Source organism: Hirundo rustica, chromosome 3, assembly GCF_015227805.2.
Source record: "Hirundo rustica isolate bHirRus1 chromosome 3, bHirRus1.pri.v3, whole genome shotgun sequence".
Classification (NCBI taxonomy): domain Eukaryota; kingdom Metazoa; phylum Chordata; class Aves; order Passeriformes; family Hirundinidae; genus Hirundo; species Hirundo rustica.
The window spans coordinates 75,062,210-75,128,556 of NC_053452.1; the positions used below are offsets into that span (position 1 = coordinate 75,062,210).

The following is a 66,347-nucleotide window of genomic DNA, read 5'->3' on the forward strand; positions in this document are numbered from 1 at the left end:
TTTCTCTTAAATAAGTATGAAGAATGTAGTCATTCAGAAAGAACTGAAGAAGGAAAACTAAACTCTTAATGGTAAAGACATAGATGAAGAGACTTGTGCCTTCCAGTTTTTGTCCAGGGATCATCCATTTATTTTAGGTTTAAACAGGAAAGCTGGGTGCTATAGTAACAGACAATGTAGGCATCTCAGTGTGCAAGCTGACCTAGATGGTGGACTGGCTTCCAGCTTCTGATCTGATTTGCACAAGACTGGTTAAAATAATGCTCAGATTTTGCAGATTATGTTTATTAATAACTGGAAAAATGAGAAAATATTTTTGTTACTCCACAAAATTTCCCTTGTGTTTTATATAACAAGTACAAAAACATCACAGCATAGAACTGTTCTGTCAGATGTTTAGAAAGTACTTTAAAAACTCTATATGACTGCCTTCACTTTACAAATTATTTTGATATTCATAAATATAGAAAAGAAAATGGAAGGTGTCTACACAAATGCTCGGAAACAGCTGCTGATTTCTTCAGTTCCTGCTATTCTTATTCTCCACCTGAAAAGATTCCACCAGGTAAGATACAAAATCCCTCTTGTATATTCCTCTGCCCCATGGGTGGACAAGCAATTCAGATGTCATTGTGGATCCCAATACTGCCTTTTTAGATGGAGACCTGTTAGAAGCACTGTTTGAAACATGCTGATGCTTATTGTTATTATTCTAACACCTTCAGAGTGCATTTAGCCATCCTGATGTATCCAGGGAAACCCCTATGTGTCTGTCACACTTAGGTGTATCAGACACTGTACTGAAAACATAAAGATTTCAATCAGTTAAAATCTTACTCTAGGATTTGGTTAATTTTAATAGTATAGTGATACAACTTAGCTTTAAAAAGCTGCCTAGAAAAAAAATTTATTTTACAGTCTTTTTTTTTTTTTTTTTTTGGAAGGCTGGTTTGAGTCTACGGAAAGTAAACAGGCATGTGGATTTCCCATTGATTTTAGACTTAGCACCATTTTGTGCTGCATCTTGCAAGGTATCATTTCAAATCTTTATTTTTATTGTACTTCAGCAGTTGGTGTCCTGACCTCAAGTTGGATTGATGATGGTTATTTCATCCTTTTAAAATTAAATTGTGGAGTGAATTCTTCAAATAGTGTCCTGAGATCAGAACTGTAACTGTGTACAATCCCATTCATATCAAGACTATCACAGATGTTAGCTAGTATTAGATAAGCTGTGGTGCCCTGGTGATGTTGGTGTATATAATAGCATTAAGGACAAGTATTACTGCCTCTGTGGTAGCTAAATTAGTAAGTACTGAGTACTTGTAATAGAGGTATTTTGCTGTTGGAAATGCTGTGGATGTCTGTTTGCCTCTTTTGGAATCATACTGCTGATAGCTGCTTAAGGCGCCTGTAAAATTCATCATGAAATAATGCACCTTTGTTTTCTGTGTTTCTGGGAATGCAGAACGTTATGGATGGTGCAAGAGTGCTGTACAGTCTTTATGGAATAGTGGAGCACAGTGGCTCAATGAGAGGTGGTCATTACGCGGCGTATGTGAAAGTCAGGACATCCTCCAAGAAATTGTTAGAGCATATTTCTACCACTAAAACTGTTCTGGGTATGTACAGAGCTTCCTTTCCTTTCCTGTGACCCAAAAGTAACTGTCTACAGGGATTTATAGGAAATAATTTTTTAGCTGAGAATAATCTGTGATTTTTAGACAAGTTATAGAATGCTATAGAAAGTTACAGGCTGGATGGAGCTCTGAGCAACTTGGGCTACTGGAAGGGGTCCCTGTCCATGGCAGAGCTGTTAGAACTAGATGAACTTTGAATTTCCTTCAAACCCAAACCAACCTATGATTCTATTAATTATTCTTTTTTGCTGTTGTTGCAACATTGTGTAATGCATATCCTACTTCTGCTATTAATCCCATATACAACTGAGTGAATAATGGAATTTTGATTCAGCTACTAAACAGATAATTGAGGGAAAACTTACTTCTCTTTCATACTCAAAATAATACATCCAGATGAATAGTTGTGCCTGATAAAATTTAATTATTTGGAATATTTGGTAACTGAAAATGGTTTAGCACACCAATCAAATCCATTACATTAAATTACATCTTCTGAATATTTGAGCATTTTATGCATCTTATGTATTTTAGGATTGGGAATTTTTTAATACTTAAAAATCTGGAATACTCTGGTTTAATGTGAAAGCAAGAATCTTTTTCATGGAAGACACAAGGTTTGGTGTAGGGTTTCTGTTGGCATTTTGAGAACAGTACACTAGTTCTTTCTTATTAATGCTTGATGGATATGCATAACAGACGACTGGGGATACAAGCATCATGAAGTGACCCTAGGACAAAAATGAAATAAGTGTCCAGGACAAAATCTCTTAGTGAAAAATTTCTGGCAGCAATTATATGTTAAGCTGTCAAAGTTAGGTAAATATATTTACTGTTTCCCTTCTTGGGGAAAGTGAGAACCAAGCATTACCCTTTCTGTCCTATATAGTATCACTTTGCATTTGAAGCTCATTTCCCAGAAAGACAGTCTTTTACATTATTCATGAAATCAGAGTTTCCTTTGGTCTTATGCTTGTCTTGCAATGATTATTAGAACAGATATTCTTAATTTCACACTGGTCAGCTTTTAAAGTAAGCTCTTTTTTCTATGTCAGAATTGGTTGTGTACTAGTATAACTTACTGTTGGAATTCAGTAAGCTGTACTGGAAATGTCTTAGGCTTTCTAAAATAATATGAAAAAAGCCATGGCAGTATCCATTCCTAGGCATTGTCTTCCCCCAGTTTCTCTTACAGTGCTCTTTGACATGTAAGTTTCAAACTGAATAGCAGACTGTATTTAAGTAGTTAATTACTCTTGTAGGTTAGAAGCCTCTCTTGCTTTTTGAAATAGCCACTGTATTTGCTTGATGATGTCATGAAAGACAAGAAAAAAATCTCTTTTGCTTCTCATTTCAGGTTTAAAAGAAGCCATGGGAGCATCAGGAGGACAGTGGGTGTACGTTAGTGATGCCCATGTTCAGATGGTTCCAGAATCAAGAGTACTAAATGCACAAGCATATCTACTTTTTTATGAAAGATTATTACTATAATTCTTAACAGTTTTATTTCAAATATAGTGTTATTTAGTTTATCTTATTTAAAGCTGCAGCGGTAAGAGTACCTGTAAATATTGTGCCTTTATCTTGTAGAGAATTTATCATATTTTGAATCTGAAGTTCAATTAAGCTATTATAAATATCTGAATGATTCTCTTAAAGTATGCACTTTGCCAAATATGTAAAATTCCTGGGTTCATTAAAATGCAGTACCCTTAGAATGTAAGATGATGTCCTGTCCTACTGAGGTCTAGGGAAAATTCGTTTTTGATTGTAATAAAGATAAGCTTTTGCCCATAGTTTTAGAACAGTTGAGAATAGAAATACTGATAGCGCTAAGTGCCTGGATTTGCTGGTGTACAGTAACAATACAAAGCGTTCAACTTCTTCTGATCCAGTCCAGGCCCTTCCCATCACTGGGTTGGGTGTCAGCTGTTAAGATATCTGCAAACAAGAGCCTGTCAAATAGGGCCACTTCCGTGTTTAGTAATTAGAAAGCTGAGTCCTTCCAGAATGGAATAACAACAGCTGTCTCTGGGTAATGCTTCAGTGCACTTTCCTGATAAGAGCTGGGAATAATTGGGAAAACTTGGCTTCTAAATAGTGACAGTGAATCCTCAGATACCCAGTACCCTTTCAGTTGTCTCCAACTGGCACTGGTATAGCAATGTACTCCTGTTTCAATATAAATATGTACTTGGTGTGCATAAGTATATCCCCTGAGATATATACACACACCATAAATCCATCAATAGATATTATCATTTTACCTTCTAGGAAAGAGAATTGCAAATAATTTCTGTATTTAGTAATTTTTCAACTTCACAATTATGACAATGTACAGCATATAAGCTTGTGTATGTACAGAGTTTAAGCATAATTCAGTAAATTCTGTTACTTTTGGTTCCAAACATGAACTTGTTTATCTGTTCCTGAATACTTTTCTCACAGGAGTAATAAACTATAAATTATTTTTGCACTGTGTGTGTGAGTTGGACAGTAAATGATGACTTTTGCCCTCTGATACACGTCTGGACTTCCTTTTGTCAGCAGTGGGGGACACCAGGTGTCCTAGTGGTAGAACTGGTTTGACTGTCCTGTTTTGAGGTGTTACTCCCTTTGGTAATACCTCATTTCCATCCCAGAGAGTAACAGATACATTCTAAGGTCAAGACCTGATGACAACTTGAAGTTATATAATAATTAATTTATTTAATAAGCAGTTACTTAAATACAAATTATTTCTGTAACAGTTCCATCCTGTATGACTTGTTCTTTGGTAGAGAAAAAAAGTTAATATATGCTGTCCTGGTTTAGGGCAAATTTGGGAGAAAACCCCTGAATGGGATCCCTCTGGGAAGCAAAACCAAACGGCCCCTCCCCCCAACCAGTCTGAGAAAGAACTTCCTCGGAGAAAAGCGGAAAAAACTATTTTACTTAACAAACAAAGTGCCCACAAGTACAAAGAATGAATAAGATGAAACAATAAAACCTCTCGTTCTGGAGTGAGATGGCAAATTGAGAAAGTCCTTGCCGTGGGTGTAGCTCGGCTCTCTCTCAGCCTCTCCTCAGTCCCAGTCCCTCCGGCGCTGCTGGAAAATGCCGAGCTCCAGGCCCCGGTGGGCCGCAGGTGCAGCTCCCAGTGCTCCCCTGGGTTTTCTGTCCAGAGCAGGTTTGAACAGTCCCGAGAAAAAGGAAAGAAAACAGTCCAGGGAACTTCTCTGCCCTAGCTAGCTGAAACTAACTAAAAGCAAAAAGGTCTCTGTCCTGCAGTCTCTCCAAGCCTCCGCCGAACACCCCGTCCGCAGAAGAATGTGGAGGAATCAGGCAGTTTTCTCAAAACAAACTCCGTGCTTCTCCTTGCTCTTAGAACCAGTCTTAAAGGCACAGAACTCAATATACAGCACAAACAGAACAGATGACTGGGGATACAAGCATCATAAAGTCACCCTAGGACATATGCTTACTGTTTTCATTTATGGTAATTTTTTTTAATGAAAAAACTTGCTGTCCCTATTACTGTCTGTACCCCATGTTGTCATACCTACCTACCTGACTTCCCTATTCTCTACATCTGTTTCAGAGCTTCATCCCACTTGCAATCCCTCTTTTGTATAAGAAAATGGCACAACCTGCTAGAATTGCATTTGCTCAAACTGCTGAGGTGTATCCTACAGTACATTCTTGCACACTCTTGTGCAGGCACTAAGGAGTGTAAGGCTACACAACTGATAATGGAGTCATAGTGGAGCGAGCCTCTGGTTGCCCAGGATTTTATTTTTAAAAGGAAAACTCTGCTGTTTAGGTCAAAATTAGGCTATGTTTTTTGGCCAAAGCCATGGTATTTTTCCTTCTACAAATTAATTTGTCTCAATCGACCCCAAAATAGTAAAATTCAAGAGAAATCAAGCAGCCAGCTTTAGCCATCTGAATTCCAGCTAACAACATCTTAACCTAAGTCTACAGTAAGTAAGAAAGAGAGAAAATGTTTAGATGAGAGTTGGTCAAAATACCTTAATTCTCTTTTAGCTCCTTATCTTCCCATACCATTCATCCACCTACACACACCTTTCTCCTCTTTGTGTATAACTGATCAAAACTCAGAATTAGTTGCAGGTAACAGTCATAGCAGAATGGCAACTAAGTGTCACTGGTGTGACACAATCTTGCTAGGAGCACACATGGAGTGAATCCTGCCCCCTCAAGCAGACAATGAGTAGCTGACACCTGAAGTTCCTCCTTTTGCTGACTTCTGTAAAACAACTGAATTTAAATATCTATATTAATCTACTTTTTAGCCTAGAACTACTTCCCTAGACTGCACAACTAGGAGAGAAACAGAACGAGGTTCTTAACCTGTTACTTCTTACTATTATTGCTATTTTCAGGAAATTCCTGAGGTGGTCTTTGCTTCTTTTAAACTGGAGTTTGCAAACTGTTTGCTGAAATTTTCCCAAATGAGCATATAACTGCCTAGGATGCCAAAAACAAATGCTGGAAGGATTATTTTCTCTTTAACAGCTAGGGAACATTCACTTGTAGTTACAGGTATTTTATAGAACATGGAGAGAAAGTGCCATGAAAAAGAGCCAATGTCTTTATTGAAGATAGCCATCACTTGCTCCTGGATGAGGTGTTCTGAGTTGAAATATAAACCTGTGTTGGCAGGTACTCTAAGATTTGAGTCAGGAACAGACATGAAAATATGATAGAAGGAAGCATTTTCTAAAAACAAAGGCAATAGGTGAAGTTATGTCTTCAAAATGAAAATACTGATGACCAATGCAAGATGTCACACACAATTTTACATGCAAGTCACAGTGTCCTTTACACACACATACTTTTTTTGTGTAAAGTTTGGCTCTAAAGAAACTACATAAATGCGTATACTGAAGACTTCTTATAATACTTTATCGGGAATTGGAAAAGAAGGTCAGAGCATTCTGGGAAAGCAAGAGTATACATCCTATATGTGCTAGAGTGTTAAATATTATTTTAGAGTCAAGAAACTGGCCGTTTCCTGCAACTGCCCACTATGTGCACACTATTGAAAAGCTATATGTTTTCTGAATTTAAGTGAAGGGCTTGAAAGTTTAAGACTCTCCTTAAAAATGTCTTCTGTTACCAACCAAAAATTTCTTCAGGCCTACAGCATGTACTCTTTACAGAGCTTCACCATACTTTTGTGGTCCCGCACCCTGAGAAAGTGCAGTGGCCTGGGTCTTCATGTGGCATAGCTTCAAAATGGCTTTCTCTTCATCCCACCCTTCTCACAAGGGCACCACTGCTTTCTTCATCAGCTCCATTTGTTCTTTATGTTTTTGGGGTCTCCATAAGCCTCTGTGTCAATGTCTGCTTTCAGTGATCCTTAAGTATAATATAATGGTTCCCAATCTCATCACTCATTCTGTGAACTTGGAAAGCTCTTGCAGGAAGAGCTACTGTATCTGTAGTCTGGTCTGTCCCCACCACCACACTGGCTCTGCCTACAGCCTGCAATACCAACCCCTGAGAAAGGCTGTGACTCCTGAGCAGCTCTCTGCTGACCAGTCACAAGACAGTGCCTCTTAAACAATTACAAAGGATTCAAATTAAATAGTTCCTCCCTCATCCATAAGTTAACCTCACCTACGGGAAGCACCTGATTTACATATATGGACAACTGGAACCCCCTACAATTTTCCCCAGAACAGAGGCATCAACAAAGACCACTGCATCAGCTAAGGAGTTAGTACAGATCATAAGAAAGAGCTTTGTTATCTTTGGATTTATATGTCATTTACACCAAAAGTGGCAAAATGATGGGGAGATTTATTATCCTAACCTGTCGGCAGTATGTGTACAGACATCATGTTTGCATTAGTCTGTTCTCCTAGGAGATAGCTACAAAGAGGGGTGAAGGAAAAACAAACCCTGAACTTTGCCACCCAAAATGTACACACTGTAATCACCTTTGTTTCGAAAATTAAACCCATGCAGTCTGCCAAACCTTCCTCCCTTTTCCCATCTGCACCTTCTGTGTGTACCAATGAAGTGCTCTTGCCTGTGGATTTCAAGTGGTAGCAGGTGAGAGTGGTTTATAAATTCATTAAAAGCCTGAAATGTCTTAACTTCACCATTTGCTTCTCTGTATGCTTCTTTTTTATACTAACACAAACTGAATCATAAAGGGACATGAAATTAATGCATCTATGTTCTCAACCCATTATAAAAATCTTATTTGAACATATTAGTAACAATCTAAGAAAGGAGTAATTTCTTTAGTAGAAACTCTAAGATGTATTAAAATGGAAACAAATTAGATGGGGACAAAGAAAGCATTTAAATACAACTCTTCTGTTAAAAAAGTTAACGAATTCAGTTTTTATTAAAAAGACATAGCACACCTCAGAAAACAGCTTTACAGCAGCCCTGATTAAACAGAGATTTGATATTCCTTATTTTTCAATATCTAGACTCTGTTTTGCTGTACCCTGCACACATTTATGCATTTGCACAAAGATTTATATATCTACGTGAAAGAAATGCCACTATTCTTTGGTAGAACCCTTTCAGTGTAATAATTTTAGAACAGATTATTGTTGCTTCTGTGTCTATTTACCATGTCTTAGGCTGTCATTTTGCCAGCTGTTCTAGCTGTTGTACCTCTCCTGTTGGTGTATAAAAAAAATTGCAGAAATGGTGGAAAAGTGATTATTCAAAATGATTCATAATCTATTTTTTTGTAAATTAGATTATAAAATATATTTTCAAATGGATGCCTGTTCATGCAAGTCAAAACACTTTCTTTGCACAACATTACATAGGAAGTCTAAGTGAATTTATATGTTTTAACAAAACAATTGCAATGCATTATAACCACTTCAAACTACTTGGTGTACATTCCACTTATATGAAGTTGTAAGTACTTCCATCTTCTTTAATAGCAGTAGAAAAACTAACTTTCAAGCAACAAGAACGTTTCTTACATCTATTGCGGCTTCCAGTATTTTTCTACTACAAAATGTAAAGGTGCAGTACTGCTTTTAAAAGGAAACAAGAGGGTTTATTTTGAGTGGGTTTATGAGTTCTTAGCAATTACCTCATTGCTTTGTTAGTTTAGGGTTTTTGCTTTTGAGCTGTGTAACCATTTTAGTGTATTCTTTAATGAAATCCCCGTGTCAATAGCCACCATTCCATATTTAGCCATTCCACAAAGCTGAGTTCCGATTCTACTGTCATTTATACATGATATGATACGTTCATGAGTACTTGCATTTACACAAAAGACAATCCAAGTAATCAAAAATCTTGATGCTAGGTTCAAAATACTTGTGAGCAATAAATCAAGCATTAAATTAAATTAAGCATTTTAATTTATTCAAGCATAAATTAAGCATGTTAAAAGTTTCCTCTAGTTTTCATTCATTTCCACTTTTCTCTATTTGAACTAATAGTCTGACTCTACTCTGCAGGTATTTAAATAACAAATAGTATTTTTAGAATTTGACTACAGTGCTGATACATGGTACATTTCCTTTGTAGACTTCTAACTCCAAATACTACTAAGTAAACAGGATCTTACATACATATTGTATTTAAAAACAAACACAAGTCTGATCAGTTTTCCAGTCTACTCAAGGTGCTTTAACAAGTTTCTGAGAGAATAGCTGCATTTGTCATCTATTAATTTTGTCTTTTCATCTACTATATATTGTTAGAAAAAAAATGTAAATAAAACATCCAGCCATTTGGAAAACTGTGTTATTTAAATATAAGCTGTATGTTGAACGTCACTTAAGGTGCACCGCTTGTTTCCCCTGCCTTACCCTCTGTGGCAAAGGGCATAAAGTTTGTTCCCTTTACAAGAACTGAGCTCTGCAATTCTGTGGTAAGAATTACAGGACCTAGAGTGGGACTCCTTCACATGCCCAGTTTCAGTAGCAGCTGGAAGTTTGTCCATCCGTAAGCATCACTCCAGAATTCCAGCTGTGAGTCGACACTGGACAGACTTAAAACTTCCACAACACTTCTGCCCATGGAAAGCATTCTCAATCCTGCCATTCTATGTGACACAAAAAGGCGAAAATCTAGAATGCTTCGGCCAACACTAATACGTAGCCTAAGTGGCACTGACAAATCTTACACTGAAATCATGACAAAAGTTTCTTGAATCCTTCAATTTCCTATAGATTTATAAGACTTTGTTACTTCGTGTGGGTATTAATATCACTTTATGCAATGATCAGAGAGACTGTGGATGTTTTAGGCATTTACATCCATGATGCTGAAGGAAGGGAAGGCAGTGATCCCAGCAATAAGTAATGTGCCAGCTAATGGAAACCTCTGCTCCACACAAAGGAATGGAATTACTCAGTCCCTGCCTATAGAATCATCCCCAGTGTCCATACAAGAAGAGCTGTTAACTGCAGGTGATTTTTTTTTTAATCTTCATGCCTTAAAAAAAAAAATAAATAAAACAAAACAAACAAACAAACAAACAAAAAACTCCCACAAGGTAGAACTCACAGAAATCATTTTGGATATTCAGAATAAATACTTGGAAAATTGTCCTGCTTCACAAACACTCCTGATGGCCATACAACTGGCCTGACTGGGAATACTCTCACCCTGTAGCTGTGCAACACAGAAGTTATTATGTATTTCAGCGTAATGCCATTGCCCAAAGCCTGTCCACTTACACACGCAGCCACCAGCTTTATATGCTTCTTCACGCAGCTTTATATACTTCTTCATGTTGACCCCATACTGGAAATACGGATCACACTCTCACTAGAACTTACCTGTGGAGGCACGGAGTTAATGAGCCTCCCATGGGCCTCCTCACACTACAGCAGGCGGGAAGGTGAGTCCCGCTCGATTCCCACGGCTCCCGGGCAGGAGCGCGTCCCCGCCTCCCGCCGCGGCCGCGGCCGTCCCGGAGAGCCGCCCGCGGCGGGGGCGGTGTGGCTGCCCGCAGTAAAGATGGCGGCAGCGCGGCGTTGGCACTCCCGGCCGGGGCAGGGGAAACGGGAAGCACCGCCCTGCCGCCCTCAGCAAAGATGGCGGCGGCAGGAGACCGCGTACGCCAGGCCAGGGTCAGCACCGTGACGACTTTCACTTCCGGGTGAGCGCCAGCGGGCGCCATATTGTCTTGTCCGTGAAGACGAGGAGTGATAACGGGGGGCAGCGCGGCCGCGGAGCGGCGGCACCGGCGGCGGCGGGAGGCGAGGGAGCGCGTAAGTAGCGGGGCGGGCTGCGCACGTCAGCGCTCCCGGAGGGCCGGCGGGTGTCGCTGACCCGGGCTTCCCCCTCGCTCCGAGCCGAACCGGGAGGGCGCCGCGCGCCGCGGTGGCGGCGGCAGCTGCTCTCCGGGCCTGAGGAACCGGCGGCGCCGCCAGCGGAAACCGGCGGCCAGGACGAGAAGGGACGAGCCGGGAGCCGCTCGCCCTCCCCCGCCGCCCGTCCGGGGGGGAGGGGGGGGAGGGCGGTGCGCCGCGCATGCGCGACGAGGACGGGGGGGGCTGGCGGGGACCCCCGGGACCCCCCGTCCGGCGCCGCCCCCCCCGGCGGGGTCCCCGGCGGGGACGGGCCGGGGCCGGCACTGCGCATGTCCCGGGGCCGCCCCGCGCCGCTGCCGCCCCTCTGGCGGGGCCGGGAGAGGCCGGTGCCGTGCGCGCGAGCTCGCGGGGCCGGCGATCCTGGGATGCGGGATCCTGGGCCGTGCCGGGGGAGCAGCGCCCGGGGCTCCGCGGGGCACAGCGTCTGCTTGGTTTAGCCGGTAGCCCGGTTAGGGAAGCAACATGTGCACTGGGATTTGGTAGTTGGCTGCGTCAGCAGCCTGGCTCCTGCGGATGAAATTTATTTGTGGGATATTTGTGCTGTTTCATGGGTTTCGTGGCCGTTCCTATGAGTTCGTTCCACTGGAGGGCTCCAGAGAACTGAAATTCACACAGCGGCATTTGTCAGAGACCTGGACCGGTAGCTTGGCAAACGCAGGGTGTTTTTAAATGCATCCTCAAACAGATGATGGGTTTGAAAGCCTTTCTGCTTTCAGCACTTATCCCTGCAGGTTCTCCATACTCCATTAGACAATCCCACAAAGTTGTGGAAGTGAATTTTAATGGGACATGCTAGGCTTTGTAGTTATGGATGGAGATACAAAAGAGGTCCGAGGTCTTCTGTGAAGACAGGCAAAGAGAGCTGGGATTGTTCAGCCTGGAAGAGAGGAGGCTCCAGGGAGACCCTTAGTACCTAAAGGGTATGAAAGGTACTTTCTTATATGAAAAAGATGGTAAAAGACTTGTTATCAGGATGTATGTCCCTCTGCAGGAGGGAGAACAGTTTTAAACTGAAATATAGATTTAGAATGAGCATAAGAAAAAAAAAAAAAAATTGTAAGGGTGGAGAAACAGTGGAACTGGTTTCCCAGAGAAGTCTCACTATTGCATTTGTTGGACTGTTGGAAATGTCCAAGATCATGTTGGCCAGAACTTTCAGCAACATCGTTTCTTGTAAGATACTGGACTAGATGGCCTTCAAAGGTCCCTTCCAACCCAAACCATTGGATAATTCTATGATGTGCTACCCCAGCCGTAATTAACTAAATTTCTGTAACAAGTGATTATGCAGAGTATTCAGCCACTTTGGCTGTGTTTAGTTCTTTTCTAACAGTTAGACCTGTAAATGTTTTCAAGCAAACAATCTATTGGAAGGTGTGGGGTGCAGGAAACAAAGTTAGCCCTAAGGGCTTTGTTTTAAAGCAGGGTCACCCACCTTTCAGACGGGGGGAATGGTGGTCTTCAAAGCATAAAGCACGTCTACCAGCAGCCAGTATTCTAACATCATTTTCCAAAGACAGGGTTACAAATTCCAGCACAGTCCAGCCAAACAGCTGTACTGTTGGTAGGAGTAAGAAACCTCTTTTTGGAGTCCAGCTGCACTAAAGATGGCTCTTATGGGAGTGACGGATGCTGCAGCTCCCCCAACAGTAGAACAGAGGGGAACTGAAAGTCTTGGCTTTGTCCGGGGACGAGTTGCTAGGATTGCTGATAGACAAGCTCCTGGCTTTTAATTTGTGTGGTGCAGCTGCAAACCTTGTGTCATCTCTGCTATTACAGCACGACAATCTGTAGTGTCTTTGTCCCGTATGACATACAAACTCCTGCTCTGATAAGAATGCTTTCTATACCTTGGGCTCAGAGTTGTTGTGGGGCTAAAGAGTCCACAAATTTAGCAGAGATCCACGATTTTTTAGTGGTTAACTAACCTTATAAGCTATAGTGGTATAGTGGAGTCATAACCATGTTCGATTTTTAGTTAGGTGCAGGATTATTCAAAAATACAGTGGGAACAGGAGTGTCCAGTCACACTTCTTTTCATGACTGAGGTATGTGGTGATTCTAAGTCTGCTTTTGGTGATAAATAACATTTTGTTATTTATTTTGTTTTGTTAATTAAGTGTTCCTAATTTTCATCACTAGTTGATCTCTTATTAAGTGATAACTATATTTATCAGTGAGGGTAATATGTGCTCACGACTAATGAGGAGTAGTTGTCTATTTAGTTATTGGTACTCTTAATTTTTGTTTATCACATTTGTTGTTTATTAGAGCATGTTTATTGCAGAGGAAGTTGCGCATGGACCATTTCAGAAAAAAAATAATGCTGTGTTACAGGGCTAGTTGAAAATCCTGCATCAGGACTTTCAGTGAAATGATACGTGAAAAAATAATCAGACTGTACTTTTACCCCCCCCCCAACCCAGTAGAGTTTTGACTTAAAATGCCTAAGTTATGGTAATGTTTCTGTGGTAATAGATGTTCAAGCAGTGATTTTGGTACTTTATGATAATCAAATCATGTGTTTGTATTTATGTCTTAGAAATACAAAAAATAAGCAATGGGTACCTGGATGCCAATATCTGGTCCTTTTGCTCTTTTAAGAAAGAGTTGTGTTCCGTTCAGTGGATATGTGGATTTAAGTTTATAATGACGGACCTTGGAAGCTGTACTGCTGGAGTGACTCCCTGAGGAAGATTTATCTGTGGTTATTTATTTATTTATTTATTTATTTGACCTTTGTTCATGCTGCTTCATCTTGTTAGCGTTGTAAATATTAGATGTACTGATGTGTGAACCAGGTTCTGGAAAACTTCATGGATACTGAGCAAGCTGTTTTCATCTCTTCTGTTTCTGATTCTGTATTTTGGATCTTGGTTACACATTTGAAAAGCCTCTATTCTTCAGCTTAAGAAAGAACAGTATTGATGATAAAAAATACAGTGGAGCATATTTTAGTGATACACAACTATAAGTGAGCTGGAACATTTTACATGTTTTTTGACTTGACATTGTGCTAACAGATCCCAGCAGGCACATAGGTATAGCTTCTGGTTCTCAATAGGAGAAAAGATGCATAGTATCTGGGCATTAAATACCGGAAACAAGGTAGGGTGGTGCCCTGCATGATGTATGGAAATCTTCAGCCAATTGAAGGTGTAATGAGTGAAACAGAGTAGCAGGCAAGACAGTTACTTTAACTTTTTCTGATTTATTGCAGACTTAAGTCATGCCATAAATATTTGATTTTCCAATCAACAGCTGAGTAAAATATAGTAGTAAATATTAATTCTCCCAAGTAAAATCAAAGGTGGTATGTTTTTGTCTGAGTCATTGTACGCATTCGTTCTGGCTCTGAGTGAATGTGTTTGCAGCCACTGTAGTAACTTGCAGGATTCCTTCCTATGTGGGTGCATGGGATACAGCACATTTCCGGACTCCCACATCTTTTTAACTGCAGAAGTGTTCTGACTTACCTGGGTCTCCTATGCTAAGACCACCAGCTGATGATCATGCCTGTGACACCTTTTCTGCATTAAATTTTTCTTCTTGGTAGGGGGACTCCTTTGGGTGTACAATGCTATTTTGCATTTGCAGTTCTCTTCAGTTGCACCTCTTATGTACAGATTCTTACAGAAAAGTATCTTTGTATCAGTGACACAGTCATGGAAGAAGAGCTCAGTTTACATTTCCTTCCAGTTTGGAGTATTTTGAAATAGACATCTTTGGAGTTTGTGTCCATTACTGACTTTGGATTCCAGCTTGGTTGGGTATTGATAATACCATGGATGAGCTGCTCTTTCTAATTCCTTGGGAGAACTATGTGAACTGTTGGTGTTGTATCCCTATGGTTTTCCCATTAGTCCTTCCAACCTCATCGGTGATGTCATTGCTACCATGGCCCTGTTGAAGCAACGGCACAGTGGGAGGAAAGGGAGGGGGGAAACAGCTCTCCAGCAACACTTGGTCAGCTTGAACTCTTGGCAGTATTGACCTTATTCCTGTCTTTCTACTAACTGCTTTGATCCTAGTGTGGTGAATGTAGGATTAGATTTATCCTGCAATTCCACAAAATTCATTATGGAAACTCATCATAAGCTTTCAGTCACTGTGCCAAAACTTCACAGAGTCGATACCGCTACCTTGAATGGAGGTAAAAACCTTACATTATAGAATAATGCACCCACATGAGAGATCAACAAAGCAGGCTATGGATTTCAAGGAGCTCTGCTCCTGAAGCATCTCCATTTTCCTTTAGGTTCACCTTCAGAGCCTAAATATGAGATAAAGAAACTGCCCACAGAGTATGTGATGCTTTTGAGATCCTTCTCAAGATATGACATGGATGACTTCTGTAGCCCAGGTTCTACAAAGAGGATCAGAGATTAATGTGCCTTTGCTGCTTGTGTTGTCTTAAACTCACACCAAAAGATTACCTAGCTAGTGACACTGTTTAATAATACATTTCAAAACCAGTAATTGCAGTTTGTTGCAAACCAGGACTCCTACTTCTTGGAGTCTTTTCCATCAACCTAAATATAGGTAGACCTAAGTATAATCAAAAAATCATGGTTGCATTGTCAGGTTATCTTAGAGGATGTGGAACATCTGTCTAGCTATTTTTTGGTTGTTTGATTTTGTTTTTTGCCAAGATACCTGTCCTGTGAATGGAATGCAAAAGAGTGTGTTGTCTTTAAACCCTGGGGTACAAAGCTGTGAAGGGATTCTCCAAGTATGCATGATGGCCTGCTCTTTCATCTTCCTTGTTTATTTAGATGATGGATATTTCTTTGCTAAATACAATGCCTGTTTGGAATGCCTGCAAGACAAGATCTTTAGTCACCAGAAAAACTCCTGCAGCTGTGTGTTAAGAGTTCAGTTTGCAAGTAGAACTTGTCAGGCAATCTTGTGTCATACATTGACCTGCTCTTCAGGAATGATGAGTAGCATGATCAGAAAGGTGATGCAACAGCCTCCCCTCTGCGTCAGAAAGCTCTTGATTATGGACTGTGGGCTCTGAGGGTTCCAGAATTGTTAGTCTGCCTGTCTGCAGCGTTGAATAACCACACCATCAGACTGAAAATCAGGTCCAGTGATACCGATATCTGATGTAGGAGTTCCTAACCTTGGTCTCTTCAGTTCATGACACAGCAGAAGGTGTGTGCCATTCTCCTTCTAGTGACAGCATGACTCCTAGGCTGTCTCCTGATTTCTTGGAGTTGAAATAGTCTAGCTTCTAACAAATACTTGATTTCATATTCCAAAGAATACTTTTTCCTCATTTCTAAGATATTTCACTTACATGAATTTCCTGGTAAGCCATTCAGAATCTCTGTATCTGCTGCAGAAGCTGTTGAGCTGTAAAGTGTTCTGCATAGTTAGGATGGTGTGTAACATTCATATTGGGAAGAAGGAGGTTGTGAGAGTGGTGGGAGTTACTTAGAAGGAGCAAGAAAGTTTGTGCAAGATGCACTCATCATGACAGCTTGGTATGGTTAGTTATCTTCCTGATGCTTTTCTGGAACTGAGCTAACTTCCTAGGTCTGTGTGCTTCTTGTCTTGGACTAGCTGCATGAATTGAAGCAATTCTGATTATCCATTAGCTGTATTAAGTTTTGTGTGGGGGCAGATCTTGCTTATCTTTCCGGGGGAGTTTCTTGATATTTTTCAGTTCTGCTGCAGCCAATGTCATAAGGCATTTAAGGAAGATAGTATCTCCAGGGTGACAAGCAGGCTTTGTGTTTTGACATTCCCAGGACTGAGCCTTTCTCCCTGAGACTGCTCTTCTCTCCCCTGTTGAGAAGTCAGAGCACAGTTAGCTCTGCAGAGGTGCTGTTGAACTGGGAATGAATTTTGAGTTTGCACTATGAATCTGCTGAGGTAGGGTTGGCCAAGGAAGCTGAGTGAACCTGTTAGTCCTCAAGTTCTGTTGGTGGCCTTGTCTAAAAGATGGCCCCATCTTTGACATAAAGGGCCTTCACTAAGCACTGTACTATTGGCAAATTCTCAGGAATCCATGCTCTGTTTGACAGAGTTGAAAGAGTATATTCCTCTTGGAATTTGCCTCAAGATAGCTGTGTGTTGTGGGAAGTGCTTGGGGGAGTCTCCTAGAGTTAAAGGTGAACTTGTGAGTTATCACTCAAGACTGTTTACTGGTAAGTACCTTCTAAATGTGTGCCTTTCAGTGTGTGGTATGTCTGGACAATATCTTATTATGCTAATGAATAGGTTGAAGGAGATGCCTTTTTTTTTCCTATAAGAACAGGTTAGCATTGAGGTATAATTTTTAGTTGAGATGCATCTTAACCATCAAGGAGGGGAGTGGAAAGGTGCCTCTAAAAATATGTTCTTTCGCTTTACCCAAATAAAAGTTAAAGTACAGTGGTAGAGAGTTTGACACCACATTTAAATTTTTCTGAGTGCTGTTGGCTCTCAGAGGTTGATGGTGATCAAGGTAAGTCCTATCTGTGTTGCTGTCTCAGCTTTTATCATCAACAGGGGAGCCCTCACTAGCAGTCCTATCAAGGATGGCACATTTTCCTACCAGTAATTTGCTTTAATAAAATTTCAGCAGATTCTGGTCCATCCTTTTAACAGAAACTTAATTTAAAAAGGAAAAAAACCCAGCATGTGAAAGAACATATTTCAGAACATGTTTGCTCTTAAGAACTCCAGCAGGATTTTAAGATACCATGTGAACTTCCCATAATCTGTTAAATACCTGTAACTGAAATTAAATGTGAGCTGATGGGGTGTTTTGTTCATGTGATTGTGCTTCTGCATAAAACAAAAAGAATCCTGAATTGGCTTCTGTTTCTTCATTGGTAAACAGACTTTTAATAGATTCAGGTTCCTGTTCTGTGATCTGACATCAGGGAACAGCTCTTGAAGCACCAATAAACATTCTTTTGTTTGTTTGTGTGTGTGCTAGAGAGAGAGAAAGGCAGAAAAAAAGGCTATGTCCAATTGAATTGGAGGGTAGAAGAGCTAAGTAAAGGAACCTTAACCCATCATTATAAAGGAGGGGTAGTATCTACATTTTCCTTTGTAAGTAGGTGCCTATAAAATGGATCCATTCTTTGAAACTGTTGCTTTTCAAACTTCTTGTATGCTCTAGTGATGTCAGAATCAGTATGTGTTAATGACTCCTCTGTTACTGTCTTGCTTATGTTTGAACTGAGTTCATTTTAGCCAGTGTTCATCTCCCTCCCTGCCAACTTCAGTGGAAAATAACGCGTTCACTTTCACTGTGATTTGGATGCTCTGCTGTGTATTTGGCCTTAGGTCACTGGTGGGAAATTGAACTGTCCATTGTATTAGAAGAAGCATCTTTCTTTCAGGTGGTGCTGATTTAGGAATATGTAAGAAATAAAAACTCGTTTATTATTTGTGTGGCAGCATAGTATTGTCAGTGCAGATTTTAGTTAATGAGAGAGGACTTTGAGTCTCTTTTCTCCATTATTAATTACTACTTGTATCTCAGGTTGTTTCTTGTCACATACATTAGTACAAGAAGTTCCAGTTGTTTCAAGCCTTTAAGTTACTGGTTTGGTGGGTGAGAGGCATTGTTCATTGATTTTTTGTTTCCTCCTTCCCTGCCTTGATATTGCAGGTGAATCCCATGCAGTAATTGTAAAATTACTGCAAACAGGCTACATTTTCTCCACTGTGTTTTGTGAGTTCTTTGTAAAGTACTTTGTAAAGTGTGTGCCCTTTTCTGTTTATGGACTGAGGTTCAAAAGTGTTGGTTTTGGTAACTCTCACATCTGTTTTGTTCGTTACTGTATGATTTGACTTGATCTGTTTTTATTTTTGACACCTTTAAAATATCATCGCTAGGAAGGAAACTGTCAGTGGTGTCTGACAGGACAGTCCTGAGATTCTGTTGAAAAGTCCTTGCATACTCGGTAAAGTTTCATAAACAATACAAAGTTACATGGCCTTTATGTAAAAATACTAATATCAAATAGCACAAGTGCTTGTTTTGGTTACCTTCTAGAACATGTCAACTGCAAATGAAGAGCTAAAACCAGAGGGCATTTTGCCTCTGAAACTTAAAAGCAGATGAAACTATTAGACGCTGCAGTGCTTAGCAAAACAGTTCTTGAAGGCAATGAACCATCTTTAAATACCTGTAGCCTCCCTGTAGTAGATGAAAAAAATTATATCAAGTACCTTTTTCTTGTTTACCTTGTACCGGTTGGTGAAAACTTTGAGAAAATGCAGGAAAACAAGTGGAGAACTAAAAAGCAGGGGAGTCTTTTTCCCAGAAAATGATGGTGTCCTGCTGCTCCTGGTCACCATAGAGAGAGAGAGTGGTCCTAGAACTAAACTCCTCTGTTCAGTGGCTCTGAGCCACACATTTAGTCTTCAATATTAAAAATTTTGAATACGTGACCTTCTCTTTTAGCCTGTATATGTTAAGATTACTTCTATAAATATTTTAATGTGAGAATTCTATTCCTTCCATATCCAATTCCTGTTTCTGTAAAGCAAACGTTGCTCATTAAGGAAGATGAGTTGAAATAAACAAAAAATAGTTTTGACATATTTGAAATAGTTTTTTCATATTTGAAAAAGGGCTTCTGCATGTACAGTTGTGTAAAAAAGTGATGTCATTGCCTAAATGTTTGTGTAGTACACATTTCTGATTAGTGAAGAATGTTTTTACACTGAATTTGGTAATAAATCTGTGTACTTGAAAACCAGCATGTTTTATAGTTGCCAACCTATGAAAATCATTATTTCTTCAGGAAAACCGTAGAAATACAAATGCAGTACAGAATTTAAGACTTTCAAATACAGCTCACAAACTAAAATTAGCTGCTTCAAATAGTAGTGATTTAAAATTAGTTTTCTCTGAGCAGCACAAATTGAATTTATCAAATGTTGAAGTTCTTCAGGGTTTTACTCTGTTGTTGCTGTCTTGTTATAATGTTGTGCATCAAAATAGAAACCAGCTCCGTGCCTTGACCTATTGCTTTGCACTTCCCCACCTGATTTCTCTCCCCAGAGCAGCAGTAGTAAGGTGAGACAATCTCTCTAGGGCAGTTTGAAGACTGGGCCATATTATGTTGCAGAGCAGTGGATTAGCAGCTATGTATGCTAGCAACTAAAACCCAGCTGTGCTTTTTATTCTGGCCCTGCAGCCAGCTGGCACTGAGTGAAAGCCTCTGACCTTCCAAGCTAGACTGGACATGTCTTAACTGTCTGTGGGGTCCCAGGTCCATGCTGACGCCTGAGATGTACTTGGAAGCGCCTAGCGAGTGCGGGGTGGCCTGGGTCAGTGCTGTTCTCTAGTGGGGACATGGTGAGATCCTTCAGCACCACTTCCTGTAGGAGTGTGGACTTGGTCTCGGTGTCCTGGGGCATAATAACTTGCTGACAGGACAGCCAGGAGGTGAATGGATGCTGCTGCCATTTGACGTCACTGGCTGTCTGCTTTATCCTTTGGTCACCGTTTCAGATGCCATTTGGTACAAGCTGCAAGGTAATACATCTTTCCCACAAGATTTATTTGAATACCTTGTAAAATAATAAGGCAGTTATTGTCTTGAGGGCAGGTTTTACTGAGATGTGGAAGCATTTGCTGCCTTAGGCCTTGTTAATGATCCAACAAGTGTTTCAGTTTGTCCATAGTGAGGATCAAGGCCTGAGAACAAAGGGGAAAAAAAAAATGGCCAGAATACTAAGTGTCCGTTTCAATTGAGAAATAGATACATAATTGTGTTAGCTGGAACATGTTTAAAAAAATCTGGAATACTGAAGGTTTTAGGACAGAGATAGAACCAGTCTGGTAAAAATAAATCTCATCTAATCCTGTCACGTAAAAGCTGTGTGTAGGAGGTTCCAATTTCGTTGCATTTGTAGAAGTGGTCTTAATACTGTTACACTTTGATAAGAGAAACAGGTATTTAACAGTTTAATTTTTTTTTTTTTTTTGGCATTCAGTTATATGCAGAGCTGTCTTATAAATCATTAGCGAAAAAATTTAAGTCTTTTGCTGAGTTTATTTTAGTGTAATTCTGCAAACTTGTTGCAACATATTATATATTGAGGTAAAAAAGTGCTGCCAGAATTAGTGAAATTCATGTTTATTATTGCTAGTGTGATTTAACAGCTAGAAACAAAGGGAGCCGCACCATGAGGATGTGCAGTAGTCTTGAACCCCGTTTTTTTATAACTTTTAAGATGCAAACAAGTGTATTTTGACATTTGAAAGAATTTTTATTCTGGATGGAAAGATGAACTGAGGGGAGAAAGAAACATTTACTTACCTTTTTCTTACTTCAGCGTGCAAATAGTATTTGCAATTACTTCCTCATACCTTGTGTGTGAAATACGTGTCTATGAATACCTGGAGAGCTAGTCTAAGAGATCAGCTAAAATGTTTCATTAAGTGCATTCATAGCCACCCATACACTCAACTGGTGTAAAAAAGTTAGTTCCCTAGGTACAGATAAAAATGTGAAAAGAAAGAGACAAGAGAAGGGGTGGTGTCTTCACTTATTTAGGGTTTGAACAGCATAAAAGTGTTCATGAAATGGGAAAAAGTCTCAGTACTTAGTTTGGCAAGAAAAGATAGTGAAAATAATAAGGTATTAGGTAGGTTTTGCCCAATATTCCCCCGTTGCCAAAGTCGATCTGGTCTTGTTTAAAGCCCCCCCGCCCCCAAACAGGCATTTGTAACTGAATGTTTCAGAGCCACACGTGCAATTTTTGTACACTGTTGACATTAAGCGGTCTCAGAACAAAGGCAATCTACAGTTTTTGAAAGAAAAGATTTAATTTGACAGAAGTATGCAAAATACAAGCTTGTGTTCATCTCTGCATGGCTCAGTGCCCCTGATGTTGAGTGCAGTTCTTCGTGTGGTGCAGTTTTGTAGAGTGATGCTCTCTTCCTATGCAGTCATGCAGTTCCTTGGGCGAGTGGCACAAGATGCCTCTGCGAGCAGGTTCCACTCCAGTTGCTTTGTCCATGTGCCAAGAGCAGGCTCTGTCGGAGGGGAGTGTGTGTTCTGCTCCCTCAGAGCCACCGGGGTTGGTCCTGGCTGGCCACCCAAGTGGTACTGGCTGCTTTGAACTGGTTTGCTCCGAGGCAGAGAGGCTCTATTCATCTGTTCCGTATTGCACTTGGTTGTGAGCCACGACTGGGTCCTCCTGGGTGCTGCTCCTGTGACCTCAGGGAATGAATTTTTCTCTTTCAGTTTGGAGTGTTTGAAACAACCTACGTGCTTGATGTTTTAATAGTGTGAAGTCAGGGATTGTATGTTAAATTCCACGAGGATATATTCGTTAAGTGGAAAGCCTGTTGAGAAGTTCTTAACAGATTGGGTAGGACAGCGGGGGTCCACACTCAGTGCATTCCTACTCATACTGGTTTTTGGGAACAGCTTCTGGAGTGAAGTGTTCCCAAAACAGTGTCTGGTCTTTGTCTTTGAAGAAACTGTTGGGAGCAGTGCAGGTGGCTGCTCTCAGGTCTTCCACGTGTAGCAGGTTAGGTGTGTGCCAGAGATACAAATGCCTGGAAGGAGCTGTGTCGCGGTGCTGTTCCTCGCGCTGATGAGCGCGGCCACGGGCTAGCTCAGTCTCCTGCACCGCGGCAACGGGTGAGGTCGGGGTGGCAAACCGGGTGAGCCACCTCCTCCCTGTGGGTCTTGGTTCCCCTCTCAGCGACGGCCAGCAGATGGCGTATGCAACCCACGGCAGCTAATCAAAAGGCGGACTCCTCTGGGCTCAGTTAAACAGGATTTTATTCAGGGGGAGAGGCAGCACGGGGCTCAGCACTCTCTGACCCACAGCCCAGAAGAGACCCTGGGGGCAGGCGTGCACGAGCTTTTAAAGTGGGGTGGAAACAGGGGTGGTGACAACCGGTCAGCCAGTCACAGGGATCGGGGGGGTTAACCGGGGGTGTGAACCATGGAGCTGGGGACCAATCACAAAATGAGGGGAGGGGGTCTCCCGGGCCCCAGCCTATCACTCAGCACCCCTCCTGGAGGATTCTAGAAGCCAGGGAAGGGTCTCTGAGTGGCAGGCAGGCGACCACGAGGAGGGGGGGGGCGGGGATTGACAGCGACAGGTGCAGGGAAGGGATGAATGACAGAAAACGTCGGGTTTTACAATAGACAAAACAACAGATGCAGAAGGGAAAACCAATGCAGAACACAGGGGTATACAGCGAACTAAACCATTATAAAATAACTTAAAAATCTTACAAAAATAACTTCATAACTTAATAAAACAATTCTCACACCACCACATCTCCCCCTTTTTTGTTTTTTCAAGAGGAGTGGGACTGGAACGGAGGAGGGAGGTCAGTGATGCTGTGTTGGGTACCCCAGTTCATGCTCTTCTTCATCCGGATTTCTTTCTTCGTCTTCTGGGGTCCCCTCCAGCACCTCTTCCAACTCCAGTCCTTCCTCCTCATGGTCCTAACTGTGGGGGAGTGTGAGGTGGCGGAAACCAAATTATACAACATCTTTTTTAAAAGTCCGAAAGCAAGGATAACAAGTAATAAAACAAACAAACACAGCAACACAGTCTTTATGATGGAGGAAACCCAGCCGGAGATTCCCCAGTTGGTAAAGAGTCCGCTCAGCCAGTCGTCTGTTTCTCTTTTGATGTTGGTCACTTGTCGGATGGTGGTGTAGTTGTTCGGTTGGTGGACCAGCCATCCGACGACTGGGAGACTCAGGCTGAGCACTGCCAAAGCTCCGAGGGCTAGGTGGAACCTCCTCGGAGCGGGGAATCCGGCTCGGGTTGCTGTTATGAAAAACTGAAAGACACTAAACAAATATGTTACTTAAATTTGACAACAGCAGGGAAAGGGATGGCTCTGCCCGGAGCTGATGTTCAGCTCTCCTCGTTCAGTGTTTTCCTTTTTCGCCTCCACGCTGCCACGGTGACCTGCGGACTGTTGATTTTGCCAGATCCTGGGCTTTTGGGAACATAGGGCCTCACCCACTTAGCTGGAATCCATTTTGGTCCCGTGGGGGTGGACACGCAGGCGTACCCACGTCCCCACGTGACCAGATCGTGTGGCCCTTCTGTCCCTCCAGACCCAGGATCTCTGACCATGACCTGCGGTCGTTCTTTGACCCCAAACAGCGAGCTCGCGCCGAAGTGTCGGACAATGGGCGGATTGAGACCTTCGTAAGAACAATTCAGGAAATTAATGGTAAACAAAGCTCTGGCCAGCCTGACTGATGGTGACTCTGTCTTGAGGACCCTCTGTTGCTGATGTAGTACACGCTTGATGGTCCCATGGGTCCTCTCAACCATGGCTTGGCCTGTGGGGGAGTGGGGGATGCCGGTCTTGTGCTCCACCCCCCATTGCTGCAGGAAGCTACGAAGCTCCCTGGATTTATACGCTGGGCCGTTATCGGTTTTCAGTTCCCTCGGAATGCCCATGAAGGAGAAGGCGTGGATGAGGTGTTTTATGGCATCCCCGGCCTTCTCCCCTGTGTGGGCAGAGGCGAACACGGCTCCAGAAAAGGTATCCACGGATACATGAACATACTTTTGTCGTCCAAATTGTGGGAAGTGTGTGACATCCGTTTGCCACACCTCACAGCTCCTCAGCCCTCGGGGATTAACCCCTGCATGTAAAGTTGGAACAGCCTGCTGGGAGCATGATGGACACGCGGCCACGATCGCTCTGGCCTGTTCCCGCGTAAGGTGGAAACGGCGAACAAGGCCAGGCGCGTTTTGGTGGAAGAGCTGGTGGCTGAGTTTCGCCTGCATAAAGATGTTTGGCAGGGGGGCCATCTCAGCGGGGGCAGCAAGGGCATCAGCCTTCCTGTTCCCCTCTGCGATGAACCCTGGCAAATCGGTGTGTGATCTCGTATGCATCACAAAATAGGGTTGCTCTCGGTGGGAAACCAATCTAACTAATTTCGAGAGCAAGTCATAAAGTGCTATGTTGGACACTTCCTGTAAAATCGCCTGATCTGCTCTGGATACCACCCCCGCCACATAGGCGGAGTCTGTGACCAGATTAAAGGGTTCGGGAAACCGCTCAAATGCCCTAACGACAGCGGCCAACTCAGCGACTTGAGGTGATCCTTCCACCTCGGCAATATCAGCCTCCCACTGCTGAGTTTGAGGGTCCTTCCAAGTCAGAACTGACTTGTGGGACCTTCCGGACGCATCTGTAAAAACGGTTAGAGCCTTGAGGGGCCTCCTACTGCGAACCTCTTTGAGTGATAATATAAATTTAGTTTCTGAATTAAAAATTTTGTGGGCAGGCCGATGAATAGAAATTTGCCCAGTGAAGGAGTCCAGAGCGAATTGGAGTGCTTCATTCTCCTGAAGCAAGTGCTCCAACATAGCTTTTGAAATTTGGCCCGATCTCAAGCCAATTGGGATGTGAATACATTCGAAGTCAGAACCGGCCAACTCTCTGATCCGGAACCTTGCCTTCCGGATCAGCTCAGCAACCAACTCCTGTGGCCGGGTCATCCTCTTGGACCGATGATGACTCAGGAAGACCCACTCTATGATCAAGAGTGGATCATTCCCTTCACGGTCCTTCTTCGGGATGCTCTTCCATTGGAAGATCATCCCATGGAGGTGTGGCAACTTTCCCATTATTATGAATTTGAAAGGAAGCTCTGGGTCAATTCTGTGAGCTTGTCTTTTGGACATAGCGTCCTGCACCTTTTCCAAAGCCTTTTCTGCCTCAGGGGTAAGCGCCCTAGGAGAACTCAGCTCCTCTCCCCCTTTCAATAAATTAAAAAGGGGGGCTAGGTCGTTGGTGGTGAGACCTAGCCAGGGCCTTACCCAATTCAAACTCCCACACAGCTGGTGGACATCTGCAAGGGAACTTACTTTTGTTCGAATTGCCAATTTTTGGGGAACAATGGTCCGCCTTCCGATTTCGAGCCCGAGGTACTTCCAGGGCGGCATCCGCTGAACCTTTTCTTCCTGTAGCTCAAACCCTGCAGCAACCAGTGCATCGACTGTCAGACCAAGCACATGGGAAAGCATGTCATCATTCGGGGCGCACACCAGGACATCATCCATGTAGTGGTAGATGATGGCCTGTCCCGCGGCTGCGCGGACAGGGGACAGCAAGGAGGCCACATACCACTGGCAGATAACAGGTGAGTTCTTCATCCCTTGCGGGAGAACTCGCCAGTGATAGCGTCTCCTCGGGGCTTCCCGGTTGATGGTGGGAACCGAGAAAGCAAAACGTGGGGCATCGTCAGGGTGCAGAGGAATTTGAAAGAAGCAATCTTTTATATCTATTACAGCCAATTGCCAATTTTGGGGGAGCATAGTCGGGGAAGGCATCCCAGGTTGGAGAGACCCCATGTCTTCGATAACATTATTAATTTGGCGGAGGTCCTGAAGGAGCCGCCACTTGTCCTTCCCCGGCTTTTGAATCACAAAAACTGGGGAATTCCAAGGGCTGTCGGTTTCTACAATGTGGCCCTTGGCCAATTGCTCCTTCACGAGCTCCTCGAGCGCTTTTAATTTAGGTTTTGAAAGCGGCCATTGCTCCACCCAAACTGGTTTGTTCGTCAGCCAATTAAGTTTCTTGGTGGGACGCTCGTCAATGGACGCTGCGGAAATTTCCACTGAGGGGTCGGGTATGTCAATTTTGACCCCCCATTGTGACATGAGATCTCTGCCAAGCAGAGGCTCCTTATAATCTAAAACAAAAGGACGGATGTTAGCCAATTGTCCTTTTGGCCCCTTAATTTGCACTATGCTCCTGGATTGTCTCGCCAATTGCAACCCTCCGACACCTTGAACGTGTCCAGCCACGTCCTGCAGAGCCCAATGTGACGGCCAATCCTGGGCTGGCACAACAGTCACATCTGCCCCGGTGTCTAAAAGACCAGTGATGTTAATTGTTTCCCCGCCCACTCTGAACTCACAGTCTACCCGGGGCCTTTCTTCAGTGATGGCTTGCACAGGGCAAGCCACCGGGGTGTTGTTCGGTCCCCGGGTAGGGATGATTTGTGCGATCACCTGTCCCTTAGGAATAAATGTGGGTGGATGGGTGCAGCGCAGCCAGAGGACGAGATCTCCGGGGTTGTTGACGAGAACCCCTGGAAGAATCTCGACCTCTTGCGGGGTGTACTTACAGTCCCCGATGATGACAAGCTCCTTTCCTTGGACTGGCCAGGCTCCTTGTTCTTTGGTGTTTATGGAAAGGAAGGTCCAATCCGCCATCCTCAGATAGAGCGCTTCGGTGAGCCGCAGCCGATAAGGTTCATGCCTTGATGATGTTACTAAAATTGGCTTTGAAAGGTCATGGTCAGTACTGTGTGTCAAACCTGGTATGTCATGTCCGGTATTATTGTCTGTCTCAGTGAAAGGCAGCGTATCATTGGCGCTAGATGTTTCTTCCCCCTCCCCCGCTGCTTGGTCCGCCCTATTTCTATCTTCGCGCCGGGCGGACCTGCGCTCCCCCCTTAGTTTAACTGTTGGGAGCTATCTCCCGACCCTCCCCTGTTCCCACTCCCCCCGCCTTCCCCCCTTTTCTTTTTCAAAGCTTCAACGGCATCCCGCAGTGGGCAGGTGTTCGCCCAGTGCCCGGGCTCCCGGCAGATTAGACACCGGTTCTTCTGGGGCACATACGGTCCGCGTGTCGGTCCTTGGGTGCCAGACACTGCTGAAACTCTTGGTGTTATTGATTTCCCTTCCCGGTCGTTTCCCTGCATGTAGGGGACCTTTAGCTGACACACCCTGAGCATATCCGGAAGGGTTGGAGGGGGGTCCAGAGGGAGACTCAAAATTGCACTCCGGCACATGTTATTTGCATTTGCAAACACCATCTCCCTCAAGATCCCATCCCTTACCGCCACTTCCATTACTTGCACCTCGATTGCTCGGGTGAGCCGCTCGACGAACTTAGTGAAACTTTCCTTGGCCCCCTGCATGATCTTGTAATAGGGTACGACCGGGCTGTCTGGCACCATTCCAAAAAATGCGGAGACCGCATGCTCCCTGGCAATCTGGAGGGCTTTGATGGGGATATCTGAGGTTTGGTCCGATGGGTCGGCCCATCTCCCCTCACCCATAAGGTGTTCTAAAGTGAGGGGGTTCCCGTTGTCGTCCACCGCAGTCTCCGGGTCTCGGAGGAGACTGGGCAAGGCCTCCCTGAGTTGCTGCCTCCATGCTGCCACCCACAGTTTGAACTCTGTTGAGTCAAGCAGGCAGGAGAACAGCTGCTTCAGGTCCGCAGGAATAACGACAGCAGCATCGAGATCTGAACGGAGCAAACCCCTGAAATAGGGGCTGTCCCGCCCATAATCTCGATGGGCCTTGCACAGATCCCGGATGGTGGACTGGGGGAACGGGTGATGGATCGCTCGGACCCGCTGCCCTCCTCGGGAGCCTTTATAAACGACTGGGGATACCAAAGGAACAGGGGAAGGTTCATGCATCCCTGCTGGCTCAGGCCCTGGCCCCGCCCCCTCCGGGCCCAGACCGTGGGAACCGGAAGGGGGAGCGTGGGAACCAGCAGGGGGAGCGTGGGAACCAGCAGGGGGAGCGTGGGAACCAGAAGCCCAGGAGGCAGGTCTTCCGGCAGGGGGCGTGGTTTGGGAACCCGATGATGTCATGTGGGCGTTCCCGTGGGAGGAGTAGCTGGGAGGAGCTGTGGGAGTGGTCTTGGAAGAGGGAGGAAGCATGGGTGGAGTCTTTTGGGGGATAGGAGGGGCTGAGGAGAGGAAGGGGTTGGGCTCATCAAGGGCAGGAAGAAAGGGATTGAAGGAAGGAGGGTAGGGGGATGGGGAAGACCGTGCCATGCGGTCTCCTCCATCTTGGGGATAAGGGGTAGGGGAGCCATTTTGTGGTTGGGGAGTCTCAGCTAGACTAAATCTAACACGAGGTTTATTAACTGGGTAAGATGGGGAAGGGTGGAATTCTTGAGCATCCCGGCCAGGGCTGCCCAAGAAACCCCGAGCAGTCTGGCTAGGACTGCCCGGGCGGGGGGGTCGAGAATTCCTGGGGGAGCCTGAGCCAGCAGGTTGGGGTCCTGCTGCTCCCTTCAGAATTCTCTTCTGGGGACAAGGAGAAGGGACGGAGGGACAGGGAGAACAAAGGGCAGGTTGTCTTGGACGTGGCTGTTTCTGCACTTTCCTATTCATTTGTGTAACAGCAGCTGAAAGCTGCAAAGCCAAACTGAGGAATTTGGAGACTTGTTTGTCCCCTGAGAGTGCCAAATTATGGATTTTGTTTTGTACAACCGTCCAAAACTTGGGGCTGTACACCTGCTCCGGGGACACATGAGGAAAGTGCAGGAAAAGCCACCTCACAAACCCCTTGAGCTCGCCCCTCGAAACCTTTAACTGGGCGAGCTCCACAACCAACTTAAAACTATAATACACACCTTTTTGGGCAGCGGAGAGTTTTGCGCCCATCTCTCCGAAACCGAAACCAAAATAACAAATCCCCCTTGCCTGCTGCCCACTCGATGACGCCCAGACAAAAGCAAACTTAACAGAAAACGAACGCGGAGGTCACTCCCCTAAAACCGGGCAAAACCTGAAACCCAAACCCGGGGGGTCCGCACCGAAAAATAAAATCGCAGTGTCTAAAACCCCTGTGGACACTTCCACCCAAAAGACAACTGCCCGAAACTTAAAGTTTACAAAACGAAAAAGAACAAAAGAGCACCCCGAGGAGAGTAATCCGCAGGGGGATGAGGCTAACCACCACCCCCCCGAGCTGCGCAGCCTGGGATCCCCCCCACTCCTGGAGGATCCCTCCCGAAATTAGGGTCTCCACACCGGGAGCACCCTCCGAAAGTAAGCCCCCTCACGAAGAAGGCTTACCCCCTCCTGGGATGCGATAAAGCCTGGGGTCTCGAGATTAGCTGCCTGAAGAGGACCTGCTGGGCGCTTCAGGCTGTCCTCTTCGTCCCTTGGGAGCGTGATCTTACGAAGCCGCTCGACCAAGGGTAGCGGGGCGTCCAAGGACTTTTCTTCAGGCTCTTGTAGCCTCAGTCCGTGCCGCGGGGTCCGCCTCGTGTCCTGAGGGTGGGGGCCCCACGTTGGGCGCCAACCGCTGTCGCGGTGCTGTTCCTCGCGCTGATGAGCGCGGCCACGGGCTAGCTCAGTCTCCTGCACCGCGGCAACGGGTGAGGTCGGGGTGGCAAACCGGGTGAGCCACCTCCTCCCTGTGGGTCTTGGTTCCCCTCTCAGCGACGGCCAGCAGATGGCGTATGCAACCCACGGCAGCTAATCAAAAGGCGGACTCCTCTGGGCTCAGTTAAACAGGATTTTATTCAGGGGGAGAGGCAGCACGGGGCTCAGCACTCTCTGACCCACAGCCCAGAAGAGACCCTGGGGGCAGGCGTGCACGAGCTTTTAAAGTGGGGTGGAAACAGGGGTGGTGACAACCGGTCAGCCAGTCACAGGGATCGGGGGGGTTAACCGGGGGTGTGAACCATGGAGCTGGGGACCAATCACAAAATGAGGGGAGGGGGTCTCCCGGGCCCCAGCCTATCACTCAGCACCCCTCCTGGAGGATTCTAGAAGCCAGGGAAGGGTCTCTGAGTGGCAGGCAGGCGACCACGAGGAGGGGGGGGGGCGGGGATTGACAGCGACAGGTGCAGGGAAGGGATGAATGACAGAAAACGTCGGGTTTTACAATAGACAAAACAACAGATGCAGAAGGGAAAACCAATGCAGAACACAGGGGTATACAGCGAACTAAACCATTATAAAATAACTTAAAAATCTTACAAAAATAACTTCATAACTTAATAAAACAATTCTCACACCACCACAGAGCTGGTGTGCCATTGCGAGCACCCCTGACTGCACTGCTGGGCATCATCAAATTCACAGAGGGCTGGCTCTGGAGCTTCACCCTAAGCAGGCTGTGGAGCTCTGCTGCCTGCCATCTGTATCTAGGGCAGCTGCTGCCTGCTCAGTGAGGATACATACAGCATGGCAAAAAGGGTTTCTCATGATTTTAGGGGACAATGTGGTAATTGTGTGGTCGTGTTTATTTTTCTTTCTCAGATTTCAAGGTATATATTACTTAGAAGTTAAAATGTGTCTGTACAATGCACAACATGCATGTGGGCACTGTCTTGTACCTGTGCAGTTCTCCTGTGCAATCATTAACAATGTGTTTTACCATTTGGTGACTTTTGTCTTGCATAACAGCCTTGCATGACACTTGTTTAGAGAAATACACATCTTCTCCCTAAGAAGCAGGCAAAGATACCAATCATGCCTTTTATATTTTGACTTGCTTTAAATTGCGTTTATTGCCAGATGAGATCTTGTCATACAAACTTGTCATATCTCTCCTTGAACATCATTTGGTAGTTAATTTCTTTGTGAGAATACAGAGAGCATACTAGACTCCTGAAATCTTACAGTAATATTTCAGATATTACTCTAAAGGATGAACCATTTCCTCCAGCTTAAAATACTAAGCCAGCATTGCTTCAGCTTGCTTTGCAAGGCTTAACTGTATCAGCAGTTATGTAAGTTTCAGTTATGTGATATTTCATGGGCATCTATTTAAACATACAACTATTATTTTTAGTTGAAATATAGACTATATAAAGACTTAAAAGATGTGGGATCAAGGTGGACAACCTTGGCAGCAATGGCCTTTGAACCAACAGCAGTGGATGCAGTCATTTCAGCACCAGCAAGATCCAAGTAAGTATATAGAAAGCTTTATGGATTAATTCTTTTAATGTGTTGTCATTTAAATTTTTTCATCTTCATAACAGAGTATGACTCATAGTTGCCTTTGTAGCTGCTTTCAGGATAATACATTTATGATGCTTTTCTGACCTAGAAAACATGGAAGACATACATTGGTTCCAAATGTTTTGACATAGTTAATATATAATACACAAATACAGGCAAGAAACCTGAGTTGTCCTACACAAATATTACCAACATTTTGCCAGTCATACAGATCAACATTTAGACCTCATTTTCCAGATCTGTATCCCTGTCAGTTCTTTAGCCAAGCTAAATCCTTTGTTTGAGTAAATCTGCTTTTTTATTCAGTACCTGTGTGGCAGAATTATTAATGCAGATTATATATACAGAAAAAACCCTCACCGGAAGACTAATGGAGTTCTTGATTTAGATTACAGCAGTGATAATCATGACCTCTTGTTTGGAATTTATTTTCCCCACCAAAACCACCAAATGCTTTAAGCAGTAAAACAGAATATATGTTAAATTGAGAATAAGGTGGCAAAAATTCAAAATATCAAGAGAAAAAGAGAAATGGATGAAAGTGCAGGGGTCTTTAATACTAAGGCAAAGTGATCAGGCATGTGGGTTTTACTGTCACTTTAATTTCTGTTAAATTCACTGGAGAGTTTTTCTGACTTGATAATAAGCAGAAGACATACTAATGTTCTTATCTGAGAGTGCAATTTATTTACTGGTAGGAATGGCAGTAAAGAAAAAAAAATGGGAGAGAGAACTGTAACATAATATATATGGCAATGGTTATACAAAGAGTGTACGCTGAAAAATATTTTTCTATCTATGTATCTTTTTTACTCTCAGATCTTTATGAATTTATAATTTAAGGATATGTATATTAATTTCTGATGTCAAAATTAGCTCACTTGTGAAAAAAGCACATTACTGCCACCCATTCAGTGCTAATGTGAATGTAAATAATCTGCCTTATGACATTTTGAACATGTGCAGAGAAACTGTACTTCAGCAAGTCTGTACACTGACATTTGTTTCTGTTACTGTACACTGTGAATAAGTTTAAATGGTGCTCACAGTGCTTGCTGAAGGTAAATGTTGCCCATTTATCTTGAGCAGTAAGACATGTAATTGAGAAACAGTGTTAAACTTCAGACATGTGAGTTCTAACCTTTTTAACTTCCTCTGTTTATTTTAGGCCAGATTGACTGGGCTGCGCTAGCTCAAGCATGGATTGCTCAGCGAGAAGCCTCAGGGCAACAGAACGTAGTGGAACAACAAGGAATGATGCCAAACGGACAGGATATTTCAGCAATAGAGTCTGGTCCAAACAACCATAATAATTTTCAGGGGGATCCCAATTTCAACAGAATGTGGCAGCCGGGTTTGTTTCCCTTCCTGTTCATTCCTTTTTTTCGTGTTTCTTCATTTTATTCTTGTCAGACATTTTTTGGTATGAACATGCCCTGTCCCTCAGGCTTCAAAATCCAAAACCAGTTGACTTATTAATCACAGCTCCTACTTAGAGAACTACTGTTGCCTCTCCTGTAGTGTAATACCTGCTTCTGGCATGAACTTGACATGTAGAATGAGTTCAAAGTATAACTGATGCTGGCTTTAGATGTCTTAAAATCTTTAAAAAGGGAGATTGGCAAAATTCTGTATGAAAAATATATTTTTTTCATGTTTCATATACTTAGGATTTTTTTAACTTAGGTATCTGATTGTCAGCATTTTTCAATCGTTGTTAGGTTGACGTTGATTGGATTGTTCTGTTAGTGTTGATTGTTTTCAGTAATTGTTAATTTCCTCAAAACTTCATTTTTTTTCCAAAAACTAATTTTCCTTTTAAGACTTCACAAGATACTATTGGTAAGAAGAATGGGATAGAAATGATATTTTCTGCTAAGAATTTTTCTGAAATTGTTTTCTGAAAGTTGGATTATGAGTATATAAGTTCATATGCTTCAAGTTGCATTATAGTAAAGTATAATGCAATTATACTAAAATATAATGCAATTTGAAGCATATGAACAAGATAGTTAGTAAGCCTGTGTGCATGTCTTCAGTTGTTTTGGGGAAAACTGCACTTCATGCTTGAGTCTGTTAATGGTTGAAAGAATATCATTCCCAGTTTTCACTGTCACTATCCAAATTTATTAAAATGCAACATTTAATATAAGTAGGCTTAATATGTTATTGGTAGTTTTTATACATGTGTAATAAAAGGGAGATAGCCCTGATGTTTCACCTACCTACCTGCACAAGTTATTGTAGGTACATGTAAGAATTTTAAACTTTTCTATGTGGCAGAGTATATTCTAGCTGTATTTCTATACAGTAAGTAGAAATTTTCACAGAAATAGAAATGCTATGATAACACTTTTTAGTTGCTACAGTAATGGATCCAATTATGATGCAGATGGGAAGGACAGTAAAAATTTTTTAAAAATGTGCTAAAGGACAGGGTGGAAGGGAGGAATTAGTGTGAGAGGCTAGATACTAACTAATTCTGTTATTGGTGCGAGTTACAAGGCAGCTCTGTCACGGTCTATTAAGTATCTGTATAGTGAACATAAATTTGGTCTTTTTAAGGAGTCAGTCAAAATTTATGGCCACATGAGCTATTAATTCATTCCTTAGACCCTTTTCACTCTGTTAGCCAATTGTAACGTATGTTTGAGGGCTTATGGTTATAGCTTATTCTAGGACCTCTGTTAGATATTGGGCAATCCAAGCAATCATCCATTATCAGGACTCAAGGCTTTGGAGCACAGGTTTCAGTGGTTGTGCTGCTTACAAAACCGTTTTCTCTCCATAGTAGGCATTTCAAGTCTATTATGCAAAATAGTAAAATAGCTTCTTTTTAGCTTTCAAAATTGACATAGAGAACTAGGAGCAGTTTTTCAACAGTTTAAGCAATTTGTAAGTCTTGTGGTGAATTCACTATCACTAGAAGTTTATACCAACAAATTTACAGGATGTCTGTGCCTGTCCAGTTCTGTCCCCCTAATGCGTATTTCAGTTCAGCTATAGCTATTTGTGTTTCCTTCATTTAGTTGAAGAAATTATTGAGACAGTAGAATACAGTCTGCAGATTGATGATTCTTCATTGCTTTATCATCTGTGATGCTTTGAGGAGCTTTGTGATAAATACAAGAACACTGAGTGATTGGTGACTCATATAAATAATACTAATGTGGTATTGAATTGTATTCTAAATCCTAAACAGAATGGGGAATGCCTCACCAACCCCCTCACCCACCTCCAGATCAGCAGTGGATGACTCCAACCCCAGCTCAAATGGAAATTGTTCCTCCGTCTGAAGACAGCAACAGTCAGGACAGTGGGGAATTTACTCCTGACAACAGGCATATATTTAACCAGAACAATCACAACTTTGGGGGACCTCCCGATAACTTTGCAATGGGGCCAGTGAACCAGTTTGACTATCAGGTGAAACATATTTGTTACTTTAATGTTGTAGACGCGCAGAGTCCCTTCCATGGATGTGTTCCTCTAATATCATCTAGCGGCGACTTTCATTCTTCAGTTCTACAAACATCTACAGAATCTGTTATCTGCTAAGATACATTTTAACCAAACACTTGCCAGAAGAGACTTTAGAGTTCTCAGTTCTGTTCAGAGGTCAAAGAGTTTTATTTTTTCTATGGTAGTTATGAGAAATGGCTGTTGTCTGCATATTAAAATGAATCACTGTGTTCCAGTATATAAATTAATATTATGTAGCTTGGTGTTAAAAAGAGGAGAAGGAAAAAAAAATAAAGTTCAGAAAGATATGCTTAAATATGCTAGATAATGTTCTACAGGAAACAGTCCTGTATTTGCAGGGAGATAGATAGACTGGATGATCCATTGATCTTTTCCATATCTATCTACTGTGATTCTTTGAATAAACAATGGTATTTCTAAAAAAAAAAATCATATCCACTTTTTTCTTCATTCTGGCATATAAGCTGTATAGTACAATAAACAAGTAGGTGGTTTTATCACTAATAATAGCAGGGTGCATTGCACAGATCTTTAAACACGAAAGAAGTTTTGTATCTTCCCTCTATTTTCAGTATTTTTCTTTCAAAACTCCTGATATAAATGACAAACTAGCTGTTTAAAAACCTACCTCCTGTTCATAAACAAATACAAGGGAATATGGGCAGAATTTTTTTTGTTTTTTTATTATCTTCTAGGCTATTTTTATCTGTCTAGATTATTTTTCCTCTTAAAAATTCTCTTGTTCAACAGTATTGTTAAATAGGGAACCAATAATTTTCTAGTACATGAATTTATTATAATTTTTGTTTATTGTCATGGGACAAACTCTTGAAAGTAGCTTCTCTAAATACTACACAAAACTTGTTTTGCAGTGGATTAGAGATGCTTAACCTGAAATTGTAGTGGAGAGTGCTTTAGTATAAATTACTTAAATACTCAGTAGACTAATTGATACTATACCCTTTTTCCTAACACTCTCTTCTTAAATAGTTTCATTAGGCATTTCTGGGTAGTTAATACTGAAATAAATGCCTCATCTATGCCTCAAGACTTAGGACTTTTGGATCGTATACAGATTGCCCAGAACCCAGGATCTGTACTAAGATTGCATATTTATGCATTTAATAATTTCATCAGCCATATTAATAAGATCTGTGAAAGATTACTGGAAAGTGCACAGTGCAAAATTCTTATGTAATAAAAGGCTGAATTTTAAATTTTTGTTCTCATGCTGTAGTTAAAGTGCTGCTAATATATCTAGACTTTTGAATCTTGGTTTTGTACACTGTTTAACTGCATGGTCCGATGCTAAGCTGGCACAGAACTGATGAAGATATATGGTGATTATAGAGCTTAGTGTTTAGCACAACATGGAAGGAGGTTGGTTGAAGCCCTTTCAGGTTTGTTAAGTATCCCTGCTTAAGTCTAAGTTTAGTCATTAAGTATTTGATAGTAACTTGTTTCTTTGGGGCCACAGTAAAAGAGATTGAGTGATCTCAGTAGCATAGAAATCATGGATTCGTACTTGCATGGATTTTTGTAGACCAACTTGCTCACATGCTGCATTTAGTGTTACCACGTGAAGAAAAATAAACTGCATTACTCTTTCAGCATGGGGCTGCTTTTGGTCCACCTCAAGGTGGATTTCACCCACCTTATTGGCAGCCAGGACCACCAGGGCCACCAGGTCCTCCAGCACCTCCTGCACCTACTCAAAATCGAAGGGAAAGACCCTCATTCAGAGATCGACAGCGTTCGCCTATTGCGATGCCTGTGAAGCAGGAGCCTCCACAGATTGGTACATGTTAACCACTCCTTAATGAAAAAATGTAAAAGCTGTGTTTTGTAAAGAATTGCAAGATTTGAAGACCTTTTTCTTTTTAATAGAAAGTAAAAGAGGAGGGAAAGAAAAAGCCGTTATAAATGTTTTTTCGCCACAATGAGATGTGGGCCTTGTTTTGATGGGGGTGGGGGTCTTACTTTGTTTTGGGGATATTTTTATTCCTTTTTGGGGGGAAAGGTTTTTTTCATCTTGCAAAACTGTAAACCTTACTTATATAGATGCTGTGAAGCGTAGAACTCTGCCTGCCTGGATTCGTGAGGGCCTGGAAAAGATGGAAAGAGAAAAACAGAAAAAATTGGAAAAAGAGAGAATGGAGCAGCAACGTTCACAGATGTCTAAAAAAGAGAAAAAGGAAAGTGAGGAGGCTGAAGAAGGGGATGGCCCACGGTTACCTCAGAGAAGTAAATTTGTAAGTAGCAGGGTTTATTTTTTGTTCAGGTTTGTATTTCCTGGAAGGGATTGATTTTTTAGTCTCTTCAAAGGAGAGATTTTGTGTCCTGATTACCTCATTGGTTTTATTGGTATAATCAGCAGCTGAAAAAATTCAGATACCTGTATTTGCTAGACTGAGCCAATTTAGGAAACCTTGCATTGCCTTAATTTTAGCAGTTATCTTGTTTGTAGTCCAAAGTACGTGTCTGGCAGGAACTGACAACTAAGTATTTTCTTAGCTTACGTGGGTACAGGTACCTGCATATTTTTAAGGAAGGGAGAAAATTAATGTTGTTATGATAACTAATTCATATTTCAGTACAAAGTAAATGAAGCTGACTGTTAGAATTAGAAACTAAGGAGCTTGATATTTAAGTTTTTCCTGAAGTGTATGATGCTGTTTTTGTAGGACAGTGATGAGGAAGATGAAGATGCTGAAAACACAGAAGCTGTAAGTGTTGGGAAAATCAGCAGGAGTCCATCCCCAGCTCCTCAAGAGGAGCAAAGTGAACCAGAAATGACAGAAGAAGAAAAGGAGTATCAAATGGTATTAATTATGTAGTTCTCACTAAGTTCTTCTGTTTAATTGATCATATTTTTCAGGCATATCAAAGTAAATTGCTTTTTCGATGCCTGATACTGTTAATAGAGGTACAGCATGCCTTGTACAGTAAAGCAGGGTTATATATTCATGTCTCTTCATAATGCTGGCTTTCTCATACAAACAAGGATATTGGTTATATAACTCACATTTAGCACAGTAGTGAAAGGCTGTAATGACTATAATCTTTGCATTGATCTTTATTAATTTTATGGTTTTGCTTCACTTATCAAATTTCTGAAAACTTTCAGTGACTAAATGCACCCATTTCAAATCTGTCCTTCAACCTCAGTTCCTGTGAAAGAGAATTTAAGAAATGTATTCTTGCAAGGAAGCACTACAACCCTAAATCAGCAATAATTTCACTGTGTCTGCACAGCTTTCATAATTTGAAATCACAGTTGAATACAAATTGTACAACTGAATCCTTGTTAATTAAGGCCCTGAATTCTACTAAGTTTGATGAATACATTTTTGTAGAGCATGTGGCCAGACATAAAGGACTTGGAGTGCTAGCAACCACCATTTTAATTTTTGTAGAAAATATGTAATAATAAGATGCTATATAAGTAACCTCTGATGATCTTTACAGCAGCAGACCAGTCAGAAAAGTGTACTTTTTTTAAAAAAAAGAATAATTGGAATCAGTCTAAGTATATTTCTGATTTACATATTCATTTGTTATATCATCTTAGACATTAGGATCAGTGCCCTGGATAGCTGTGTGCAATACATGTGGACACAGTTCACAGTCAAAATGGAAACTTTAAAGTTGTGAAATCAGGTCACGTTTAAACAGCTTCAATCTTTTTTTGGTTTTTTAGTCATGTCTCTTGAAAGAAGTCATTAAATAAAATGTGCAGGAGACCACTTTCACAGTCATCAAAAGAAGTGAAGCTGTGTGCATATAATTTGAATGCAGCATTTATTCAAGATGTTTTGGCCTTTAATTGTATATGCAATTTTCTTCAGATGATGCTGACAAAAATGCTGCTGACAGAGATTCTCTTAGATGTCACAAATGAAGAAATCTATTATGTGGCCAAAGATGTTCACCGTAAAGCAACTAAAGGTATGCCGGGTTGGGGAGGTTTTTTTCTTTTAATTTCTTCTGCAAAAATTCTGTATTTGCATGTCTTTAGAACATTTAACCTCCATAGTTCTCCCTCAAGAACAATTCCAGTATAATGCATCCAACTTGGTAGAGTTCAGATCCAGTAATCATGTACTGTCGTCCTGTGCACTGTATTGTGAGTTACTTGAGTTATTCCATTTCTTTCATACAATTCATTCCAGTTAAAATGGTACCTGTGTGTCAATGGCTCTTGAGTTGTAGCTGTTTCTTACTACTATCATCTTTATCTCAAAGCTGTTCAGAAGTGAAAAGAGATGAACTTTGAGTCCTCAATTAGTAATTAATTCGCTTTTGCTATTAACGTGTATTGTACTTACAGAACAGATTATTTTAACATCACATACTTAATCTAAGTGTGTAACTACTGAAGTTGAAAATGATGTGCAGATGCTGTAACTTGGAAAGTGATTAATGAGTATATATTTGGTTTTTTCTGTTCACTGTTAATTTGCAGTTAAATTCTAAATCTTCATGGTCAGAAAATCTAGACGTGGTTTTAAATGGATGATGCGTTTTTAATGTTTCTTCTCTCCCTCCAAAGAACAGCAATAGTAGTAGATTTAACAATACCATAGACTCATGACTATGAAATCGTGGCTATTTGTGTTAACATGTTGTTCCTGTTGTTGATGTGATACAAAGCTCCTGCAAAACAGCTGGCACAGTCCAGTGCACTGGCTTCCCTCACTGGACTCGGTAAGTATGTTCCTTATTTTTGAGGGGGCTTAAAGGGGGACTTTGACTTTTTGCCTTGCGTTTCTAGAAATTGCATTTTGAGACTCGATTTTAATTGCCTGGGAGTATGGGTCACTTTCTGATAACTTTATCATTATCAGCACCTTTGTTTGTTCCACAGGTGATCCTACTGATATATAAGTGGGATAGTTGCTGGAGTAAAGGACTAGGCAGTGTGATTTAGTGTATGAGAATCTTGCCTTAATTTTGAAAAGACGTAAACATTTTAGATAAATTTACTTTTCAAAGTCTGATGGTTTCAGAAGCACACTGCAGCCTTCAAAGAAAGGAATACTGTTTCATATTTTTCTTCTGTTTTGATCCATGCAAACCAGAGGGGAAAGTTGATAGAGGAGTAATGTGCAAGTCTATATATAAAAATATTATAATCCTTGTAATTATTGTTTTATTGAAAAGCTACATAAACACAAAGGCTCCCATATCATACACTGCCAGAAACAAGACAGGAGAGAGAGATTGAAATTCCAGCTTGAGACCCAACTGCAAGAGATTTCTCCCAACATGACTTTTATCGTCTAAAGCATACTACAGCAGTGTCAGTGATCAGTTATGTGTTCATTACATGGAATATTGATGAATTAAATTGAATGTTATCATCACAAGTATTCATGTTTCAAAACTAACTCAGTAAAGATCCTAAGGACCTCAGACTGAAAGAAATCCATGTCAGATGTTTAAATTGACTTTATCTTTATCAATCCAGTAGTTACAAATATATCTGGGGGAGAAGAAAGTCTGTTTTCTATTCCACCTCCATATCTGTCAAAGTGCAGTGTTTTCTAAATCATGTGGAAAAATTGATATGGCATTCAGAATTTCTGTAGCCTTGGACTACGGAGGCAGCTGAAGTCATTTCAGAGTTGTCTTCTGGGGAAGATCCCAGGCATTTTCTGTCTCGTTGCTGATACAGAGGCAGGCACTGTTACAGTTTCCACAGTGAGCTTTTTTGCCTTTCCATACAATGGAAAAAAGTACCATGGTCACAGTGACTGCTTGCTGAAAGCAGACAAGCTGTTCCAGAGGAGTAGAAGCAGACAGTGACCATCAATGCAGATACGGGGGCCTTGAACACACTGGCAAACAGCACTGGCACTTACCAGAATAAAGTGACTTCTTCAGAGACGAGGAAGTGAAGGAAGGGCAATGTTACTCTCCTCTTTGCCTCACAGAAGTATTAAGAACAAAGCTTAATCTTTCCTCGTGATAGACTGGACTTTATGCACGCAGGTGGACTGGGTGGTTATGGATCAGGAGACAGTGAAGATGAGAGGAGTGACAGAGGCTCTGAATCATCTGATACTGATGATGAGGAATTACGACACAGAATAAGGCAAAAACAGGAAGCGTTTTGGAGAAAAGAGAGAGAACAGCAGCTACTTCTAGAAAAACAGCTAGAAGGTAAATCATACAATGGCTTCTTACTGTGCCACTGTACATGGAGTTTACCACTTAGTGTATGTAAACTGGTGGCAAAGAAACATGTTTTAAGCAAAAAAAAAAAAAAAACAAAATTTATAAATAATGTGGTTTTAGTTCAAATTTAGAAAAAAACCCAGACCCCTGTGATTTACTTCTGTTTCTCCATTCAAGGTAAGGCTTGTCCTTTTGTACAAATAATGTAGGCCAAAAGTCACCCTGAAGAGCTGTCTAGAGATGGATGCAATGTCAAGAAGTCATAAACCAAGTTCACAGGCTGAAGGTGAAAGTGGTATTACGATAGAACTTAAAATTGATGGTTTTCTCCTTTAACTTTTTATTTAAAGGCCTTAAGACATATGGAGCCCTTAATAAAAGTCTGGACTAGATAAACTTTTGGTTTTCTTAATATTCCCATCTCTGAGTGTTGGAAGATGTATGCATAACAGGATAGCCATATGGAGAGTGACTGAGTGGTGGCCTATGACCTCTGTTTTCCTAGTGCAGGATGTCAGTGTGGAGATATCTCTGTGGGACCATTTGCTGAAAAAAAAAACCCTAAGAGTGTAAAGCAGCTCATTCTATACATCCAAAATACGGACGAATGCCAGTGCAGTCTCATTTGTAGCAGTGTTTTGGAAAGGCAGAAGATTTCTAATGGACAGTACAGCATCTTCTAACATACCCTGGCTTCTGCCTGTCTTGCCTAATGACTCAAGGATCAGCTGGAATTGTTTTCTGAGTTAAGTTGACCATTAGCTGCCATTTGGACCACTCTGGGTTTCTGGATGCAGTTTTATTCCCTAAATTAATTCAGGAAATGATGTCCCACATCAAAAGACCATTTTTAGGGAAAAAATGTGTATCAGTTATTTTTTATGGATTCGATTTAAAATGGGGAGATAAAGTTGGTAGTGATGCAAAGGATCTTAGGTTGAATAAAAAGAATTTTTATTTTGGAGACCTCTGGGGAATGCTCTGAGGGTCTCACTATGTGAGAAATACAACTTCTTCAGACCAGACAGTAATCCAGATGAATGGGGCTCAAAGAAAGGCAAGGAGGCATCAGTACTTCCTGCTGTACTGATGAGGAGTCTTGTAGGAAGGAGAAAGGGAGAGACTCAGGTGTGCAGAAAAGTTGCAGAAAGAAAAAGTCTTGTGTGTAGATCAGTTTGGGAGTTCTGGTGTTCCAGGATATTTATTTGAGAACTTCGTCTTAAATCACTCAAACATGAAATAACATCAAGACTTCTAAAATGATTGGGCTCTACACTTTGTATAAACCAAGAGGACAACTTTCCTAGAAGAAAATAAAAAAAAGAGTGGTTTGTTATTAAGTAGTTGGTATGGTGGCAGTGTTTTAATTATTAGTATTATGAGAGGTGCTTGGAAACTCGGTTTTGTCAGTATTAATGGTGTGGAAATTACTGACATTGCTCTAAATTAATTGCATGTTTTTTTCTGTGTACTTCTCTTTTTTTCAGAAGAAAAGCTACAAAATGAAAAAGTTTCAAAAGAGATGAATGAATTTATCAACAAAGAACAAAACAGTAACTTAGCATCACAGGAGGCAAAAGAAATTGAAGCAGATGTGGTTCATGAAAAGAAGAGATCTCCAAATGCAATTGCACCTGATGTAGAACTCAAGAAGGAGGGTAAAGAGAGGACAGGAAGGAATGGGTCGAGAAGCTCTAGCAGTGGTAGCAGCAGCAGCAATAGCAGGAGCAGCAGCAGTAGCAGCACAGTATCCAGTTCATCGTATAGCACTAGCTCAGGTAGCAGTCGCAGCACTTCACGTTCTTCCTCTCCCAAAAGGAAGAAGAGACACAGTCGCAGTAGGACGCCGTCACATAAAGTCAGGCGCAGTAGAAGCAGGAGTTACTCCCACAGAAACAGGAGAGAGAGGAGTAGGAGCAGGGAGAAAATAAGGGAAAGGAGAAGATCTAGTAGAAATCACAGTGCCGAAAGAGGGGAGAGGCGGAGAAATCGGAGTCCTTCGAGAGAGAGAAGCTGGGATAGACGTAGAAGCGGCAGCCGCTCAAGAGACCGGCGAGCCAACCGTGCGAGCCGCAGCAGGAGCAGGGACAGACGTAAAGCCGAAGACCAGCGTAGAAGCCCTACTGGAAATAGGCACAAACATAAAAGTGAGGGTAAAGATCAAGAAAGGAAGAAGGAGCAGGGTGGAGGTGTAGATAAAGACAAAAAAAAGAACAGAGAAAGGGAGAGAGATCAGGAAAAAAGAAAAGATAAGCCCAAAAAAGAGGAAAAAGAAAGTAAGGCTGGCAATCATGATGACAGTAGATTAAAGAGAAAAAGAGACAGTGAAAGAACTTTTTCTCGCAGTGATTCGATATGTGTGAAAATAATAAGACAGGATTCCAGACAAGAAAGCAAAAAAATTACTACCAAAGATAGCAAAAAACGATCAGGCTCTGAATCTAGTGCAAGGAGTAGTTCTGAATCACCAGGAAGTAGTAAAGAAAAGAAGGCTAAGAAATCGAAGCATATTCGGTCATGCTCCATGGAGAAATCTCAAAGGTCTGGTAAGAAGGCAAGCCGCAAACACAAGTCTAAGTCACGATCAAGGTAGTATACTTTTTAAGTATTTTGTCTGACTTTAAAAAAGTATTTTTATATTCGTCTTCATGTGTACGGCATATGAACTTTTTTAATAAAGTATGGTATTTATTAAACATTTTGTCTTAGGCGAAAGTAACTTTGGAAAATCTTTTAAAACTATTAATTACTAAGCCTAAAGTGTGTGTGGGTTTGGGGGTCTTTTATTTTTTCCAATTAACTTTTTCCCCCTTTTCCTTTATTTTTCAGATCAACAACTCCTCTTCATCGCAAACGCTGAGGAATTTATGGCACCAGTGCTATGATGTTTAAAAATTCCATGAGTTATAAAAGGCTTGTCTCATTATAGAGGCACATTGTGGCTATGTAGGTGAAACCAGAATCCTTTTTTTTATGGTGTAAATAGGTGTATTTTTTCCAAATGCTGCTCAGAATTAAATACCTAATAGGATTTCTTTGTATTACATTTTTTCAAGAACGGTAGTGCTTATTAAGACTATAAAACAGGCCATTCTCTTTCAGCTGTAATGTTCTTAAAATTACTATTGAATGTACTGTGATGTCAATAAAGCTCTTTAGTTCATTTTTTGTTTAAAATTCTTGCACCTGAATTTTGTGGTAAATGGTAGAAAGTACTTAAAAATAAAAGAAAAAGGCAGCTTTTTTGGTATAACAGATTTTTAAAGTACTTGAAAAAGATTTAACGTGAAACACTTGTAATCCATGGACATGATGAGATTACTTTTTCGGGGTGTGGAAGAACAGAGAAAAGACATCTTATTTTTCTTTAGATATGTGTAAGAGATTTTTTTAATAACTTTTTTTCTTTTTTTTTTTTGTCTAGCTGGTACTATATGCTGTGTGTGTAAAATATGGGTCACTGTAATACAAGCTATACTTAATCAGACTGAACCCCTTTAGGAATATGTGCGATTAACTGAACTCATGTGGCAGTGTTAAGATCTGGAACTATATTCCTCACCCAGTTTTCAGAGAGACCTTTGGATGTTCAGGAACATTACACACATCTCAGAATTTTAGAAGTTTTATGGAGTATGTTTATTGATGTCACTCAGTACACATCGGTAAACTGACAATAGGTTAACTTTACATTTTGGCACAAGCGCTAAATGCATAGTGAATATTAAAGCTGGTTCTTAGTGTCACAAGAATTGTGACTCATGTAAAGCTGATACACTAATGTATTAGCAATGCCACTAAATTTTTGGTTTTAATATTACCATAATGTGAAAGGTCACTGATTACCTACTTAAGGAAATTGACTATTGCTGTTAGAAACAAGAGTGTGAAATAATGTAAGTTCAAAAACAAACCAACAATACCCAGCTCTAGGCCAGTGACTTTTACAGAAGAACATAAACTCAGGGAGAGGTCTGGTATGACACCAGTTGTGAAAGAGGTAAAAAGCCTAACATCCAAGTTCTCTTTGATTGGTTGTATCTTCTCAGAAAAAATTACACTAGTACAGGAAACTTGTGAAGCATGTCTTCGTGAACAGATAATCCATTTAACTAAATCAGAATTCAGCTTTGCAGCTTTTTTCCACTGTATTTTTTTTATAAATAAGATGCAGAAAAACTGTTTCAGTGCAAAGAAATGCATTTTAACTATGTGTTTAATAAGCAAGCTAATTGGTGGTGAGTACATGCATGTGTATCAAAACACTGTTACAGATAAGTAATCAGTTTTAAATTATAACATCCCCCCCAATTATATCTTTCACATAGAGTAAGCAGTCATATTTATTAGCAGAATAAGGCATAATTTATAACGCACAACTTTTGCTTGCATTGGTAGGAATATAAATAATGATGTATTGATCCAATCTCTCTGCACTCTTGGCTCTGGGTAAGAGTGAGGAATTTTTGGAAAGTAGGTAGCATAACAGTTCAGATGTCCTAGAAGGATGTCTTGTGAGAGACGGAAACTAGAAATAAGCTGAAGAAAAGCTGTTGAGGAATACAGTTTCCAGGATGCATTGAATTTGATTTTCAGTTCAGATTTTATATTCTCTGTCTAATAATAAAAAAGATTGTGTATGAAAAGCTTTATATACTCTGCCAACAACTGGAATTCTGTCACTTCCTGTAAATATGAAAATTATTTTTGGACACAAATGCACTTATATGGGTAGTGACTGTATGCCAATAAAAAGAGCATACGATCTCTGTATTTAACTGTTTCAGAAATCTTACTACAATGGCCTACTCATCACTCAATAATTAAATACATGTCGGTACTCCTGTCAGCATCACATACATTAAACTTGTTTGGGCTTTGGAAGCTCCTCTTACAAATGTCTTTCACCAGAAAAGGCTAAAATAACAACCCTTTCTTTTTAATTCCATACATCTGAAGTGATCCTAAAATGTGCAAATGCATACAAAAATGGGAATGTGTCATGTAAAAATAAACGCTGCAAAACCATTCCAATGCACTACAGGGTAGGCAATACATAGGATTTTGCATGTTGTGCAGCAACATGACATTTGGAGGCATTGCCCTTGAAAACTTTTTAAATAAATAAGGTATGGTGTGGAATCAAATGAACAATGATTTCCATGCAAATTGTCCTGAAGGTGAATACAACCAATGTCCATATGGACCCCAAGGTGCCTGCTACACTATGTTAGAACAAGAATTAGCTGTGGCCCATGGATAGGCCAAATAAGAGTAGTTGAGTAAATATTCTGACTTTAAAGATTGAGCAACTACATGTATTTTGAAATATGGCCCAATAACTCTCTTCTGTACTTGAGGCACTATCTCATGGAATAGCTACTTCTTAGTTTCAAACAAGCTTGTCCTGTTAAGTAGAATACGTTGCCAGTGTGCATGTGTTTACTTGCTTGTAACCAATTTAAAAATCACAAATATAAAAGCAATGGCAACGTAAGATTTGGCTCTCTTGCTCAGATTTTGCATTTACTTTGCTGAACGAATGACAAGTAATAAAGTTGAATAATAAGAGGATGTATGCTTTGAAGGAAGGCTTGGTTTTGTCTCTTAAGGAGACTATTTTAGCATCAAGGATTTGTTGGAGCTCTTTTTTTTTCTCAGTATCTCTGAGGTGTTACTAATAACTCGTAATTCCAGTGCACCATGAGCTTTGTTGGATAGAAAGCAGGTGAGTAGAAAAGTGAGGCAGGTACATACTATAGGTTTGCCATATATTAATTGCTGTCAAGACAAGCTTTTTTGAGCCCTTTCAGCAGTCCTTATTTAGCTTTAAAAAGAATAATCCAAACTTTAACTACTACATGGATTATACCGTATTTAGAGGAGACCTGTAAACAGGCAGATTTCTAACAGTGAGGGTTGTAGTACCAAGCAAGGTCAGTTCATAAAGCAGTCTGGCACTAGAGGGAATCAAGCCAGGACTACCAGTGGTTATACCACTCCAAATTTCCTGCAGCCTGGAGGATGATCCTGCCCTTGGCTTTGTGCAGGCCGTGCCTCCTGCCTGCGGATGCCAGCATCTGCACAGGCAGGCAGGGAACCCAGCGGGCACAGGAGCGCTGCCAGCTCTGCTTTCACGGCGTACCCTCGCCTTGCTCTGTACTGCTGCCTTCCAGACAGCCTTGGTTTGCACTGGGCGTTCTTGTTGGACCTGCAGCTCAATAAAATGTCAGAAAACTAATCATTTAAAAAACTGGCTTAATGCTTTTCCATTTGTGTGTGTCAGCTGTGAACTGCCAGGGCCGCTCACCTGAACCTCAGCTCGGAGCCCTGGGCAGCAGTACCTGCGGGGGAGCAGGGAAGGCAGCCTTCTTCCCGGGCCACAGCCTGGCCTTCATCTGCCAGCCGTGACACGGCAGCCTCAGGAGAGGCAGCGGCATGCCAGCTGGGATGGTTCCCATGAGGAGCCTGCCCCAGGCCCAGCCATGCTGTCGCCCAGAGGTTCTGCTCCAGGCCGCCGTGCCGGCCGCTGGGATCGCCTCCCTCCTGAGCCTGCCCCGGAGTGAGGACTCCGTGCCGTGCCCTGCAACCCGATGTGTTTCTTGGTAACGAAAGGGACCGAAAGCTGTGGGGTCGTCGCTGTGTCATCCGAACGAGCCTCTGCTTGCGGGTCTTTTCGTGTTCCAAGACACGGGAATGAGGGGGCACGCATTTAAGCAGAGTCACTCCAGGTGAAGCCCCGGCGACAAGTGCCACCGTAGGGGCTGGCGTTCACTCCGTTCCCAGCCCCGGGCGGAACCTTCCCGGCGCCCGCCCGGCGAGGCAAGCCGGCACCACAAGCCGCGGACCGGGGCGGGGCGAGAGCGGCGGCCGCGGCCATGTGGGGCGGCGGCGCGGCCCGAGCGCTCCCCCGCGCCCTGCGGCGCCGGCGGGCGGCGGCCGCGCTGCCGGGGGCCGCGGGCGGTGAGCGGGCGCTGGGCGGGCGCGGGAGAGCGGGCGGGAGGGAGGGAGGGACTCGGCGGGGCCGGCGGCAGGGGCGGCGTAACAGGGCTTCGCTTCGCCGGCTCCCTCACGGCCGGGCCCCGCCGGCCTCCCGCCGGCGGCGGCTCCGGGCGTGTGTGTGCCGGCCGCGTCCCACGGCACCCCCTGCCTATCAGCGCCGGCCCGTCGGGAAGGTGGTGTTCCCCTGCCGCCTCCTTTGCAGTCCGGAGGTGTCTAGACCGCTCCATCATCGCTGCTGCCAAAAATCATCGTCAGAGGGTGGTTTACTCTGGGTACAGCGAGGCATTGCTTTGATTCGGGGGCTGTTGGTGACCAGGCAGCAGCTGGATGTGAGCCAGTGGTCGCCGTGCTGGGGAGAGCTCTGCATCGGCTAAGCAGGAGTGGAGAACAATTGCAGAATATTGTCCCTAGCCTGTCTGTGCGCCCTTCGTGAAGGTTTTTTGCTTAGGTTTCCTTACCGGTTCGTACAATGCAGAATGAGTGTGCAGCTGTGTATGTCTCATTCCAACACATAATGAGCCCAGCTCTGCTTGACTGTGTGAGTGAGTGTGTGTGAGTGCGCAGCTCACGGTCAGGGTAAACATTTTGGGGAAACTTACACTGAAACATTTCAGTTGCATAAAAAGCTCTTTTCCATTCAGTTTCTGAACGTAGCATTGTTTTGAGGAGTATAGGGGTGGTGCATACATAATTTGAGGAGTACAGGGGTAATGAACTAGCATACATGCTTTTATTTAATCCCCAACACCCTAAGTACAATAGTGAGCAAACGTGCAAAGATTTGCATGGTTAGTATTGTGCTAGAGCAGCACTCTTACAACTACACGTTTTGCCTCTGACTTCTTGTAAAGCTGATGTTTTCCATTTGGTTGTCTTTTATTTATGCAGATGACTATGCTGATCTGTCTTTTCAGACAGGTCTGAGAGGTATCGTTCAAGACTTCAACAGGAAAAGACAACTGAAATCCAGTAGTACCTTGCCTGTCTCTCTGACTGAAATGAAAAGCAACATGTAAGTATTGTATCTAAAATAATCATGCGTGATAAGGGCTACCCTTTTCTGTATCAATTTCATTTGACTTCGTGACAGTGTCACGTGGAGCTGTTTTTATATCTCACGTTTGAATGTTTGATCTGGCCTGTTCTGGTTTTACTAATTGCCAACTGAAAAATTACAGACATGCAGCCATCTGTTTGGGAAGATATGTTGCCCATACAGTGTATAATATCTATATGCTACTAAACGAGTGTAACTTAAATCTCTAAAGAAACATGAGTTTTACCTTTTTGCATTTTCTGATGCATTATTTATTTTTCCTATATTTCAGCTGGCATGAAATATTAGTGTTGGCGTAATGACATTCAGCTTTCATTATTCAGGTTCACTGTGAAGAGACCTTTCAGCACTTCACACTCATCAGTGGATTCAAAGGAAATGAAAAAATTCCAGCTCCTTGCACATAAGTGGTGGGATGAAGAAGGAGAATATGCAGCCCTTCATTCTATGAATGATATTAGAGTGCCATTTATTAGGTATGGTTTTGAAGACAGACTTTTTTCAATATGTACTATTTCTGCATGACCTCAGAAAATATTGTAAAAAAAAAAAAAGCCAATTACCAGTACTTACGGTAACTACGTATTGCATCTACTAAAGCACCTTGTGGGTTTGACCTTAATCACGTCCCTTTTCTTTCAGAGATACTCTGTTGAGCATGAGTAGTAATTATCATCTGGGAAATCCACTTTCTGGAATCAAGATTCTGGACGTGGGCTGTGGTGGAGGACTGCTGAGTGAGGTAAGAAACACTGCACTCTGTGTTTCTTTGTTAAAAGGCATGCAAGGTATTTGAATTGTTGTACTAATTACTCTGCTTAATTTTTAATCCTCCAAGGAGGACCTTTTCTGTGATTATGTTAGTTACTGAGTAGAGTGCAGTGCACTCTTACAAAAAAAAACCTCATAGATTTTTTGGTTAGCATAGTGGTGGTGGTTTACAGAGAATGAGGGAGCTGGTAATGAGAAATTCTAAAATTCTGGGATTCTAAATCAGGAAAATAAGATTTCAAGCACTCTAAAGTAAAGGAGAGGGGAAGAATGATGAAAAAGTCCTTGAATATTTCTTTTTTTGCTTTATGAGTCTAGGCAAGAATACTTGGAATCGTGACATCCTCGTTACCAAAGAAGTAATTTTGTTAAAAACCTGTTCTTACACGTTCATTTATTTGAATTGCTTATCTTCAGTGTTTTATATGGGAGTGGGGATTCTCACCTTTGATTTGATCTCAGGGGAAATGCATGGAATAATATCAAGCACCCAAATCATACCTCTCCTGTGTCAGTAGAGATTGCTGTGGTACAGGGGCTGATGTTACAGTGGCTTCCAGAGAAGTCTGCACAAACTTGGGACTGAGAAGTTACTGTTTGTGGTGGAACACTGTCCCCAGGCTCTGAACAGAGTGCTGTGTCCCATCAACAGACTAGGGATGGTTTGTGAATTTAGTGTTACAGGTCTGGCTGACTTACTCTGGGAACTTCATCAGGATATGAAGTGAGGTGTAACAAAGGGACCTGAATCTCTTCCATGTTTTCTTCCTTTTTTTCTCCTATTTTAAGCAAAATCCTGTAGTCTTGTGAGAGGAGTCTCTCTAACAATGCTGGCAAAAGCAGTGTGCTGCATCACCTTCTCAGGCTGAACAACTGGTGAATTTCCGGTTGGAATATCATACATGTGGTCATGTTCTGCAGCCTGTTTCAGTTTCAGGAGAGGTGATGACTAAGGTGCTAACCTTGGAGTAAGAAGACACTGGAGAAGCCTGAGTGACAGCCAAGGCTGATGCTATCCTAGTAAACATCAGTGTTTAGTTCTCAGCCGTGAGAAAGTCACAGAGATAATCATATATTAAGTAACCATTAAAAAGATATGAGGATTTACAATTACAGGTGGATGTTGAAGAAAGTAATGACAGTAATTAAATACAGCATTGTTTTTCCCCCTTTAATTACTGTGTTGATTTTCCCCCTTTGTTTTTCCTCTATCAGAGAGTAGTAGTGGAAGGAATCTTTATTTGGTGTAACAAAATGGATTGAGAAGAAATTATTCTAAAAGACAGTTTAGATGTGCGTATAGTCCAGTAACTAATTTTCTAATAAAATTAACACCATCTTTCCCAAATCTAAGGGTGTTTTTGCTTTAATAAACATTTAAAATAAAACTACTGGATCAGAGCTCATAATTTGCTGTTGTTTGTCTTGTGTTGATGCTTTCTGCATCTTGTACAATCTTGCAATGTACATTGCAAAGTTTCAGAAACCTTTAAGTAAATTGTTTTCATGCAGAGAATAAATGACACTCTTTTTTTATTAGCCTTTAGGTAGACTGGGAGCTTCAGTTACTGGAATTGATCCTGTGGAGGACAACATTAGAACAGCAGATCGACACAAGTCATTTGATCCGGTCCTGGCCAAGAGAATACAGTACAAGTCCAGTTCACTGGAGGAGATTGTGGAAGAGTCTATGGAAACCTTTGATGTAATTGTAGCTTCTGAAGTAGTGGAGCATGTGGCTGACCTTGAAACGTTTATCAAGTGTTGCTCTCAGGTGTTAAAGGTAAGAGAGTTTTTGCTTTCATTATTGAGAATACTTATTCTCTTTTATTATTGTGGCTTTTTAAAAGGAGTATGAAAACACATCTGCACACATTTCTCCACTAAGTCAAAAGCATGTTCTAGAAGTGCCTTCCATTCTTCTCCATGATGCAAATACATATTCCCAAATTCAGTAACCACAGTTAGGGGAAATTTATTTCCCCAACTCTGCCTCAGAAAAGTGTTAAGGCATTACCAGGCAGTGCAGGTTTGCATTGCATAGGACATTAAGAAATCTGGGTGCATCTGATTTCACTCGGGTGAGAGAAAATGTGGCAGTGCTGCTTTTGATGGACAGCTGTGGCTCAGACTGCATGGAAACTCTGTAATGATGTTTCTGACACAAGATTTTATGCCAGCACTAGCATCACATCAGATGAAATCCTGGATTGCTTTTAAAGGTTCCTAGTTAAGCTTTGGAGATAATCAGGTGGCTGTTCATCTTGATACTTCACCTTTATTTGCAAAGAAGGATGGTAGGCTCAGCACACAAGTGGGAGCTTTTCTTTAATCTCTTTATCTTTCTGGTCATCAGAAGAAATATAAATTATTTCAATGGAATGTATGACTAATTTTTAGCCTGCTAGGAACAAAGAAATTATCCCTTATTTCTAACAAACAGGCCTTTTAGGACTTAGAATTTGTTTTGGGATTTGTTTTTTTTGCCCATTTAATTATTAAAACAAGTATGGCATGGCATTCAGCTGTCTCAAAAATTAGGGAAGCATTTCACATTTTACTTTGGTTTCAATTGAAAAAGCGGGTTGTGGTTTTGATTTTTTGCTTAATTGGGGGTTTTTTAAACAATATATATTGTATATGCTTTAATACCTTTTATTTATCCATTTCCTGGACAGGAAATACTATAAGTGACTTTTCTAGGTGTTCTTTGGGCTAGGGAATAGCTTTTGGGCCACCCAAGACCTGATTATGTTGGTACTTTGAAGATTCCTGAAACATACGGTTAGAACATTATATACTTTCTTGTTATAAATATCTATCCTGGGATGAAATTACTTCTTACTCTTGCATTGCGTAGACTTTGACATGGACAAATTATTTGTCTTAATGTGATTAAATTTACAATTTAAAAAACTGAAATATTTTTCTAATTGAACATTTTAATATTTTAATTAGCCTGAAGGTTCTTTATTCATTACGACAATCAATAAAACAAAATTGTCCTATGTCCTGGGAATTGTGGTTGCAGAAAAAATAATGGGGATTGTACCAGAAGGAACGCATGAATGGGAGAAATTTGTTCCCCCTGAAGAGCTGGAGCGCCTCCTGGAATCAAGTAAGTTTCAGGCCAGATGCTGGGAATGCAGAGAGATATCCAAGTGGTCCCCGTAGAAATGGTAAAGGGATAAGTTAGGCGGGGTGAGGGCTAGCAACAGTACACAGCTTTTCCTGCTTGAGTTAACAGCTGTATATTAAGAGTGTCATTCCTGGTTTAAAGACACTCCTGCTTAGTGGATTTTGCATAAAATAAATTAAATGGAATCCTAAGAATGCAGTGATTACTTGAACAAAATCACTGTTGCAGCTGCCCGCTGTTTAACAGCCTAAATAAAAAATTCCAATGTTTTCCATTGTGTTCTGGTGACAGAATGTATGCTGTGAAGTGGCTCATAAGCCCTAGGTCAGGTCTGGGGAAATAACTGTGTTGGCACTCTGGGATGCCCTGCTGCCACTGCATTGTTTGTCACCTTTCTTTGGGAGGAGGCGTTTTTATTTTTGGTTTGCTGCTCCATGTTCTCTGTTCATATTATGTTACTAAAAGATTTCTTCCAAAATGTGAAGATGAAACCTACCACAAATTCATTAGTCAGCTCTTGAGAAGCTCTGTGATGCTGTTTTTAATTCCTTCTAATTAAATTACCCTGCTCTGATTGCTTTTAAAATAGACAAAGCACTGAGCTGGGAAGACTTCTTTGCATTGCCCTCCTTCACAACAGATGTTTTAAAACCTTCTCACCAAATATTTCACTTTGCTCTAGTTCACTGCAAAGAAACTGAAGTATGAGTGGAGCTATTCTCTTGGCAAGGTCTTTTCCTGGCACTTTGCAGTAATGCCATAAGGAATATGACTAATACTGATGGTTCTTTCAGTTCTTCCTTTGAAAGGAGAAGCAGGTGCAGTGGAGTGATTTGTTTTGATAGGGTGTTTGTTTTCTGCCTTCCATCCTGTATCCTGCTGGGACACAGTAGACCCATGCAGTGGACTGAGTGCTGCTCAGCTGGGAGTAATAAATCACTCTTTATTTGCACCAAGTCCTTGACGGCATTCACGTGCCTTTTTCTTACATTTTTCCAGTCCTAAAGGGAATCTGAAGAATCCTTGCCACGATGTGCTCAGATTTTGATTTTGGAGTGTGTGATGTCAATCTGAAGCATGTCTCCACCTGCAGAAAACGTTACCAGTCAGCCAGATGAGGAGGTGTGAGGCTGCTGGCGTTTTCAGCAGAGCCCTGTAGCTGCTGGTGGTGCATGGCCTGGCAGAGAGCCACTGCCGGGAGCAGGACCTGCTGTCACCAGTGATTCCTGTGCCACTCTGTGTGGGGCTGTCTGACAAAGGCCAGCTTCCCCCAGCCCAGAGGAAGAAGCATGTTTCAGACTTGCTCTAAAGAGCTTGATGTTGCAGTGACTTAGAATATTTAAGAACATCGGTTGCTTTATGTGGCTTCTTTCTTTCCTAGATGGCTTTTCAGTCAAGACCGTGAATGGGATGTTGTACAATCCGCTCTCGGGCTCCTGGAGCTGGACGGAGAGCACGAGCCTGAACTACGCCGTGCATGCAGTGAAGTCTGGGGCTCGGGCACAGTCACACGCCACAGACACTCCCACAGAGACAGACATTGACCAGCGCTCAGCCACAGCTGGCACAGCTGCCACTGTCCCAGATAGCACTGTCTGATGTGTGGTGATGGACTGTCACCGGAACAGAAAATGAGCTTTTACTCAGATGGACACAATAAAACCTTTGCTAACAACAGCCTTCCTGCTTGCATCAATAATACTTGTGCTATTTTTGGCCAGATATTTAGGGCAGTCTCAAAAAAATCAAGTGTCCACTACCTCAGGAATCTTTTAAGATTGAAATGAGCAAAGCTTTTTAAAATACAAGTATTTTCATGAGGAAGTAGTTTCTAATTGTTGGACAGGGAAATGCAAATTATTCTGTTGGTAGCTTGGAGGGAGCTTTATTATGTGGTGGCGTTTTGAGTCCTGCTGGGACTCAGATCTCCATAGAATAATGGCATAGACGTAGAGAGTTGAAAACCACGATGGTGTACAATAAATAAAATGCCTTAAGTATTTAAGATACTCAACTCTGTAAAAATATATGAAGCACTTAAGATTTGCAAACACTTTTTCCTGTAATACGCCCTTTCTTCCTGAAGGGAAATAAAATATCAAACCTTTACTGTTGAGTCCTGCTGTTTCTGCAGTTGACATGAGGTAACTGAAATGGAAGAAGAGTCTCTGAGACCAGAGTGCCTCAGCTGTCAAAGCCCCTTCACCATAAAGATATTTGTATCTGTGCCTGTTCAACTTTCTCCCTCTGCCCAAATAAAGAAAAGCTGCAGGTAAAATTTTACTAAGCAACCAGAGCTCCATGCTAGAAGAATGACATATTAGCAGTCTGTCCCATAACTGAGCTGCCATATCTATTTATTCTTAATGTTCTAGAGCCCAGGTAAGGAAAAGTCATTTACAGTGAAACAAAGCTTTCTAAATAAAGTGTCACGTGTGTGTCTATGACTGCATCTCTTTCCTTCTTTCTCGTTTTTCTTTCAGCTTGTACACAGCTAGAAAGGTGTCTTGTTTTTATTTGCAGGAAGGAAAATGAAACTTTTTTCTCCCCCCCCCATTCCCCCCCCCCCACATTTTTCTCCCTGTTTTAGTTGTGCTAAGTTTTCTACACATTTGCATTCTTTCTGCCTTGCTGTATCTGCATGTTGCCTTCAGATCTGAGTTCCTCAGGGATTTGATGATGCCCAGAAGAATATAGTTAATTTATAATGGAATAGTACTAATTCATAGCTAATAAACATTAAGAAGTAGTATCTGGTGTGATCGCTTCCATAAGCATGAATAAGTTCTGCTTCATAATATTTCTGTGGGCTATAGCTTGGCTTTGAGAAGAAGATTCATCATGTTAAGAGTTCAGTGATGGAGAAGCCACTATGCCAGTAAATAAATAGTTCCAAAGGTTCCTCAGTTGAAGCAGCTTAACCTTAGAACCCCATCAGTGATGTCTTAACATCCTCATTTATACACTTTAGTACCTCTTATCAGCTGCAGTTTTGAGTTGTCACCCCTTAATTTGCTTAGATAAGTGGTCTGAGATTATCTCTACAGCTATTACCATTGCATGTTGAGTTTCGAAGTTCACATGAAGTTTTGCGGTAAACATTGTTCCTGGAGCACAGCAGTGGAACTGGCTGCAGCATTTCATTAATGGTTTCACTAATGCTGTCCATAGGAGGAACACATCATTCCCTGTCTGCCTTTCTTCTTCTGCAAAGGAGTCTCTGCTCCATTGGTCATGCATGCGGTGTGGTGCACAGCGTTTAGGAGAAGAGTGATGCTGGAGGAAAATGTGGAGTCAAAAGAGATAACCAGTGGTTTTTGCTCCAATGTTCAGGCTTGTATGAACCATGTGGCTCCAATGAGTTCCCCTAACCAAATAACCAACGTCAGTCTAAGTTTCTACAACTGTATGAGTCTTGTTTCAAGTTTTGCTAGCAGCTCTGAAAACAGACCTGAACAGATTCCTGAGGTAGCCAACAAGAAACATGCCCCAAGAGGCAGTCCCCCTCCACTGATTTGTTTTGAGACTTAAGTGAAATAAAAATAATATAAAACTGGCATAGAAAGAGCTGATTTTGTTTTATTTAAGAACCCTAAGTCCAGATGTTTGTGTGACTAGCTGTTATCCTGGCATTCTGCTTTTTCTCACTTCAAAGATTCACAGAATATTCTGGGTTGAGAGGGACATGCAAGGATTAAGTCCAAATCTAAATCGTATTACTTGTTACTTCCTTGTAGTTTTTCATTAAACTGTGAACCACCTAGGGAAAGGGTGTTTTGTTTTGCACATAGGACAAAAAGCCTTTGATGGGTTCTCTGTCCAAGCTCACAAGAGGGATCCTGTACCTAATGAACAATGGCTAGCATTTAAACAACAAGCACGTGGACCTGGTTATCCATGGATACCCCTGGATTTGACAAAAACCTTATCACAAGCACCTAATCTATTCCTACATGCGTATTGGAACCCTATCCGTCCAGGGGAGTTTTGAGAGCAGTGTGGACAAATGAGTTGGGACTGCTTGAACAACTCCTTGTACCTTTAGTATGTCTCCAGATGTCCTGATATGCTCCATCCCCAGTCCTTACCCCTCAGTTTTCTTCTCCTGGGGATTATCATAACTATTCTGCCCATATTTCATCCCTCTGTTTAAAACGACCTTGTTTTAATGCAGAAATTATAGAATGCAGTTGAAATCATTTTAATGAGATAAGAAACAGTACAAAAATATCCTACACTTGTGAACTGGTTTTGGTGGTTTTGCATCCCTACCTTTTTCATAAATCTGCAACTGGCACAGTGTAATCAAATTTAGTACTGTGCAGTGAATATGTACTATGCCCTTGTGCTTCAGAATTTTTTTTTTTGAATCTGTGCATAGAAAACCAATGATGTTTTTCACACTTCTCTTAGCCCAGCTGCTGCAGAAATTCCATAGATGCTATTGAAACGGATGGAATTGAAATCAAATAAATTTGCAAACCTTTTGTCTCTCATTTTGCGACTTGTTCATGTTTATGGAGCCATAGCTTCAATGCTTACAGGAACACTGGTGGTAGGAGGTGAAAGAAGCAATGTTATTGCAGCAGGCATGCACCCAGGAGTAGGGGTGAGGCAAGAGGTGATTCTTGCCTTGAGATAGGGGAAAAAACTATTTGGGGCTTGGTCTTTTTCAGCCTCTGTGTTTATTTCTAGTTGTGTATCCTTGACTCTCCTGGTACCAGCCACTTATTCCTGCAACAAAACAAATCAGAGTAAGAAGCGGATCCTGAAAAAAAAAAAAAAAATCCAGCAGAGCAAAAATTGGTGTTCTGGGTAGTCTCAGCTATTCAGCTGTGGTTTGGCTTGTTGTGCTGTTTCGTCTCTCCCACGTTGCTCCACATGATCCAAGGCCCAGCTCTTTGCTCAGACTGATTCTTGTCTGAGGTATAAATACTTTTTTTGCTTTCTTTCCTTTCTTAAAAATTATGTTTCCCTGGGATGCTGCTGGTGGTTATGCTGTGCAGGGAGCTAAATTCTCCCACTGCGGAGGACTAGTGCCATTTGGGAGGTAAGCACTGGGAGTAAATGGACAGGGAGAAGATGGGACAGAACAGCTCCTTGAGGGGCAGTAGGCTTTTAGGTTGGCTCAGCCTGTCTTGTGGAACAGCACATTCAGATAATAATTGAAACATTAATTGTGCTCAAGCACAACTGGAGTAGTATGAGAGTCCCAGAGGAGATCTGCATTTAATCTCCTTTTTAAATAAAAATACAACTTAAAGTTTCCATGGTTCCCATTATGCTATCTTATTGCCTACTGTTCCTTCGTGGTCCAGTGACATTTCATGGCCATTTTTGCAGGACTTGCCGCTTTCTTTCCTTACATTTCCACTAACACCCTGTGTCTGGTTCCTCGGGGATGGAAAAAAAGAGAGAGAAAGGAGCGGGAAAGGAATTGTGCAGTGGCTGTGAGTTGAGATAAGAATAATTAATGTTTTGTTGGAAGTTTTTCTGAAAATGGCTTCTTAAGTTTTTCACTATGTTGAAATTTCAGCTTTAATTAAAAAAGAAAAAAAGGCAACAAACAAACTTATTTTCCATATGCTTTTAATAAATGCTTGAAAGGAATAATTCCATACAGTATAGAAGTTCAGAAGTTGGTAGACTCAGTGTCTAATTCGACAGCCTGATGAAGCAGACTGGAGGAGAAAAAGTGAGAGAGAACATGAATTACTATGTGGGTGCTGCTACTGTATTTGAAGGGGTTTGAGAGGTGCCCAGGAGTACCTGGAATGGGGGAGAGCATTGGAAAGCCAGAAATAGAAGGACTATGAGCAATGCCTGGAAGTACGATTCTGATGGAGAGGAGAAATGTGAATTAGAGGTATGGAAGGCAGTCTGGTTCTAGTGTGCCTTTGAAGAGGAACTACTGATAGTTGGGAGAGTGGCTCTGTGTCAGATTGAAGCACAAAAGTTCAGGTGTTCACAGCCTCCCACTTGCTTTTGCACATTAACCTCCAGTGCCTCACTCCAAATGCCTACACCCCTGCTGAGCTCCTAGAAGGAAAGGTGGTGACTTGCTAATCATGAGTTGCAGACAGATCTTTCCTTCATGGTATTCTCCAGGTTACAGGACAAAATTGTAATCACTTAAAGTTTGTGCTGACAGTAAACGTTATTTTTATTGACATGTGTTCCACTGAAGCAATATAAAATGTCACATTATATTCCAGCTAGAAGGTCTGGGATTTCACCTAAACTGTAAAATCACCAGACCTGTCTTGAATTACACAAGCATTAATTGCACAGCCACCTCTCAGTGCACTAGGGATTCAGGGTATATACTTTGATCTCCATTTTATTGTGCTTGTATTCCCCTATGGAGTCACTCTAGCAATATGATCAATATTCACTTGTTCTAAAAAGATATAATATTTTTTTCTTCCTAAAAGGATTGTGAAGACCACTAATTTTACATTAATAAATCTGAAATCTCTGATGCATTCTCATAAGGTGTGTTTAAAAAACCCCAAACAAACAAAACCAAAAAACAATCCCAAAATAACTTGGAAATTGAATTGCTAACATTGCCTTGTATGGTAGTTGTATTATAGAAACTTGCAATAGTAGAAGATATAGAAAATGATATGGTGTTTATTTTCCTGAGTTAGAATATGCACGTACAACCTGCAGACATAAAATAACTGAAGTAAACCAAACACACAATAAAGGACACCTCAGAAGGATGTATCCAACTCAAATGCAAATTAGCAGATTTACCTCGAATGCCCTGTGATGAAGCATAGCCCTGAAATACAGGATTTAATTTCCAGCTTTGTCTTCCAGCTGTTGCAGAAGTGGCAGCTCAACACCTTGCCTTCCTTGATCCACCTCCAAGTTATGCTTTACAAAACTGATGGGACCTGGCCACCCCTGGGGGCTCCCTTCAGGGTGCTCCCTGTCTCGGTCCCCAGCTGTACCTGAGGAGGTCCTGACCTGGATGGGCGCGTCCACAGACACCCAGTGCTTGCCACTGCTGCAGGAACACTGAGCACTGTGTCTCTCCCACGCTCAGGTATGTTAAAAACCAGTTTCCAGTAGACCCCTATGTTATTCTTTCTAAACAAAGCACTACCAGATTGCCTCTCGACGTCAAAGAGAGGTGCATGATCATTACCCTCCTCTCAGCCCTCCCTATCCCAACAGCAAGACCATTTAATCGCTCAAGAGCACAAAGCTTTGGAATACTTGGCGGTTCTCTGATCATGGACTTGTCCAGAGGCCTCTGTCCTGCAGCCAGGAAAAAAATGACCCCTTGAGTCCAGAATCACCAGAACAGCATTTCTCAGTACACCATGGTAAGAAAAGTCCTGCCAAAGCTGCCAACCAAAGCTGTCTGCTAAGAAGAAATATGTGTGTGTCAGATGGAATTTGGGCCACTCTGCTATGGCTGAAGATGAACTCTGGAGAAACCTTGTTTTTGCTTTCTCCAGAGGAAGCGTGAGGCCCCAGATGAAGACACCAAAGTTTCTGAAGGTGTTGTCAGATGACATGATGTCCCTTGAAAGGATAACTAAGGGAGGAAGCTACACAGGCCCAGAAACTTCATGTCAGGTAATGAAAGAAACTTCACCTGGCCTATCTAGGCAGGATAGCATTCCCATGTGGGTTGTGCAGCATCTCTACCTTATTGAATCTTACCTGTGGATAAGAAAAAAGCTTCTGCCTACAGGATACTTATCAAGCTTTTTTTTTTTTTTTTTCCCCCCAGAACAAAATTTATAATAAACTAAAATCCTCCTACCTTCTACAGTGCTCAACAGTTCACCTTCTTGGAGGATGCAGACTGCAGGCCATTGGCTCTGCCACTGTCTCTCCCATCTGTCTTTATTTCCAGAGCTCTTGAGAGATGAAAGCACAGCCTTGGCCAGGGGAATATGGCCTCTGGAAAGGCCTCTCCTCCTTCCTGTTCCCATCCCCTCTCATTTCCCTCCTACTGCTTCCAGCTGAGAGTTTATTTGCAGACAAATGTGTCATGCTGGAATGATCACCTCTTCCCATTTTGTGGCCCTATTGCCCTGGACTGGCAAGGTTTGTTTTCCCTAATGGTACATTGCTCCATTTTGCAGTGTCTGCAGCAGCCAGTGCTTTTACCTCTATTACCACCTTAGGCTAGTTACAAGCATATCTAAGGCAGATGCATCAAAGCAACCAATTTTCCCACAAAAAACAATTCTTATTTAGAAGAGTAAAACCTGAAGACCATTTAGATCTCTTGAAAAAAGGAGATATGGTGAGGAAAGGAAATCTGTGTCAGAAAATCTGCAAGAACTTCATACATCTCTATTACTAGTTAAATATGATGCCAACTAGGTCATGCAGTATGTACTGCAAATCTTACTTCTTCTGAGGATGCTGCAAATCAGAGAGCACTTATAAATGAGCAAAGACTGGGAACCACTGTACCAGGCTATGGCAAGCAATCTGTAGTAGGTTCCCAACACTATTCTTCTATTGAGAGAGTTTTATATGAAAGATCTGACTATAAATCTTGTAACGGTCCCCATGCCATTGTGAGGGTTGTCAGTTGTCCAAAAATCTTGTAAAACAGAGTAATAAAATTTGAAACAACTAAAGAATTGTGAGACTGTAGGTCTGTCAGCTGAGTAGCAGTCAGCTTATACTCAGCTATCAGCCTGAGTACTTCCACCTGCAGAAAGCAGGAGGTTTCATGCAAAGCCTTTTTTTTTTTTTTTTTTTTTTTTTTTTTTTTTTTTTTTTTTTTTTTTTTTCTCCCGTAAAAGAAAGGAACTTGAGCTACATCATTCAGCGCAGTCTCAGGGTATGTGTTGCCTTAGAAAGTGGCTTTGTTTACCAGCAAGTGCAAAGTAAACTCTGGAGAACTGCTGGATTTGCACTTAATGTGGACTTACATACAGACACTTCCATACAGCACTGAAGTAGCTTAGATACTTGATGATCTGCATTTTCTATGCATTTGTACCTTCATATGTCATTAAAGTATCATTAACTCCTTTTCTAAATCCAAACTGAAACACAGCATCACTGTTTTGCATCTATACCTTGGCTATTTTTATCTGAATAATTAAAAAGACAAGTTTATGAAACTCAAGCTGCCCTGAGAGATCATCATTAATATTACAACAAAACTAATCCTGGCAGCAGTCAGCGATTGTTTCAGAAGGATCCTGGAAGTCTGCTGACAATGAAAAAGCTTTTTTTCATCCTCTCATAAACTCAGTCCTCACCACAAAACCCATTAAATTATGTCATCTGCACTGAAGGGCTCAGTAAGTCCGGGCCACTTCAAAGAGAAGGAAAGCACTTCCATACCACTGGATGATGACCCCGGCACCACATGAAGTGAGAGCCCAGCCTGAGATGGGGACAGCCAGTCCCTGTGCAAGGGCACAGCAAGGTGCTTTTGCTTCAGGCAGAACACCCTGTAAAACCAACCCGTAAAACCAACCCACACTGAGTCATGGAGCTGTCCAAAGCTCTGTGCTGCCCAACCTTTGAGCACGCGGAAAAGAGAGAGGCAGCGAGTAGGAGCCACAGATGATGATACCAGTGTGGGAAGTGAGTGCAAAATGGGTGGCCCATTCCTAAAGCCCCAGGGGAGATCGAGCGAGTGAAACTCTGCTGTTCAAACCCAGCTGGCAGCAGTACATGAAAGTAAAACCTGTGGTAAGCATGAGCTCAGAGCATGAGCTCTGATTTTTAAAAAGCTTATTTATTTCTGAGCTAAAACACAGATGGGACAGCTTGTGCACTGGCTCTCTGCAAAGTCCCATCACAACCACTGGGTTCAGACTTTGGTTTCCACGCCTGATGCCACCTTTGTGGGCAGCCTGCCATGGTAACCTCAGGCTTTTTTAAAGATGTGTAACAAACTCAAGTACATTACAGAAAAAAAAAAAAAAAAAAAAAAAAAAAGTAATAAAGATCAAGAGTCTTTATGCCAATGTACAGAATCTAGTAACATTGTAAGTGTCTTCCTGCCCCTAAATCAAATTGCAGCCTTCAGAAGAAAAATCTGGCTGGCTATATAACAAGCTTACATTTATGTTAACTAGAAAAATCTACTTATTTTTCTGTTACTCTCTCTTCCTTTGGGCAGCTGCACTAGAACAGATTACAGATAGAAGTGTACTTTAATGTATTAGATCTTGTTTTGCTCTGTGTGATGTATCTGAGGGATGACTGTTCCAGTCTGTGCTGCACTCGGTGTGTATTTTCAGCGAGACAGGCTTTGAGTGTTATCACCCTTAGCTCTCATTTTCCTCCCTCAAAAAAGCGAACAGTGGTAATTCAGCAAACATGCTCAATTAGCTGGATTCCCACCCTTCCTGAGCGAGACAGCCAGGCAGCTGCCAGTGCAGTGGGCATCACTTGTGAGCCTCTTTGAGGCAAATTTGGGAAAATCAAACCATATCTCAGGAATGATCCAGACTGCGGCACCTGCAGTGCACAGGAGTAGAAAACAGTACTTGGGTTCGTGGGCTACCAGCTAATAATCCTCCCTAATACAAGTCATTTGCCACAGGCAACCGTGCCTGAAGGAACGGACATTGCATTCTTCCACAGCCAGGGAAAAGGGAGGCTAAGGACATCCTTTTATAGCTCTTTTGCCAGCAGATAAGCTTGACTACCAGACTGCCAGGACAAATGGATTCAATACCTGCTGGCAGAAATCTTTGAAACCTGAAAGAAGAAAGGCTGGCAGAGGACCACTAGCGAGACAACCTAGTGTGGGACAGGTATGAGGGTACTTGTGTTCTACCTATGTTCTTTACTTGCTGTCAAACTCTAGCAAACAAGATGTGACATTGGGACCTGCACCTTTTAAATGGCCAGGTCAGGTCAGCACCACACAGGTCATAATCAGCCTCTAAAAATCCTGTTTATGAGCAGGACAGCAAGGCTGCAGGGGTTTCTATGCAGATCTGTATCTGACATAGCATGGGGCACATGTGTTCTGTTGCTGAGGCTTCCCACACTGTTCTAGGAGGCAGGGACCCTTGTGCCTGGCACACCAATTGTGCTCTGGACCCTTGCAGCCAAAAGGGGATTAACACTGCAGCCAAAATGGGATTAGCACAGCACAAAGCCCTCCTCCAGAAGAAGGGTAGCAGTGCCCTTACTGAGCAAATGCTAAACAGGTGACTGAAATCCTGCTCTAATAATCCTGGGGCAACCAGGCATAAGATGGACTACCAAAACAGCATCCATCCATAAACTGCAGTAATGTATCCAGGTTTGCCTAACTTTCCTGGGTCTGCACTGGGATCTTCCCTCTCTCCTCTCTCCCACACGTCTTCCCCTCTTGTGCTGGGCATTGATAGAAACACAGATTTTAGGATAGCTCATTTGTCTCTGAAAGTCAAGCAGTGGCAGCCGCTGGGATGTGGATGCCCAGGACCTCTCCCTGCCCTCACAGAAACTAGGTCCCATCTGTAACTGGATTCCCCTTATCAGTAACACAGCAAGCAATTCCCATGCAGGAACAAAAGCTGAGACCAGCTACCAGGCTGTGACAGTCCAGATTTATTAGGCTGTCTGCCACTTGAAACAAATCTTCAGCCTGAGATTTGCAGGTGCTGTAGCAGAGAAAAAGCACTTTTCTTCTTTGTCTCCTCATTGCCCTGTCGTAAGAATTTAACGAAACTGTATGCTGCGAATGATCAGCTATGGCATGAAAAGGCTGCTGCTCTCACTTTCTGCTCTTGTTTCACTACCTGTGCATGACCTGTCATGCGGAATGGCCCAAAAGCTGTGCAGAAGCTGCTCAGCCAGCACCTTACTCAGGCCGAGTGCAAAGAAGTGCAGCACATTTTTGAGGGCACAGCCTTTATATGGAATGAGATTTACTGTGACCTCTCTGATCCCACTGACCTCTGGATACTGAATATGTGTAAACAACAAGCTAAAAGTGAGGAACACAACAAAATGCTGCAAGGAGCTACTGCGGGAAAGTTGCAGAGCACAGCACCCCTCCCTGGTGAGCGCAGGCAGGAGGCAGAGAGAGTTCATAGAATCACAGAATCATAGAATGTCCTGAGATGGAAAGGACCACAAGGGTCACAAGAAGGCCAGCTCGTGACCCTGCACAGGACAACTTCAAGAAGCACACCTGAGAACTTCTTGGACTCTGTCAGGCTTGGTGCTGTGACCACTTCCCTGGGGAGCATATTCCAGTGTCCAAATACCCTCTGGGTGAAGAACCTTTCCCTAACATCCAACCTAACCCCCTCCTGACAGCTTCAAATTGCTCTCACAGATGTTGCATAGCAAAATTAAACGCAAAACCAGCCACTGCTGGCACTAGGAGAAGTCACTATATGGAGCTGAACTTCATGAGTTTGCTCAGGGACCTCTTCTTCCTCATTCACCTCTTTCGTCCATCTGTTCCATGTCCTGAGGTAAAGTATCTACAAAGTCCTCGTCACAGACTTTGTCCATCCCTGCTGGACACTGAAAGTTGGTCCATTTGTGGTAAGGATAAACTCATTTCTCTTCCCCGATGGGATAATAAAATATCCAACTTCTGGGAGCATTTTGGAACTATGTAGACACCGTAGCATTTGACAAAGGACTATTTAGGCAGTGGTATTACTCATAAACCAAAGGGTACTGTTTTGGGGTTGGTGCACAGCCGAGGATATTTGGCAAAAGGTAGGTGAAGTCCTGCTCATGCCATCAAGGGTACCCAAAGATCCTGCTGCAGCAGGGAGGCTGGAGGCCAGGGAATGGTGGGACCCTCAATGCCACTAAAATCTCACGACCTTGTCCAAGAGCCAAGGGATTTGCTTTCAAGCCATTTTGCTTCCCTTCCTGCTCACAGAAGTGTTTTCCTCAGTCACCTCATCGAGCACCAAAATAATAAGAATCACCGCGGCGTTGACAGACACAGTGTGGCAATGCTCAGCTGCGGCCAGGCACCGGGGGGTGGGGTTTGTCCCAAATACAGGGTGAACACGAAGCTTCTGTTCCTCCAGGAGCAGCGCGGCGATGCTCGGACCGCGGGCATTTTAGCAGGGCAGGCTCACACGCAACCCCCCG

At 42.2% G+C, this 66,347-nt stretch overlaps 3 protein-coding genes across 9 annotated transcripts in view; all 3 read left to right on the top strand.

Moving 5' to 3' along the window:
* The window catches only part of USP45 (ubiquitin specific peptidase 45), a 51,838-nt gene extending 47,722 nt beyond the window's left edge, over positions 1-4,116 (top strand). For all 3 annotated transcript variants that reach the window (XM_040060462.1, XM_040060464.2, XM_040060463.1), the window contains exons 15-18: positions 468-565; positions 945-1,031; positions 1,469-1,622; positions 2,998-4,116. In XM_040060462.1, the coding sequence (XP_039916396.1) occupies positions 468-565; positions 945-1,031; positions 1,469-1,622; positions 2,998-3,131 (473 nt within the window). In that variant the 3' untranslated portion in view covers positions 3,132-4,116. The remainder of the gene's footprint in view (positions 1-467; positions 566-944; positions 1,032-1,468; positions 1,623-2,997) is intronic.
* Positions 4,117-10,720: 6,604 nt separating this feature from the next.
* On the top strand, positions 10,721-46,086 carry PNISR (PNN interacting serine and arginine rich protein). The gene is made up of 12 exons (XM_040059464.1): positions 10,721-10,855; positions 31,478-31,596; positions 32,819-33,004; positions 34,853-35,076; positions 36,745-36,931; positions 37,195-37,385; positions 37,818-37,955; positions 38,982-39,081; positions 39,787-39,840; positions 41,128-41,298; positions 42,801-43,902; positions 44,143-46,086. The coding sequence occupies exons 2-12, from the start codon at positions 31,509-31,511 to the stop codon at positions 44,171-44,173; spliced, it is 2,472 nt and encodes an 823-aa protein (XP_039915398.1). The 5' UTR covers positions 10,721-10,855; positions 31,478-31,508; the 3' UTR covers positions 44,174-46,086.
* Positions 46,087-47,891: 1,805 nt separating this feature from the next.
* Positions 47,892-55,734, top strand: COQ3 (coenzyme Q3, methyltransferase). Of its 5 annotated transcripts, none has more exons than XM_040060089.1 (7): positions 47,892-47,918; positions 49,230-49,327; positions 49,696-49,848; positions 50,015-50,114; positions 51,684-51,926; positions 53,102-53,261; positions 54,664-55,734. In XM_040060089.1, exons 1-7 carry the CDS (start codon positions 47,907-47,909, stop codon positions 54,879-54,881), a joined length of 984 nt encoding a protein of 327 aa, XP_039916023.1. In that variant the 5' UTR covers positions 47,892-47,906; the 3' UTR covers positions 54,882-55,734. The 5 variants fall into 5 exon arrangements, with proteins under 5 accessions (XP_039916023.1, XP_039916020.1, XP_039916022.1 ...); XM_040060086.1 differs by lacking the exon at positions 47,892-47,918 and adding an exon at positions 48,185-48,276 and having other exon boundaries at positions 49,204-49,327; XM_040060088.2 differs by lacking the exon at positions 47,892-47,918 and adding an exon at positions 48,185-48,276 and having other exon boundaries at positions 49,234-49,327.
* The last annotated feature ends 10,613 nt before the right edge of the window (positions 55,735-66,347 follow it).

Bases quoted from the DNA above. Each gene is read 5' to 3' on its own strand.
- PNISR (XM_040059464.1), top strand. From the start codon at position 31,509: ATGTGGGATCAAGGTGGACAACCTTGGCAGCAATGGCCTTTGAACCAA. The intron at 33,005-34,852 runs GTTTGTTTCCCT...AATCCTAAACAG, and splicing joins CAACAGAATGTGGCAGCCGG to AATGGGGAATGCCTCACCAA. The intron at 36,932-37,194 runs GTACATGTTAAC...TTACTTATATAG, and splicing joins GCAGGAGCCTCCACAGATTG to ATGCTGTGAAGCGTAGAACT.
- COQ3 (XM_040060086.1), top strand. From the start codon at position 48,192: ATGTGGGGCGGCGGCGCGGCCCGAGCGCTCCCCCGCGCCCTGCGGCGC. The intron at 48,277-49,203 runs GTGAGCGGGCGC...TTATTTATGCAG, and splicing joins GCTGCCGGGGGCCGCGGGCG to ATGACTATGCTGATCTGTCT. The intron at 49,849-50,014 runs GTATGGTTTTGA...CTTTTCTTTCAG, and splicing joins ATTAGAGTGCCATTTATTAG to AGATACTCTGTTGAGCATGA.